The sequence below is a fragment of the Phoenix dactylifera genome, unplaced genomic scaffold, assembly GCF_009389715.1.
Source record: "Phoenix dactylifera cultivar Barhee BC4 unplaced genomic scaffold, palm_55x_up_171113_PBpolish2nd_filt_p 000117F, whole genome shotgun sequence".
In the NCBI taxonomy this organism is placed as follows: domain Eukaryota; kingdom Viridiplantae; phylum Streptophyta; class Magnoliopsida; order Arecales; family Arecaceae; genus Phoenix; species Phoenix dactylifera.
In genome coordinates this window covers 625,951-698,039 of record NW_024067686.1, presented here as the reverse complement: position 1 = coordinate 698,039, position 72,089 = coordinate 625,951, and the positions used below count along the sequence as shown (strand labels likewise).

The window sequence follows — 72,089 nt, the reverse complement described above, 5'->3', positions numbered from 1 at the left end:
GAGGAGGAGACGGTCGACGGTTTCCTTCGAGGCTTCGAGAACTTCCGAGAGCAGGTGCGCCTGTACTGCCCTCAGTATGACTTCTCGACGGTCCGTCCGAGGGAGGACCGGGGCTGGGGGTCTGACGTGCGAGCCCTTCCCACCATCCTGACATCCGAGGCGGGAATATATGAGCAAGACCCCGCCGAGCCTTCGACGAGGGTAGCCGAGGCGGACGGTGTCGTGGAGGTGGCTCTGGCGGCCGAGACGGACGCTGTCCCGGAGGTGGTGCCCGAAGCTCCTGCTCCCGACCCCGAGCCTGTTCCGGAGGAAGGTCTTGAGGTCATCAATGTGCCGGACGACCCCCCGGATGTGGCTCCCGCCGCTTAGGACTTAGCGTATTTTTCTTTCTTTTTCATTGTATCCGAGGTCGGCCCTTGAGCGGCCGACTTCCAATTTTGTAATTGGCCTTCCGGCCCTTTGTTAATGAAAAAGTATTTTTGCCATTCCGTGTTCATCTTTCCCTCTGTTGTCGTGACCGAGGCCAGGGCCTTAGCGAACAGCCTCGATGGCCTAGCTTTGCATTTTAATTTCCGGGCTGCTTAACGAAGTTGCCCTTCTTTCCGGGCTACGTCTTAGCCTTCTCGGGTTCCAGTCATCCCGACGAAGAGGAGCTCCGAGTCTTGAGTTTTTTAGAAAATTTCCCTAAGTCCTATAGCTCGGATTTGGGAGACGTGGAGGTCATCGCGTTTAGCCTTTAGGGAAGTCCCAAGGTGTCGAGGTCGGGCCTTAGCCCTTTAACTAAGACCGGACTAGGTCTGTATGTGCCGCTAATCGGGGAGTTTAGTCGGGTCTCCGAACTTAACTCCAAACTCCTCAGAGGGAGCGCGGGCCAATAGGCAGGTTATTACCGAAGGTTTTCGTAGTTATTGTTCTCGGACTCTGCCGAGGCTTCGGTGAGCAAGGCTGGGGTTTCCAGAGATTGCCTTGGTACCCGTGTTTGGCTGGCGCATTCGTGGCCGGGACCACTTTTTAGCCGGACGTAGGAGTTTACGTCGAAGAGCCAAGTCGGGCACTAATTTATGAAATCCTCTGTACCAGTTTCAGAGACTTGACGAACGGTGCATGCATAATGTAATTAGGAGGTCGATCCTAAGCCGACCCGTTAGAGAGGCCCGACTTTGGGGCGAGATAAGGCTTCAACATTAAGATTCCGTTCAGCAATATGTAAATAAAATTTGACAAGGAGGGCGTCCAGTTGAATGTACCTCTTTCATTCTCAGAGTTATGCTTCGCATGGTGGAGTAGGCTGCTTCCCTTCCTCGTCGACCTGCGGAGTCATTTTTGACTTTAAGGGGGCTCGGGCTTCTCACGGACCCGACAGCACCCGCCGAGGTTGAGAGGGCTTGGGGAGGCTTTATTGATTTGTAGCTCTTTGCGAGGTCGAGGGAGTTTGAGACCTTGTGGTCGGACCTCGGGGCACCTCAACTTTGGCCGAGGGGTCTTGTGTCAGGCCGGCGGGTCCGCGGACGCTTCGCTGACCTGTGGTACCTCCCGAAGTCGAGGGAGTCTGATTCTCTACGGTCGACCCTCGGGGCATCCCGACCTCAGTCGAGGGATCATACGTCAGGTCGGCGGGTCTGGGCACGCTCTACCGACCTGCGATGCTTCCCGAGGTCGAGGGAGTCTGGTTCTCTACGGTCGATCCTCGGGGTATCCCGACCTTAGTCGAGGGGGCGCTACGGGGGACCGCGAAGGTACTACCCCGTTGTTGGTGATGAGCGCCATGGGGGGCCGCGAAGGTACTACCCCGTCTTCCCGAAGTGTCGAGGGGTCTGGGCACGCACTGTCGACACTCGGGGCATCTCGACCTTAGTCGAGGGATCGCTCGCTTCGGGGATCGGGGATCGTCGACCGCTCCTGGGGGTCCACTTCGTGGCGCCCCAGGTGGAGCCACCCTTTCCACCCCTCACGGCGCCTTCCCGAGGTCAAGGGAGTCTGGTTCTCTACGGTCGACCCTCGGGGCATCCCGACCTTGGTCGAGGAATCGTTCGTCAGGTCGAGGGGTCTGGGTACGCACTGTCGACCTGCGATGCTTCCCGAGGTCGAGGGAGTCTGGTTCTCTACGGTCGACCTTCGGGGCATCCCGACCTTAGTCGAGGAGGCGCTACGGGGGGCCGCGAAGGTACTACCCCGTTGTTGGTGATGAGCGCCACGGGGGGCCGCGAAGGTACTTCCCCGTCTTCCCGAAGTGTCGAGGGGTCTGGGTACGCGCTGTCGACACTCGGGGCATCTCGACCTTAGTCGAGGGATCGCTCGCTTCGGGGATCGGGGATCGTCGACCGCTCCTGGGGGTCCACTTCGTGGCGCCCCAGGTGGAGCCACCCTTTCCACCCCTCACGGCGCCTTCCCGAGGTCAAGGGAGTCTGGTTCTCTACGGTCGACCCTCGGGGCATCCCGACCTTAGTTGAGGAGGCGCTACGGGGGGCCGCGAAGGTACTACCCCGTTGTTGGTGATGAGCGCCACGGGGGGCCGCGAAGGTACTACCCCGTCTTCCCGAAGTGTCGAGGGGTCTGGGCACGCACTGTCGACACTCGGGGCATCTCGGCCTTAGTCGAGGAATCCTGCTCCATTCCACGTTTCGTCGTCTTGCGATTCTTCCCGAGGTCGAGGGAGTTTGGGACTCTACGGTCGAGCCTCGAGGCATCCCGATTTTGGCCGGGGAATCTGAGGATCACAGACGACCCAATATTAAAAGAGGATTACAGTTATCAAGGTGAGAGAAATTTTTGCAGAAAAAGGAGCTGAGTCCATTGTCCTGATTGTTTTGAACCCCTTAGGGTTTCATTGGTAATACATCCGTAGATTCTCGGAGTTCCAGCTTCGTGGGATCAGAGTCCCCTCCAGGGACTTCAATTTGTACGCCCCTGGTCGTTGTACCCGGGCGATTTGATACGGCCCTTCCCAATTTGGGGCGAGCTTTCCTTGCTCGGTCGGTTGAGAAGCCTCGACTCTCCTGAGGACGAGGTCCCCTACTTTGAAGAGCTTGGGCTTGACTCTGGAGTTGTAGTATTGGGCCGTTCGCTGTTGGTATCTCGCCATGCGAACCCGGGCGACCTCTCTCGTTTCTTCGACAAGGTCCAAGTTGCTCCTTAGCTGGGAAGAATTGGTGTCGGGGTCGTAATGCTCCATTCTGGGAGAAGGCAGGCCGATCTCCAGCGGGATGACGGCCTCAGTGCCGTATGCTAGGTTGAAGGGGGTCTCTCCCGTGGGTAGTCGGAACGTGGTCCGATACGCCCAAAGGACATTGTACAAGTCCTCGACCCACTGTCCTTTGGACCGATCAAGCCTAGCTTTAAGTCCCTGCAAAATAGTTCGGTTAGTTACCTCGGTTTCCCCGTTTGTCTGGGGATGGGCAACCGAGGTGAAGCGATGATCAATGCCGAGTCCAGAGCAAAACTCCCTGAAATGAATATTGTCAAATTGTCGACCATTATCAGATATAAGGATACGGGGTAGTCCGAATCGGCAGATTATAGACTTCCATACGAAATCCCGCATCCTTTGCTCGGTGATCCGGGCGACAGGTTCGGCCTCGACCCATTTGGTGAAATAGTCGATGGAGACGACCAGGAACTTTCTCTGTCCGGTGGCGAGGGGAAAGGGCCCCAGGATGTCGATCCCCCATTGGGCAAACGGCCAGGGGGCGATGATGGAGGTCAGCAGAGCTGAAGGTCGGCGCTGGATATTGGCGTTTCGCTGGCACCGATCGCACTTGCGGACGAAATCTGTTGCGTCTTTTTGGAGTGTGGGCCAGTAATATCCCTGCCGCAGGATCTTATGGGCCAAGGCCCGGCCCCCCAGGTGATTTCCGCAGATCCCTTCATGGACCTCTCGGAGAGCATAGTCCGCCTCGGAGGGGCGGAGGCATCTGAGAAGGGGGGAAGTAAATGATCGTCGATAGAGCCTGTTCTCGTATAGGACATATCGGGGGGCCTGGCGCTTGATTCGGCGAGCCTCCATCTCGTCATGAGGTAGGGTTCCGTCCTGAAGGTAGCAGACGAGCCCGTCGATCCAGCTTGGCTCGGAGCCGATGCACATGGTAGGCTCGGGTTCCTCCGTGCTGGGGGTCTGAAGATACTCGAGCGCGGTTCCCTTAGGAAGCTCGCTCATGCGGGAGCTTGCCAGCTTGGATAGCTGGTCTGCCCTGAGGTTTTCCGTTCTAGGAATGTACTGAATGTTGAAAGAATTCAGGGCAGATATGAGTTCCCGCACCTTTTGGAGATACTTTTGCATGGATGGCTCTTTAGCTTCAAAATCTCCTTGGACCTGGTTCACCACCAGCTGGGAGTCGCTGAATGCCGTCAAGTCTCCCACGTTTAGTTCTTTCGCCAGTTTGAGCCCGGCGATCAGGGCCTCATACTCGGCCTCATTGTTCGAGGCCGGGAACTCGAGGCGCAGGGCTTGCTCAGCCACCACTCCGTCTGGACTAGTGAGGATAAGTCCGGCCCCGTTACCCCCCGAGATCGAAGACCCGTCCGAGTGCAGGACCCATGGCTGCCTCGGGGCCTCCTCCGCGGGTCCAGATGGCAGGTCGGGGTCGTCCGGAAGGGTGCACTCCACGATGAAGTCGGCGAGTATCTGAGCTTTGATAGCCGGCCTGGGCCGATATTCGAGATCGAATTCCCCGAGCTCGACCGCCCATTTGGCGATCCTCCCCGCACGATCCGACCTCTGCAATATTTGCTTCATGGGCTGGTCAGTCAATATAACTATCGTGTGGGCTTGGAAGTAAGGCCTGAGTCTCCGAGCCGAGATGATGAGAGCGAAGATGGTCTTCTCAAGTTTAGAATATCGGGTCTCGGCATCCCTGAGAACCCGGCTGGTGTAATAGACCGGCTTTTGGAGCTTGTCCTCTTCCCGGACGAGAACTGAGCTCACTGCGGCTGGGGAGACGGCCAGATATAAGTAAAGGACCTCGCCTTTCCGGGGCTTGGTGAGCAGCGGGGGAGAAGCCAGAAGGCTCCGAAGATCTTCAAAGGCCTGCTGGCATTCTTCTGTCCACCGGAAGTCTTTCGGCCGTTTGAGGCTCTTGAAGAAGGGGAGGCAACGCTCGGCTGACCGAGAGACGAACCTTCCCAGGGCGGCTACCCGCCCCGCGAGCCGCTGCACCTCCTTAACTGTCTTTGGAGGCGACATCTCTTGCAGTGCCCGGATTTTCTCCGGGTTGGCCTCAATTCCGCGCTGGGTCACTATGAAACCCAGGAACTTGCCCGAGGTGACCCCGAACGCGCACTTCGCCGGATTGAGTTTCATTTGATATTTTCTGAGCTTGGCGAACGTCTCGTCGAGATCGGCTATGTGGTGTTCCGCCGCTCGGCTTTTCACCAACATGTCGTCCACGTAGACTTCCATGTTCCGGCCGATCTGGTCTTTAAAAATCTGGCTGACCAGCCTCTGATAGGTGGCCCCAGCGTTTTTCAGGCCAAAGGGCATCACCTTATAGCAGTAGGTGCCCTTGTCGGTGATGAAGGCCGTCTTCTCCTCGTCTTCTGGCGCCATTCGGATTTGATTGTATCCTGAAAAGGCGTCCATAAAAGTTAGCAGTTGGTGTCCCGAGGTGGAGTCGACGAGCTGGTCGATGCTCGGGAGGGGGAAACTGTCTTTTGGGCAGGCCTTGTTCAGGTCGGTGTAGTCCACACACATACGCCATTTTCCGTTGGCCTTCTTTACGAGGACTATGTTGGCGAGCCAGTCCGGGTAGGAGACCTCCCGGATGAAGCCGGCTCCGAGGAGTTTGTCCACCTCCTCGGCCGCAGCTCGTTGTCGCTCGGGGGCGGAGCCTCTTTTCTTCTGCTTTATAGGCCTGCTGGTTGGTTTCACCTGAAGTCGGTGGACCATGACCTCAGGGTCAATTCCTGGCACGTCCGCGGGCGACCAGGCGAAGACGTCGGCATTATCCCGCAGGAAGCTGACGAGGCGATCCCTCTCATGGGCGCCGAGGCCGGAGCCGACCTGCACGGTTAGCTTGGGAAAATTTTCTCGTAGTGGGATTTGAATAAGGAGCTCACCGGGCTCTACTTGCTTCTTCCAGGGGGTGTCCCTTGCATCGAGGGTTTCTATGGGGAGTGAGGGGCGCGTCGGGCGGTCTGGCGCCTCAGCTGGTTGTTTCACTGTGTGGGCCGCCATGTAGCATTGCTTGGCGACCAGTTGGTCTCCGCGGACCTCGCCTACTCCTTGGCCGGTGGGGAACCGCATGAGTAGATGGCGGGTTGAAACCACGGCTCGAAGGGTGTTTAACCCTGGGCGCCCAAGGATGGCGTTGTAGACCGAGGGCAGACGGACCACCAAGAAGTCCATCCTCACAGTGCTCTCCCGGGGGGCGAGGCCAACTGTGACAAGGAAGCTAGCCTCACCTTCAACCGAGACCGCATCTCCGGTAAACCCGACTAGCGGGGCATTGATTCTCCGGAGATGTCTTCCTGTCAACCCCATTTTTTGGTAGGCATGGTAGTACAAAATGTTGGCTGAACTTCCATTGTCAACTAGGACACGCTTTACATCAAACCTATTTACAATCATGGAGATGACCACAGCGTCATCGTGAGGGGTCTCGACCCCTTCTAAGTCCTCGTCCGAGAACGAGATGACTTCATCAGTACGTGGGCGCTTCGGGGGTGTTCCCTGGGCGGCCGTTCCTGCCGAGGCCCGCCCGATCATGTTGATGGTGCCGGCGATGGGCCTGTTGTCGCCTGGATTTTCGGTTGGTGCGACATTCTCCGCCGGCCTTCTTTCCTCAGGTCGATTCCTCACGAACCGGTTGAGTACTCCCCGTCGGATGAGCGCTTCTATCTCGTCCCGGAGTTGGAAGCAGTCCTCCGTGTCGTGCCCACGGTCTCGGTGGAAGCGGCAATACTTCCTGGTATTTCGGGGAAATCCCGTGTCTCGCATAGGAGGCGGGGGTCGGAAGAATTCCCGACCCTCAATTTCCATCAGGATCTCGGCCCGGGGAGCATTGACGGGTGTATAGTTCTCGTACCTCGCCTGGTACGTCCGGGGCCGTGGTTGAGACCTCGGACGAGGAGGTGTCCTCTGCTGAGGTCGCCCCTGCTGACGGGGCGGACTCCTCAGTCTGGGGAGATTTTTCTCTCTGCGGGGAGACCGGCTCCTTTGTCGGCCGCGCTCCTCGCGGTGCTTCTCCTGCTTCTTAGAGGCGGGCTCGATTGCTCCCCGCCTGGAGGCGACTGCCTCCTCGGTCTTGGCATACTTCCGGGCTCGGGCCAGCATTTCGGTGAAGTCGGCCGGGAAGCTCTTCTCGATGGAGAAGAGGAATCGGTAGGAGCGAACCCCAGTTTTCAGAGCCGACATGGCTATCGACTGGTCTAGCTCGCGGACCTCCCATGTGGCGGCGGTAAAGCGGTCCAGGTACTCTTTGAGGGACTCCCCCTCCTTCTGCTTGATGTCCAGGAGGGAGTCTGATGTCCGTCGCTGGCGCCGGCTGGCAGCAAAGTTGGTGGCGAACTGCCTGCCGAGCTGCTCAAAGGAGGACACCGTGTTCGGCTTCAGTCCAGAAAACCAAAGCCGAGCGGTCCCTCGGAGGGTCGCTGGAAAGGCTTTGCAGAGTATGGCCTCCGAGGACCTTGTAGGGCCATGAGGGCCCGATAACTCTCTAAGTGGTCGAGGGGGTCGGTGATTCCGCTGTAGGGCTCCACCTGAGGCATTTTGAATCTCACGGGAACCGGCTCGTCCTCGATCTGGCGGGAGAAGGGGGACTTGGCAGTGAACTCAAAGTCCCCTTCCTGTCTTGCCTTCTTGCCGTGGAGTGCCGCAATCTGGCGCTCCAGATGCTCAACTTTTCGGTCGAGCTCCCCCACCCGTGGGATTGTCGTTGTGGTTTGCGCCGGCCCTTGGCGGTCCGGGGCTGACTCCGCCTCGGAAAGTTGGGGTCTCCGATCGAAACCTTCTCTCGGTAACTCCCTACGGGGAGTAGCCCGTTCTCCGTTGTTGGCTCTGGAGGAGCCATGCAGATTTTGACTGGGGAGAACCGGGCCGTTGGGGAGACACTCCGGCGGGGCCTGGGCCTGTGGGGGAAGCGCCGATGAAGCTTCCACGCGCCGTAGGCCCTGCACGGCGGCGGCCAGGGCCTGGACTTGCTGTACCAGGGCATTGAACTGTTCCAGCTGGACCTGAGGACCTGGGTCAGCTGGAGTTGGGAAATTCTGGACGGAGTGTCCAGGACTTTGCGGGGGACGCCGGGAGACGTTAGAGGCTCCTTTACTTCTCAACTTCATGACTGCTACTCGGGCCCTTCCTCTAGCGCCAACTGTTGCTGGAAATTGGACCCGGGGGCAATCTTCGGTCGAGGAGAGGGAGCGGGAGGTGGTTACTCACGGCGGGGCGGTGGTTCGTCGACGGGCGGCGTCCTCCGTCTGGGGCGATCGGCGAGAAGGAGCGGCTGATTCCCGCGGCTGGGCGACGATCCGACAGTGGGCGGCGTCCTCCGTCTGGGTGCCTGCACACGAGCCGGTGGGCCGGGTCTCCCGGCGCCGGCCCTCCGACGCTCAAGTCAGGGAGGGGGCAAATCGTGTAGAGTAGAGGTAAACGGTGCGTCCCCCCAGTATCGATTTTCCAACCCCCTTTTATAGACCGGGGGTCGGTTTACCTGCGATGTAACGGGGCGAAGCCGTAGTACGGCTCGGCATGTCGTTCAGGTCGGCGCTTGGTCAGGCGAATAATTGCACTGATGTCGGCGATGAGGGCGTTGTACAACCCGAACTAGCACGCTACCAGGCGAATTTATTGCATCAGTGTCGGAGGTATGGCCGAGATCAGAGACTTATCACAGTTGACTAGACTCTGCTGGGCTTATTTGCCGTGGAGAGCTGGGAGTCCGTAGATGACAGGAGTCACGTGCATTAATTGTTGAGTGAGCCGGAGATCCACATTTATTGTGGAGTAAGCCGGAGATCCGCATTTATTGTGGAGTAAGCCGGAGATCCGCATTCATTGTGGAGTAAGCCGGAGATCCACATTTATGGTGGAGTAAGCCGGAGATCCGCATTTATTGTGGAGTGTGCCGGAGGATCACAGCGGTCATGCGCAATAAATGCCGGAGGGGCGTCATAGTACGGTCTCTGGCCGGACCTCGGAGACGTATAGCCGTAGTAGGTGGCTGACAAAAGTAGGCCTCGGGCATTGGGGTTTCTCTTAGGTCGGAGGTTCCGAGTTCGGGTGCCGACTTCGGCCTTCCAGGGTCGACGATTGTGCGGCTTCTTTGGGGCATTCGTGTCATTTGGGGGAAAAACCTTATTCCCCCAACAGAATCCATGTGTGCGAACCACCGAAAGGTGGATTCCGGTTTCCATGTACATCCCTTCCTTCTCTGTCCCGTTCTCCATTAGCTGACGTAATCCTGGACATTGCTTTTCTTGCCAACTATCCATCTATTAGGAGTTCGAGTTGAACCTTTCAAATGGCCAAGCTTCCTTCCAAGAAAATATATAGGATAGTAAAATAAGAAGCTACAAATGGGAGTGGGGTGGGAAGGGACAAACAAGTGATGTGGCTCTTGGAGATGAGGATGGAGAGCAACAACCAGGTCTTGACTTCACAGCGTGCATGCGTCAGGGTTCGGATGAGTTCCAGAACAAAGGACTCTTATGCCTTGGCTCCGTGGTTTTTCCATTCACATGCCCATCCATTATTCCACAATGGTGGCTCCAATGATGGCGAGCATCGAGTTAGCCTGAATGGCTCCAAAAGCTGAAGGGCTTTTGACGTGAAGGGAGATGGAATCCGAAGTTGGCCATGCCTGCATGGCAGGCGAGGGTCCACTACGTTCCCGGTCCGGGGCCCCGCGCGCGCTGTTAGGCCAACGGTCGAGGAAGCCCGAGCGAGCCTTCATTCGAGCTATAGACCAAATCATCTGACGTTGGACCGGATGGGTATCGATTGAGGATATTGAAGACCATGTGAAACGGATCTTTTACAAAATCTCGTCACCTTTTCCCCAGCCTTTAAGGTTCCACTATTCTAGTTATTTCTAGATCGTTGAGTGTTTTATGTTGACACCTACCAAGGATGGTGTTTGCTGGCACCTGTTGTCAACCACTTCAAGCACCCGAGATCCCGGATTGCTTCACGTATCTGCTTATTTAACTATTTCCTCTATAGAATAAGTAGGGACGAGTTCGAGAGTTTTATTGTGAGAACAAGCATTTAGTTTGCCCCATAACAGGGGAAAGAAATCATGATTTCCGTCAGTCGTTCTCATCTAAGTTGGTAGGCATATATTATGCCCCGGGATATCCCGCATTCAAACACGGATGATGATATTTTCACCATATGATTTCTCGGAAGAAAAAATTTTGACATGAAAAAATCTCAGATCCAAAGACAAAGATATGTGACCTTGCAGATGTTCCGACAGTTGAAATGGTACTCCCTGTCGTTACTCTATATGAAAAAAGAAACAATGCTAGTCTGATTAAATACCTTGGTCCACTTGGCATGGACCGATTTCAATTCACAAGGAGGATTTGTGGTCCATCGATCAGCCATATTTAAGATGGAGGATGGCTTCCATTGATTGGGGTTGGAAGAAATAGTGAGGGATGGACCGAATGGATGACAAAGTACCAAAAGGCCATATATGATGGATTTAAAACTTCAGCACCTTTTCTTTTTCTCCATTTATGTAAAGGTTGAAGATTCTTAGTTTTTCTTTAGAGTGTTGGGTGCTTTATGGCGACATCTTACAATAGTTGGCTAATGGACATCGTGAAAGTAGAGAATCTTTCCGAAGTTATCAGTTGGGTCCATTAATTATTCGTCATGCGCTGCTCACGCGGGAGAAGGTTTTATGGTTCCCAAGTCAGCAGTCACTCCACCACCTTGACCTCGATATATATTATATATATATACATATCCTACATTCTGACATCCGCTTCTCAATTTTGATGATGTAAATTGGTCAGTTTATTGGAAAAGCTCAAGGAGGCGCGTTCTATTGCATAGATGACAAGGATTACTTTAAGATGCCTTTTGTTTTAAGCTATCACCGAATTATATAAACAACGTTTTTTATATTGAAAATAAATGGATGTGCCTGAGCCAGCATTCTAACCATTTCTAATTCATGCTGGGCATGTATGGTTCATCCGTCTTATAAATAAATAAATAAAATAGAGAAAAAGAGAGGGGGTGTGCTGGAATGAATATAGATGACTAATTGCGATGCCCAGTCATAGATCTTGTATTTGTAGTACTTAAAAAAAAGGACATAAAAATGTTAGAAAGCATACTTGATATGGGTAAATATAAAATCACAAAATCATATATGGGTAACTCATCATAAATGAAACCAAGAATGGTTCGATTAGCCCATTTAAGATTAAGGAAAGTTTATCCGAAAGTGACGTGTTTTGGATCACCCTGGCCAGAGTCCCATCGTCGACAAGAACACATGATGTGCAGGGTCCCACCATGGGCTGTGTGGGACCCACTCTCTCTCTCTATCTCTAGCTGTGAGGTGCATCCGATCACAAGAGCACCTTGTCAGGTGGTGGCCCACTCCCCTCCCTTATTCTAGATGCCAAGGGACACCACACATCATTTCAAGCATTAGCTGTCTGCGTTGGAATGATTAAGATGGCCCATCCATTCCCTTTCCTCCGTCAACCTTCGGCTGGCATTCGGCCATTTGTGTCCACATAGATTCACATATGTGGGAGTCCAGGGGGCCCACCTCTGAGTCTGAGAACGAGGTGCAAATGTATTAACTTTAGCGAGTGTGGGATAAAACTCATGAACTCCCTCTTTAATTTCTCCTGCAGCGGCAGATGCCGTTCGGTTCATTGGAAGGCCAGCCGAAACTAGTGGCCTGCGGTCGTTGGCGTGGGTCGCTGCCATTGGCCGGGAGGCCATCGTTTTGTGCTTTTGCTGGCCGACCCATCACGTACGGGAGGATGGAGGGGGCCACAGCCTATCAGCCTCGCCTCCTCGACTTCTCCCAATAAGTGGCAGGGCAGGGCAGGGCAAAAGACCGAGGATAGCTCTTTCCCCGCCGTCCTATCAACTCCATGGACTACCCCCGCGGGTTAAACAAGAAGGGCCCCAGTTATCTCATTTCACGGTGGCTTCCACCATTCCAAGGAACCCAAGGTAATAAATTATCGTATAAGACTCTTCCTTGCAGCCTATAACTGAATCATTGATAGGCCGAACTGCAGGACAGAACAGCTAGTCTAAATAAGTAGAAGTTTAGCTTGGAAGGGAAAATAAAAAAAATAGTAAGATCTTGTGCTGGAAACAAGTGCAGTGCTAGAGCAATGTTGTGGCTGCCCCAACTAGGGTTCAAGGAGAAATATTTGGCTGGTAAGATGCACGTCGCTCGAAAAAGATAGACGACTTCAGCAAAACGGTGGCCTTGGATGTTGGAAGGTTTTTCTTTTCCTTTAATCTAAAAATTGACCGATTTGAAATGGTGAGAAGAACGTGTGAGATTAACATGAGACTTGCATGTTAAGGAGGGGACCATAAATTGATTAGCCAAAAGAAAATTGATGATGAAGTGCCCTGTTTCCCTTAAAAGAGAGGGTACGACAATAAGAGTGATACAGGAGATTTGATTTATGCTTTTCAACTATTGGTTAATTTTTTACCCTCTAAACTACGATATCGATATAGCGAATCGAACAATAGGAGTTCACCATGAAGCCTCCAACTGATCGGTCAAAGTTCACCACGTGATCGACCCTAGAGGAGTACGGAGAGTTCTTCAAATTTCAAATTCTCCCTATAGCTGGTGGCAGCTCGACCATAATCTCGAATGGTTTCCATAATTATGTGACAACAAGCCCGCACGTGACCTTTAAAGCGTATGATCGGTTACCAAAATGGCCCATATGTACATCTGAATTCCCTCAACGACAGGCGCTGACCCTTGCCTATATCAATTATTTCCGGAGAGACCTCCAAGTAAGTGCTCTTGAGCTCTTTTGTACCCTTGTGCTTCCATTTGCCACTTTCACAACACCTTCTCTATTTTCTAAGAGTTCGTCTAACTTAAGCATCTGACATTTCCTTCGCCGGACACTCTCCAACAAGAGGACTTCTTTATTTTTGCTGTTTTAGGTCGGATCTAGCATCAGAGCAAGCGTTCGAGCATGGTCTCCTCTGTCCAGCATAACCTAAGGAGTGACCGGCATCGAAGCCATCACAATTCAAGAACAATAGCCACCGCATTACTATCTCGAGGACACATCGCAATCTTCATCTAACTTCCATGGTTGAGTAGTCGACCATTAAAACACTCTAATAGTTCACCCAGCTTGCACCATAGTCAGACCAATTCCTACTACCGAATGTTCCACACAGGCATCACTCTCGCCTGCCCAACAAGATACTCTCATAGAGTCCAATGGCTCTCTATAATATAGAGCCCTTAGAGGGCTCTGTCCTCCACCGGAAGCTATAGGCAGCACCTGCAGTTACTGCGGAGTAGTTTCAACTGCTTGTATAACAATTCAGATGTTGATTACCATCGTTCAAAACCTAAAGTAGGCAGTCGGAAAAAATCAAGAGCAACAGTACCAGCAGGTTCGCGAGCCAAGCGACCACGGCGTTTCCGGCAGAGTCAAGCCACCACTCCCCTCAAGCCTAGAGTCAAGCGGGTTATTTGTCTTGGCGGTTTTTATGTCGGATCCGACATCTAAGCGAGAAGTCCGAGCATAGTTTCCTCCATCGAACATCACTTCAGAAAGTGACCAATGCCAGAGCTCTTACCATTCGAACATAGCGATCACCATAATCACCACTAAGAGACACATATGCGATCTTCATTTGACCTCCATCGTCTGAGCAGCTGACTATTCGAGCATGCCAGTAGCTCCACCCAGTTTGGCATCTTGGTCAAGCCGATTCCCCAGCAGTTGGAAAAAGATCAAAGCAGCTGCTTATAAAATCTCTATATGTAATGGCATCAAAGATTCCAACAAGGGACCCATTCAAATTCTTCGTCCAACTTGCGGTTTCCTGTACCGAGTTCACGAGCGGGTCACACCGATGGCTGATCGAGACCTCCAAATTCCCAAACTAAATGGATCTTCTAGGATACGATCCGAACATTTCTTTAGGTTGAGAACCTCGATGGCTGCAAAATTTTTGACCCAGCCATTCCATGCCATTGCTTGTGGGCGGCTTGAATGTTTGTTGTGGATATTGTATTCTAAGATGGCGGTGGGACCAGCGGAGTTGAATGGAAGATGGTAGGTTGGGCCATCTTTGATCCTTCTACTTGTGCTTGCTTCACCATCCTCCACCCAAAATCTCATTATTCCTGTCCCTTTCGTATCTAGTATCTATCACCCCTTGTCGCGACCGTTGTTCCCTAGCCTATGTATTCCATCTCATTTCACCTTTGCCTTCAGATTTCAAAAAGAGTTCATCAAAAATCTATATATTGAGTGCACGCAACACACGCACACGAAGGAAAAGTTGTGCACGCATTTGATATCTTATTCCCACTTGATAGATCTCTTAGTTATAAGGCAATTTTGGTGGTCAATCTAGGCATGAAACCAGACATAGCTGGTGGGCTCGCCATTTGGACATCCAATGTATGAAATGAGTTAATTAGACCTGTTGGGGGAAAAATGAATCCATACTAAATATCTATATGGCGCAACAGCACATAACATGATAAAGCCAATTGCTTTTCATCAAAAACTCAAATTGAATTTGAAGCCAGATAATGCCAATATTTCTCAAAATCCAAGTTCGCGAACAATATCACACATACCTCATCAACCCAAAAAAATTTAAGAGCGACCATCATTTCTTTATTTTATAAGCATGAAACATGAACTATAGATTTATAAAACCAAAAGTTCCTTGCAAGATTTGAAAGTTAGGTTCATCTGATTTCTTTCTTTCTTTCTTTCTTCCTTTTTGTTTGTTTGCTAGACAATCATCTGATTTCTATTATAGAATTTGCAACCGAGGTTTTCCAATTAAAGCACCATGCTGCAGGGAGAGAATGAAAAAGTAACATAGGAATCCCACATAGAATGGTGAAGGTGAAACAAGGAAAATATGGTGGTGGGCCCTATCACCATTCTTAGGCCTATCCTTGCCCAAGCCAATAAAACAGTTGGGAGTTTATTCTAGCCCGAGTCCTGCTCTCCCCCTCTTCCTTCCTTCGAGAAAAAAGCTAAAAGCTGTCCACTTCAAAGCAACCGGAACCAAACAAAGCAAACCCCTTCATTTCTTTTATATATATAAAACTCCAGCTCTGAAGAGGTCTAGACTTGTTTCTAGACTTGGATCGTCCACCCCTATTTCTGTCTCCCTTCTTTGAAGTCCTTCCACGTTCTTCAAAAGCCAGCGCGTTCCCAGATGAACTTGCTGATGGATCCAGAGTTTTCTTCGAGCCTCTTCACTCAGAAATAAGAGCTACCACTTCATCAAACCTCGCTGTAGTCTTTTCCCGAAGAATTACTAACAGCCGTGATAAAGCCTTCCCAACTTTCAGGCATCTGACCTAGAAGAGCCCACGCCTTCACCTCATCAGTGAACGTGATCTTCACAGATTCCAATTGGGCACATAGGGTATTGAATTTCACTCAAATGTGAATGACACTCCCACTGTCTCTCATCTTCAAAGTGAATAATCGTCGAATCAGGAATACCTTGTTCGCTCCTGTTGGCTCATCATACATGGAAGCCAGTGTGTCCATCAAATCTTTTGCAGTCTTTACTTTGGATATATTGGCGAGGATCTCCGATGCCAAGGACAAACGGATAGCGGCGAGCGCCTTCTTATCAAGACGCTCCCACTTCTCCGACGGCATGTCTGTCGGCTTCGCTTCTTCTCCGCCCAGTGGTAGATCCAGATCCTTTGAGAGCAAGTAATCTTCCATCTGCATCTTCCACACACCAAAGTTCTGTCCGTTGAATTTCTCTATCCTCAATCTTCCTTCGTCAGCCATTGGAACACAGGGAACGTTGCTCTGATACCAGTTGTTGCGCGATGCTTGAAAGCACTCACCCTTCGATCGTACTATTCCCTTTCTGGATCCAAACTGCGGAAAGACAAATCGAGAAGAAGAAGTAGTAGAGAATAAAATCAAACAATCACAAAGACAATAATTTTACGTGGTTCACCCAATACGGGTTACGTCCACGGAGGCCACACACACAGATTTCAATATATTCAGCAAGGGTTACAATGATCTCTCTTCCTGTTGGAGATTGCACACCTAGGGCTTACAAGAGAGATAGGACTCCAAAAGAAACTCACTACGGCCCTCTCATCTCACCTAGGGTTCACCAAAAAAACCCTATTTATAGGTTTTCAACACATAAGGAAACTTCCCTACGAAAAACCCTAAGTCAAAAAACCCATCTTGCCATCGTTTCAATCAATCCCGTGATCAGGAGTCGACTCTTCACTTTCAGGGGTCGACTCCTGATAAGTTCGAGTCGACTCGGACATCCTCGGGTCGACTCCAAGTATCAGCACCGAACCTGGCACGCTCTGTCTTCCTGAGAGAGTCGACTCCTGCAGGGCTGGAGTCGACTCTGCAGGGCTGGAGTCGACTCCTGCAGGCAACCCAAAAAACTGCTCTCTGTTTCTTCACTGTGGCAGATGCGAGTCGACCCTCTCATCCCTGGGGTCGACTCAAGCTTCACATGAGTCGACTCCTAGATGCTAGGGGCGTACTCCATTCAGTTGGCACAGAATTTTTCAAGCAAACTTGAGCCGAATTCATTTGCGGTCGTTTCGAGTTTCGAGGCACATTTTCTCACAATCTCCCACTTGCCGAGAAACAAGCCTGAAATAACCGTAACCCCATCAGCAACATGATCTCCAATCATCCTCCATGTGTGTGAACCTCTGTCTTCACTTCTAGCTGTGAAGACCAACAGAAGATGCACATATGTGCAACTTCTCAAGAGTAACTACCTTTGTCAACATATCTGCTGGTTGTCCATTGTATGTATCTTCTCTAGCCGGAAAAGATCTTCTTCGAGGAGTGACCGAATAAAGTGATATCTGATATCAATGTGTTTGGTCCTTGATGAAAAGCCAGCATTCTTTGCCAAATGTATAGCACTCTGGCTGTCACTATACAACTTTGCATCGCCTTGCTCCATGCCAAGCTCTTTCATCAAACCTTGTAACCAAACCATCTCCTTGCTCGCTTCAGTAAGAGCCAACGTATTCGCCTCGGTCGTAGACAATGCTACAATCTTCTGCAGTTTCGAAACCCATGAAACTGCAGCACTTCCAGCGTGAACACATACCCAGTAGTACTCTTTCTGCCATCAATGTCTCCAGCCATGTCAGAATCCACGAAACCATGTAGGCAAACATCAGGACCACCATAGCATAGTCCTAAGTCTTTGGTTCCTTTCAGATACCGCAATATCCACTTCACAGCTCTCCAATGCTCCTGGCCTGGATCGCTCATGTATCTGCTCACCACTCCCACTGCATGGGCAATATCCGGTCTCGTGCAAACCATGGCATACATAAGGCTTCCGACCGCTGATGAGTAGGGTACATACTTCATCTCATCTCGATCATCCTGCGTAGTCGGACACTCCTGCTTGGATAACTGGAAGTGTGCGCCCAGCGGAGTACTCACAGCTTTAGCCCCGTCCATATTGAACCGCTTCAGCACCTTATCAATGTACTCTGCTTGAGACAACTTCAACGTTTTAAGCTTCCTGTCCCTGCTGATACGCATCCCAAGGACTTTCTTGCCTTCACCCAAGTCCTTCATTGAAAACTCCTGGGATAATTGTTTCTTTCAGTTTCACAATCTCTCCCATGTTGGCACTTGCCACCAACATATCATCTACATAACAGAAGTAGAATGATATATGAGCTTTTCAATCCCTTAAAGTAGCAGCAATGATCACCATTACACCTCTGAAACTCATTCTTCAGCATAAACTGATCAAACTTTAAGTACCACTGACGAGGCGCTTGTTTCAACCCGTACAAACTTTCTGAAGTCGGCACACCCAATCTTTCTTCCCCTTCACTACATATCCTTCTGGCTGCTTCATGTAGATTTCCTCTTCAAGGTCGCCATGTAAAAATGCAGTCTTGATGTCAAGCTGCTCAAGATGTAAGTCTTTGGCTGCCACTATGCTCAACACCATCCGGATAGTAGACATCTTCACAACTGGAGAAAAGATCTCGTCAAAATCAATGCCCTCCTTCTGCTGAAAATCCTTGACAACAAGTCTCGCTTTGAACCTCTCAGAACCATCTGGTTCAAGCTTTAGTCTGTATACCCACTTGTTGTGCAAAGCTCTCTTCCCCTTCGGAAGTGGAACCAAGTCCCACGTCCTGTTGGATGATAGGAAATCCATTTCATCATCCATGGCAAGCTTCCACTTGTCACTGGCTTTCGACCTGTAAAGCCTCCTTATAGCTTTCTGGCTCACCACCATCCGTAAGCAACAAGTATTGTAGGGAGTCAGCATACCTAGACGGAGTTTTTCTGTTTCTTTTACCCTTGCGCAAAGCAATCGGGATATCAGCTGGCAGTTCTTCTTCTTGCTGTGCTTCTCCCACTGGCTCAGCAACTTCTTCATCGTCTCGAGACATTGTTTCATCATCCAGCTCGGCATATTCCGATTTTACAGCTTTGTCGCCTTGGCCCGTCTGTTGCTGCAGGTCCTTGTACAGAACCTCTTCATTGAATACAATATTTCTGCTCCTGATGACTTTCCGATCTGTCGCATCCCAGAGTCGGTATCCAAAATCATCACCACCGTACCCAATGAATGTGCACTTCTTTGACTTTGCATCCAGCTTGGTTCGATTGTCTGCAGTATTGAGCACGTAAGAGATGCAACCAAAGGTACGCAAGTGAGATAGTTTCACCTCTTTCCCAGTCCATGCTTCCTCCGGCAGTCCAAGCTCCAATGCAACTGAAGGCCCTCTGTTGATCAGATACACTGCTGTACTGACCGCTTCCGCCCAAAAAATCTTCGGCAACCCCGCATGAAGCCTCATGCATCGTGCCCGCTCGTTGATGGTGCGGTTCATGCGTTCTGCAACGCCATTTTGCTGTGGCGTTCCTGGAACCGTCTTCAGTCTTCGAATTCCAGCTGCGCACAAAAAACCTCAAACTCATCACTGCAGTATTCGCCCCCATTGTCAGACTTGAGGCACTTCAATCTCTGACCTGTCTCATTCTCCACTAGAGCCTTCCACCTCTTGAACTTCTCAAATACATCGGATTTGTGCTTCAAGAAGTAGACCCATAGCTTTCGCGTAGCATCATCGATGAACGTGACATAGTACTTTGCTCCTCCATGAGAAGCCACTTGAGTTGGTCCCCCATACGTCAGTATGTACGAGTTCCAACTTAGAATTTTTCTTGGTACTACCTCCTTTTGAAAAACTGACCTTCTTCTGTTTTGACAGTACACAATCTTCACAGAATTCCAAATCCACAGATTTCAGGTCTCCCAATTTTCTTTTGGACATCATCACCTTCATCCCTTTCTGACTCATGTGGCCGAGTCTCATGTGCCATGTCCTTGCATCAACAGTCGGATTTGCAGCACTGACGGTGGAATCAGTATCAGCTGTCATGTATAGAGTTCCTGACCTTACACCTCGAGCAATCACCAAGGCTCCCTTAGTGATCTTCCAAGCATCATCATTGAAGGTGGTCACAAACCCCAAATCCGACAACTGACTTACCGAAATCAGATTTCGAGCCAGTTTGGGTACATGTCGCACATCTTTCAGAGTTAAAGTCATCCCACTTGATGTCTTTATCTGAGCATCTCCCTTTCCTACGATGTTGCAACTATTTCCATCACCAAGATACACCTTGCCATGATCACCTGCAACATAGTTTGAGATGATTGCCTTGTTCCCAGTAGCATGGAACGAGGCACCTGAGTCGACTATCCACGACTCCGGATGAATATCACAGGAAAGTATCAGGGCATCATCTTCACTTTCAGTTTCGGCTAAATTAGCACTTGCTTTAGTGTCAGAACCACCATTGTTCTTCGACACTTTGCAGTCTTTTCTCAAGTGACCCTTCTGCCCACAATTCCAGCACTTTCCAAGAGGTCTAGACTTGTTTCTAGACTTGGATCGTCCACCCCTATTTCTGTCTCCCTTCTTTGAAGTCCTTCCACGTTCTTCAAAAGCCAGCGCGTTCCCAGATGAACTTGCTGATGGATCCAGAGTTTTCCTTCGAGCCTCTTCACTCAGAATAAGAGCTACCACTTCATCAAACCTCGCTGTAGTCTTTCCCGAAGAATTACTAACAGCCGTGATAAAGCCTTCCCAACTTTCAGGCATCTGACCTAGAAGAGCCCACGCCTTCACCTCATCAGTGAACGTGATCTTCACAGATTCCAATTGGGCACATAGGGTATTGAATTCACTCAAATGTGAATGAACACTCCCACTGTCTCTCATCTTCAAAGTGAATAATCGTCGAATCAGGAATACCTTATTCGCTCCTGTTGGCTCATCATACATGGAAGCCAGTGTATCCATCAAATCTTTTGCAGTCTTTACTTTAGATATATTGGCGAGGATCTCCGATGCTAAGGACAAACGGATAGCGGCGAGCGTCTTCTTATCAAGACGCTCCCACTTCTCCGACGGCATGTCTGTCGGCTTCGCTTCTTCTCCGCCCAGTGGTAGATCCAGATCCTTTGAGAGCAAGTAATCTTCCATCTGCATCTTCCACACACCAAAGTTCTGTCCGTTGAATTTCTCTATCCTCAATCTTCCTTCGTCAGCCATTGGAACACAGGGAACGTTGCTCTGATACCAATTGTTGCGCGATGCTTGAAAGCACTCACCCTTCGATCGTACTATTCCCTTTCTGGATCCAAACTGCGGAAAGACGAATCGAGAAGAAGAAGAAGTAGAGAATAAAATCAAACAATCACAAAGACAACAATTTTACGTGGTTCACCCCAATACGGGTTACGTCCACGGAGGCCACACGCACAGATTCAATATATTTAGCAAGGGTTACAATGATCTCTCTTCCTGTTGGAGATTGCACACCTAGGGCTTACAAGAGAGATAGGACTCCAAAAGAAACTCACTACGGCCGCTCTCATCTCACCTAGGGTTCACCAAAAAACCCTATTTATAGGTTTTCAACACATAAGGAAACTTCCCTACGAAAAACCCTAAGTCAAAAAACCCATCTTGCCATCGTTTCAATCAATCCCGTGATCAGGAGTCGACTCTTCACTTTCAGGGGTCGACTCCTGATAAGTTCGAGTCGACTCGGACATCCTCGGGTCGACTCCAAGTATCAGCACCGAAACTGGCACGCTCTGTCTTCCTGAGAGAGTCGACTCCTGCAGAGCTGGAGTCGACTCCTGCAGAGCTGGAGTCGACTCCTGCAGGACTGGAGTCGACTCCTGCAGGCAACCCAAAAAACTGCTCTCTGTTTCTTCACTGTGGCAGATGCGAGTCGACCCTCTCATCCCTGGGGTCGACTCAAGCTTCACATGAGTCGACTCCTAGATGCTAGGGGTCGACTCCATTCAGTTGGCACAGAATTTTTCAAGCAAACTTGAGCCGAATTCAATTTGCGGTCGTTTCGAGTTTCGAGGCACATTTTCTCAACAATTGTTGCGCGATGCTTGAAAGCACTCACCCTTCGATCGTACTATTCCCTTTCTGGATCCAAACTGCGGAAAGACAAATCGAGAAGAAGAAGTAGTAGAGAATAAAATCAAACAATCACAAAGACAATAATTTTACGTGGTTCACCCAATACGGGTTACGTCCACGGAGGCCACACACACAGATTTCAATATATTCAGCAAGGGTTACAATGATCTCTCTTCCTGTTGGAGATTGCACACCTAGGGCTTACAAGAGAGATAGGACTCCAAAAGAAACTCACTACGGCCGCTCTCATCTCACCTAGTGTTCACCAAAAAAACCCTATTTATAGGTTTTCAACACATAAGGAAACTTCCCTACGAAAAACCCTAAGTCAAAAAACCCATCTTGCCATCGTTTCAATCAATCCCGTGATCAGGAGTCGACTCCTCACTTGCAGGGGTCGACTCCTGATAAGTTCGAGTCGACTCGGACATCCTCGGGTCGACTCCAAGTATCAGCACTGAAACTGGCACGTTCTGTCTTTCTGAGAGAGTCGACTCCTGCAGGGCTGGAGTCGACTCCTGCAGGGCTGGAGTCGACTCCTGCAGGACTGGAGTCGACTCCTGCAAGCAACCCAGAAAACTGCTCTTTGTTTCTTCACTGTGGCAGATGCGAGTCGACCCTCTCATCCCTGGGGTCGACTCAAGCTTCATAGGAGTCGACTCCAGCTCTGCAGGAGTCGACTCCATTCAGTTGGCACAGACTTTTTCAAGCAAACTTGAGCCGAATTCAATTTGCAGTCGTTTCGAGTTTCGAGGCACATTTTTCTCAACAATCTCCCACTTGCCGATAAACAAGCCTGAAGCAACCGTAACCCCATCAGCAACATGATCTCCAATCATCCTCCATGTGTGTGAACCTCTGTCTTCACTTCTAGCTGTGAAGACCAACAGAAGATGCACATATGTGCAACTTCTCAAGAGTAACTACCTTTGTCAACATATCTGCTGGGTTGTCCATTGTATGTATCTTCTCTAGCCGGAAAAAATCTTCTTAGAGGAGTGACCGAATAAAGTGATATCTGATATCAATGTGTTTGGTCCTTGAGTGAAAAGCAGCATTCTTTGCCAAATGTATAGCACTCTGGCTGTCGCTATACAACTTCGCATCGCCTTGCTCCATGCCAAGCTCTTTCATCAAACCTTGTAACCAAACCATCTCCTTGCTCGCTTCAGTAAGAGCAACGTATTCGGCCTCGGTCGTAGACAATGCTACAATCTTCTGTAGTTTCGAAACCCATGAAACTGCAGCACTTCCCAGCGTGAACACATACCCGGTAGTACTCTTTCTGCCATCAATGTCTCCAGCCATGTCAGAATCCACGAAACCATATAGGCAAACATCAGGACCACCATAGCATAGTCCTAAGTCTCTGGTTTCTTTCAGATACCGCAATATCCACTTCACAGCTCTCCAATGCTCCTGGCCTGGATCGCTCATGTATCTGCTCACCACTCCCACTGCATGGGCAATATCCGGTCTCGTGCAAACCATGGCATACATAAGGCTTCCGACCGCTGATGAGTAGGGTACATACTTCATCTCATCTCGATCATCCTGCGTAGTCGGACACTCCTGCTTTGATAACTTGAAGTGTGCGCCCAGCGGAGTACTCACAGCTTTAGCCCCGTCCATATTGAACCGCTTCAGCACCTTATCAATGTACTCTGCTTGAGACAACTTCAACGTTTTAAGCTTCCTGTCCCTGCTGATACGCATCCCAAGGACTTTCTTGGCTTCACCCAAGTCCTTCATTGAAAACTCCTGGGATAATTGTTTCTTCAGTTTCACAATCTCTCCCATGTTGGCACTTGCCACCAACATATCATCTACATACAGAAGTAGAATGATATATGAGCTTTTCAATCCCTTAAATAGCAGCAATGATCACCATTACACCTCTGAAACTCATTCTTCAGCATAAACTGATCAAACTTTAAGTACCACTGACGAGGCGCTTGTTTCAACCCGTACAAACTTTTCTGAAGTCGGCACACCCAATCTTTCTTCCCCTTCACTACATATCCTTCTGGCTGCTTCATGTAGATTTTCTCTTCAAGGTCGCCATGTAAAAATGCAGTCTTGATGTCAAGCTGCTCAAGATGTAAGTCTTTGGCTGCCACTATGCTCAACACTATCCGGATAGTAGACATCTTCACAACTGGAGAAAAGATCTCGTCAAAATCAATGCCCTCCTTCTGCTGAAAACCCTTGACAACAAGTCTCGCTTTGAACCTCTCAGAACCATCTGGTTCAAGCTTTAGTCTGTATACCCACTTGTTGTGCAAAGCTCTCTTCCCCTTCGGAAGTGGAACCAAGTCCCACGTCCTGTTGGATGATAGGGAATCCATTTCATCATCCATGGCAAGCTTCCGCTTGTCACTGGCTTCGACCTGTAAAGCCTCCTTATAGCTTTCTGGCTCACCACCATCCGTAAGCAACAAGTATTGTAGGGAGTCAGCATACCTAGACGGAGTTTTTCTGTTTCTTTTACCCTTGCGCAAAGCAATCGGGATATCAGCTGGCAGTTCTTCTTCTTGCTGTGCTTCTCCCACTGGCTCAGCAACTTCTTCATCGTCTCGAGACATTGTTTCATCATCCAGCTCGGCATATTCCGATTTTACAGCTTTGTCGTCTTGGCCCGTCTGTTGCTGCAGGTCCTTGTACAGAACCTCTTCATTGAATACAACATTTCTGCTCCTGATGACTTTCCGATCTGTCGCATCCCAGAGTCGGTATCCAAAATCATCACCACCGTACCCAATGAATGTGCACTTCTTTGACTTTGCATCCAGCTTGGTTCGATTGTCTGCAGTATCGAGCACGTAAGAGATGCAACCAAAGGTACGCAAGTGAGATAGTTTCACCTCTTTCCCAGTCCATGCTTCCTCCGGCAGTCCAAGCTCCAATGCAACTGAAGGCCCTCTGTTGATCAGATACACTGCTGTACTGACCGCTTCCGCCCAAAAAATCTTCGGCAACCCCGCATGAAGCCTCATGCATCGTGCCTGCTCGTTGATGGTGCGGTTCATGCGTTCTGCAACGCCATTTTGCTGTGGCGTTCCTGGAACCGTCTTCAGTCTTCGAATTCCAGCTGAGGCACAAAAAACCTCAAACTCATCACTGCAGTATTCGCCCCCATTGTCAGACTTGAGACACTTCAATCTCTGACCTGTCTCATTCTCCACTAGAGCCTTCCACCTCTTGAACTTCTCAAATACATCGGATTTGTGCTTCAAGAAGTAGACCCATAGCTTTCGGGTAGCATCATCGATGAACGTGACATAGTACCTTGCTCCTGCATGAGAAGCCACTTGAGTTAGTCCCCACACGTCAGTATGTACGAGTTCCAACTTAGAATTTTTCTTGGTACTACCTCCTTTTGAAAAACTGACCTTCTTCTGCTTTGATAGTACACAATCTTCACAGAATTTCAAATCCACAGATTTCAGATCTCCCAGTTTTCCTTTAGTCATCATCACCTTCATCCCTTTCTGACTCATGTGGCCAAGTCTCATGTGCCATGTCCTTGCATCAACAGTCGGATTTGCAGTACTGACGGTGGAATCAGTATCAGCTGTCATGTATAGTGTTCCTGACCTTGCACCTCGAGCAATCACCAAGGCTCCCTTAGTGATCTTCCAAGCATCATCATTGAAGGTGGTCACAAACCCCAAATCCGACAACTGACTTACCGAAATCAGATTTCGAGCCAGTTTGGGTACATGTCGCACATCTTTCAGAGTTAAAGTCATCCCACTTGATGTCTTTATCTGAGCATCTCTCTTCCCTACGATGTTGCAACTGTTTCCATCACCAAGATACACCTTGCCGTGATCACCTGCAACATAGTTTGAGATGATTGCCTTGTTTCCAGTAGCATGGAACGAGGCACCTGAGTCGACTATCCACGACTCCGGATGAATATCACAGAAAGTATCAGGGCATCATCTTCACTTGCAGTTTCGGCTAAATTAGCACTTGCTTTAGTGTCAGAACCACCATTGTTCTTCGACACTTTGCAGTCTTTTCTCAAGTGACCCTTCTGCCCACAATTCCAGCACTTTCCAAGAGGTCTAGACTTGTTTCTAGACTTGGATCGTCCACCCCTATTTCTGTCTCCCTTCTTTGAAGTCCTTCCACGTTCTTCAAAAGCCAGCGCGTTCCCAGATGAACTTGCTGATGGATCCAGGGTTTTCCTTCGAGCCTCTTCACTCAGAATAAGAGCTACCACTTCATCAAACCTCGCTGTAGTCTTTCTCGAAGAATTACTAACAGCCGTGATAAAGCCTTCCCAACTTTCAGGCATCTGACCTAGAAGAGCCCACGCCTTCACCTCATCAGTGAACGTGATCTTCACAGATTCCAATTGGGCACATAGGGTATTGAATTCACTCAAATGTGAATGAACACTCCCACTGTCTCTCATCTTCAAAGTGAATAATCGTCGAATCAGGAATACCTTGTTCGCTCCTGTTGGCTCATCATACATGGAAGCCAGTGTGTCCATCAAATCTTTTGCAGTCTTTACTTTGGATATATTGGCGAGGATCTCCGATGCCAAGGACAAACGGATAGCGGCGAGCGCCTTCTTATCAAGACGCTCCCACTTCTCCGACGGCATGTCTGTCGGCTTCGCTTCTTCTCCGCCCAGTGGTAGATCCAGATCCTTTGAGAGCAAGTAATCTTCCATCTGCATCTTCCACACACCAAAGTTCTGTCCGTTGAATTTCTCTATCCTCAATCTTCCTTCGTCAGCCATTGGAACACAGGGAACGTTGCTCTGATACCAGTTGTTGCGCGATGCTTGAAAGCACTCACCCTTCGATCGTACTATTCCCTTTCTGGATCCAAACTGCGGAAAGACAAATCGAGAAGAAGAAGTAGTAGAGAACAAAATCAAACAATCACAAAGACAATAATTTTACGTGGTTCACCCAATACGGGTTACGTCCACGGAGGCCACACACACAGATTTCAATATATTCAGCAAGGGTTACAATGATCTCTCTTCCTGTTGGAGATTGCACACCTAGGGCTTACAAGAGAGATAGGACTCCAAAAGAAACTCACTACGGCCGCTCTCATCTCACCTAGGGTTCACCAAAAAAACCCTATTTATAGGTTTTCAACACATAAGGAAACTTCCCTACGAAAAACCCTAAGTCAAAAATCCCATCTTGCCATCGTTTCAATCAATCCCGTGATCAGGAGTCGACTCCTCACTTTCAGGGGTCGACTCCTGATAAGTTCGAGTCGACTCGGACATCCTCGGGTCGACTCCAAGTATCAGCACCGAAACTGGCACGTTCTGTCTTTTTGAGAGAGTCGACTCCTGCAGGGCTGGAGTCGACTCCTGCAGGGCTGGAGTCGACTCCTGCAGGGCAACCCAGAAAACTGCTCTCTGTTTCTTCACTGTGGCAGATGCGAGTCGACCCTCTCATCCCTGGGGTCGACTCAAGCTTCATAGGAGTCGACTCCAGCTCTGCAGGAGTCGACTCCATTCAGTTGGCACAGACTTTTTCAAGCAAACTTGAGCCGAATTCAATTTGCAGTCGTTTCGAGTTTCGAGGCACATTTTTCTCAACATATATATATATATATATATATATATATATATATATATATATATATATATATATATATATATATATATTATTTTTCCAACTCTTCCTCCCACATCATCCATCCGTTCCCAATGTCATCCTCGTCTCTGCCTTTGCTTCCATGCTCTCCCATCCTAGAAGCAAAAATCATGTGGAGGGCACCATAAAATATCATGTGAGACAGGGCTCTTATTTTATCACCATAGAAAATCTAAAATTTAAATAAGAATAAAATTTCTTCTACAAACAAAGTTCATCAATCTTGTAATTTTTTTAAAAAATACATGCATCAAGAGAGATTGTTCATAGAAAAAGACTGTCCTTTTCTTTTTTCTTCCTCGTCCAGACTCTCCATATATCTTTTTCTTTATCGAGCCGTCTTTTCCATCCATGAGGTCTTTCTTCTTCTTCTTCTTCTTCCGAGTTTCTTTCTTCTACAAATTTCTCTTTTTAAAGAATCTCTGCATCTAAGAGTTCACAGAATCAGAAATGATATGTATATAATTTCTTATATTAAATAAAGATAAAAAACTGTGTGTTGATACTGATCAGCACTATGTTCTTAAAATTATATATCAATTTACTTATAAGTATATATTAGTTTGCGAAATAATTAATTTGCTTAGTGGGTATTATCTCACTATATAGTATATATTAGTAAAAAGTAATTGTTGAAACTATGATCGATTTATCTTGAGATATATATTAGATCACTGTATATTAAATAAACTTGCAGTATGTACAAAGTTAAGGAATATATATCACCAATCAAATATAATATTTTAAAAATTATATATTAATTTATTTGGAGGTGCATAAAAAAATTGCCCCGCCCATATTATTTTCGTCCCATCCTCAACGGGCTTCATTCTAAATTGTCGTGGGCCCCATGGCCCCCTTGGTCCACGTAAAAGAGCCCGGCCACAGGAGATAAAAAGATGCTCCCACGTCCGTCTCAAATATAAAAGAAATGCATATCATGAAGAGAATTGGAGCAAGACAGGGACGGATATCAGCAAAAAGGAAAAGAGGAGAAGGGGGTTCTGATGTGACCAAGGTGGAACAGAAGGGAGAGAGAGAGAGAGAGAGAGAGAGATCTCCATCCAGCCAAAAGGTCATTAAAGTGCCTGTAGGCCTCTATTCCTTTGTATGAAAAAATTCTTATCGATCACCATCTAGACTTCTCTTTTCTTTTCTTTTCTTTTCTTTTTTCTGATGAAATTTTTAGTCCCCCATTGCTATGTGGCAGTTATCGATTAATTTAAGAGATGGGGGATGGATGGGTACTGATGGGTTCCAAGTTTAGTACTATTATTTCACAGGTGTTCCATCAGGAGGGTGAATGGAATATTGAATTTTAAAATTTACTTGCACTATTAAAGTCCTTCTGAAATTTATTATTTTTTCTTAAAAATACGTTGTTACTTAAATATGGAAGAAAATATTGGCTCCTTGCATTTTACGAAATATCAATGGGCTAACAAAATTTTAAAATATAGAGATACAATACTCCAATGATTTTGGAGTTTTATTTGAATAGCCCACTTAGAGATCTTGGCTCTAAGTCGCCTCTTCATGTAGCAGAATTTATTAAGTTCAATAGAAAGCTTGGAATTGAAGTTGAAATGGATGCACCACATCTTGTCCTTCATTCTAATAACATGGATGCTATTTTTAATTGCTGACCAAGTCTTGAAAATATATCCGAGACTAAAATATATTTGTATTCTTGTATTGACTTGTGCAATGCCTCAATATTTTTCTTCTTCTATATAAGGGAGAATTTTTAAATCATAAATAGAGTTCCAAACACTCTATATAGTTGCACATTAAAGATATAAAGATAAAAAAAGGAAATGATATGTATCCTAAGTTTTCTCATCTTCGTCTCTCTATAGTGAAGTATTATTTACTCTAATTTTCGGTATGGCTTTGCTTTCAAAATTAAATATCGTTTGTCTATTTCCATGATCCGCGCTCGGTCGATGAAACATTAGAAATCCTCAAGGATGACAAAGACAGATGGGAGAATGGCTTGTCAAGTTGGTCTTCCGGCTCTTGCATGAGCCCTGATTTTCCTGACTTGCTAAATTTCTCTTGATCCTTCCAGCCTTCTCCAGAAAACCTGCTGCGAAATTTAATACTTTTATAGATTCATTTTCACGTGATGTTGATTCCTGCATGCTTTTAATTGTTTACGCGATCAATCTTAGAACGGAATCTGGTTTCAAGCATCACATTATCAATAAACACCTGTCTTTGATGGTGTTATTATATATATCCCTGTCATTTCACCACACCTCCCCTCTCCTTCGTCATTTTATAATCCGAAAGGGATCCCCTACCATCCTCCCTGCTCCTCACATCAATGTTTTCAATGTGAGGCGTGAGTTCTCGCCCCTGAAGCAATTGTTTGTCCCCATTTGCTGATATTTAGGAGTTCGATGTCTCCTCCCACTTTCCCCACATTCAACCCCACCCAGCCCGTGGTCCAAAGCACAGCGATCCCCTGAATTGTGACATGGGTGGATTTCAGATATGGCTGATCCATAGAATTCTTTGAGGACATGACATGGACATATACCAACCATATGATATCGTCCCCAATTACATATCCTTTCGGACGTTGATATCTATAAAGTTTTGGCTAATGGGTTCTAAGCTCAGTGACAAGTTGCTCGTTCATATATTCTATCACTTATTATTCACCTTTCTCATAAATAAACTGAAAATGCACTGCTTAACGCATCCTTAATTAGGATATGAGCGTTGTGGGAGCACCGAGGATAATGCCGGGTTTGGGTCGCATCTTTTGACGTGAATGCATCCTCCACAATGGAGGGATGTGGCTGCACGACGAGAAGCAAGGTTATTGTGGCTGCCGTTCATGAACCGGTCAGGTTCATGCGTGATGTATCCTGTAGCTTCCAAGCAAAAGAAATTGGATATAACACAAATATTGATTTAGCGTACAAAGCTCCAAACCTTGATAAAGCGACGCATAAAACATTTCATTGTCATAATTTAATTGAAAAGCAAGAAGATATAGTAGGAATGACAAAGATATATATCATCAGCAAATTAATGTCACATGATTAATTTGGTCTGTGATAGCAAGTCGACCTGATATTGGGCAATGGCCAACCTATACCTAATGCCATCTGTAGTTCCAATTCATTCTTGTGTAAAGTAAGGTAGGTAAAGCATGGAACTATTTCGGCCAATCACCTCGCAAATCACCGCAACATGAAACCAAAACTTTAACCTAGGGGGAGGAGCGGTACATCCTCCCTAGCTAAACTTTATCGTTGCCACTGGAGCACGACCGATTCCGACTATAGAAACCTATGTCGGCATGATTCCATCGACAAGATTTCTTTTAGCAAATATTCACGGATCCTAATGGCTGAAGCTCAGTCCAAGCTCAGATATCGGTTTGACACCGATGAAGTATCAGCAGTTGTATATTCGATCCGACCATCTAGTCCTATGTTCCCTAGTGGAGTGGTCTCTCCTTAGCCTCGGTCTTTACTAATGATAGCTTTCAATAAGTCCCATTGACTCTCGTCTATGTAGAATGTGAACTGCAAGACCATCGTCAAGGACTGGTTGATGGATCGATCATCTCCGCATGAGCAACATGGCTTCCGGAGCTTGAATCCCAAGGAAGAGTAGAGCTGGCCTAGTCGCCAAGAACTTTGATTTCTGGCTCAGTCTAAAGATATAGTCCATTCAGCCCAGTGTGGGAACTTTGAGATTCTTCAATAGTATGATGAAGTGGACTTCCTGCTTGTCCTCATAAATAGGCATCATTTTTTCTCACGGTGGTATCACAGTAGCAACCATGATGTCCCTTCGATGTACCGGAAAAGGCGTGTTGGCCTTGGTTTCTATTGGAATGGGGCAAGAAAAAAGACTTTCATCTTCGTAGCTATCAGTGTCTAAAACCAGTGAAATAGGTAAGGTTGGTGATGGGTCCTATGCTTTGAGCTTGAAGAACTTTCACCATCGCATCTTCTTGGAGAAGGAGGTAGTAGAGGCTACAGAACTGAACTATGAACTATGGATCAAGGATAAACTAAGATAAAGCAAGATAAATAAAGATAAAGATAAAGATAAATAAAAGTAACTGATAAGTATTTGATTGCAAAAGATCTCTTTATAGAATTATATTCTAATATTTACATAATTTGGCTGGTAACCGTTTGTTTTTATTTTTGATACCTATCCATGCCTGAGCACTACTTCTTCCTGACGGTCCGAGTATCTTAGAGCTGATCATGCGGTAGATTTCGGGCCTAAAATATATTCATTTTTAGTTGGGCTTCAACCCTAGCCTAGTTAAATTTGATATTTTCTATGCCCAAGCCTAGTCCATAATTAGCTTTATATTAGCTAAACTCAACTGCTTCCCACTTTCCATGTTCTTGTTATTGTCCAGTGTTTCTATACCACGGCAAAGTCCCTTCACTAGGGCGCTGGTTTAATCTCCAAAGGTCATCATACCCGACGGGCCTCAAAACTTGACACAATAAGCCCTCCTCTCTTGGTCTATTCTCTTCATTCGTTTCTAGTGATCAGTAGGCCTATAACGATCGACATCCTTTCCACTCAACTTATCAGATGTCATGTACGTAGCATTCTAATCTCCTTTCAATTCCTCGAGCCTGTCCTCGTAGCATAATTCAGGTAAACCCATAGTTGAAGTTTCAGCATCTCGGTTTCTAGTTTTGAGGTCATTCCATTCATCTACTTTAGGTGTTTGGCCCGAGAGCCTTTAATCATTGCCTTATTCTAGCATTGCCATGTATGTGGCTGTGTATGTGTTAATCCTTGGCTGGCTGGCTGTCATTACCGGTCAAGATATAGTGTAAACAATTATTTAATAATTTTTGTTAAGAAAATCCTTTACACCATGACAAAAAATGATTTTTAAAATTTTTCTTCATAATATTTTCAAAACTTTATTGTTTAAAATATTCAAAAATATCGATACATACAACATATTCCTACATCTATGCATATTTTTCCTTGCAAATTTCTAAAAAATAGGTATTTTTTTAATTATTTTTATACTATAAATATTTTTTAAATTAGTTTCTAATATATTTTTGATATAAATCCATTCAAATCGATGATCAAGATCATGGCCAAATTGGTCTTTTTGCAAGTTTAATAATTATGATTTAGTTCCTTATCAGTTAATTGTGTATCATTTGCGATCTTGATTTTGGATCTCATACCCATCCTTTACAACTAAGTCATTTATTTATTTTTATTATTAAAATCTGCTCGATATCGGATTTTATCGGTATCCATTTAGAACAAATATAGATATCCGGATTTGTATTTGGATCTATCCAAACCAAATATAGACACTAATTTTTGATATTCGTATTTGCATTCCTCATATGTGCTGCTGAAAAATATATCTGGATATGAATATATTAATAATGGATTCGATTTCAATCTTGCAAATATTTTAAAAGCGCCTTACATTGTTATGAAAAGGATGGAGAACACATGCACATTCACACTAAGAGATGCATATTCGTATCTTACGCTATCATTGGCATTATTTAGAATGCGTATAGGTGGGATAAGACCTTGTAGGGGTGTGATAAAAGACAATCACTTGGCTTCCCCATCCATGCGAAGTGCCAAGCGGGATAAGATTTAAAAAGTCTGTCCACAAAGTATATGTCGACGGGTCGATAAGAGGGCTAAATGGCAGTAGGGTTACCTAATGAATTAAAGAGCTCCATTGATTGATATAAACATGAGATATGTATTCCGAATCCCCAAATGACCACGGAATCAGGTCTCTTTTTTCTCCCTCCCCAGCTTTGTTACCTAGCTTTTGGAAGAGGATTCTCCTCTCCTTCCTTCTGACCCATGATGATGAGACTTGCAGTGGATGGATTGGACGGATGCCCTGATTCAAAGCTCTCACGTCCCTTTCATTGGAAGGCATCCCCCACGAGCCCGGTTTATGCGTGGGGAGTCCACCGAGCCAACCCTCAAAAGTTAGTGTTGCCTTCTTAAAGGTCACGCCCACCGCGTGTGTTCTTTTATGAGGGGAGAGTGGGTGTCCCCTTCCACCCAAAGGAGAGCCCCACTAACACTGGAAAAAGGTGCTCCTTTCCTTTGGTCACAGCACCCTTGCCCAAAGATACGAAACCGAGGAGCACAGGGTAAAGAAGAAAGAGAGAGAGGTCAAAGTTACTGGCGATACCATTGCAGTAGACAAGTCTCTCTCCCTCTCTCTGTGCACTATGGTTTTCAGGGAGACAATATTGACGACAAGCACTATAGACTATAGTAAGAGATCCATATGGTAATGCCGGAAGGGTAGGTCATCTTTGAGACAAATGCATGGAATGATGGAAGAGAGAGAGAGAGAGAGAGAGGGGTACTGCTGAGGGATGACTTGAGACTACCGCGTTCTTGTGGGAGCCATCACGTACCGTACCCGTGAAGGCTTCCTTGAATTGAGGCTGGTCTTCCCAATTCAATGTACTGCATTGGAAAGAAGGCAACGGTCGCATTGTCCTGTGTTCAACGTTTTTAGATGGAAATACAATTGGGCTACAATGTCCGGGAGGAAGCATCCGATACTTTGATCGAAGGGGACAGCTTGGGCCAACCAAGGGACAGTTGACCGATATGTTAACGGGACAGCTCGGGGATGGAATGTGGCCTTTGGGAGAGCCCAGCCCATGGATACGATCCACGGAAACTCGCACTGATTTCACAAAATATTTTAAAATGTTGCCATGCTAAACGACGCGAATTCAAGTCCGAGATGTGAGAGCGAGGCTCGTATGGGATCCGTATGATTGGAGGTCAGAACAAAAGTCACTGAAGGCCGGCTTTTCATGCCATTCGATCAAAAGGCCGACTAGGGCCAAGCCGAGCTCTCAAGCTGAGTACTATAGGTTGAACTTCTAGGTTGAGCACTATAGGCCGAGCTACATTGCCAAGCTCCTAAGTTAAGCACTTCAAGCCGAGCACTACAAGTTGAGCTCCATTGTCGAACTCCTAGGTTGAGCACTTTAGGCCGAGCTCTCATGCTAAATACATCCGACTGAGCTTCCATGCCAAGATCCTAAGCTAAGCTCCAAGGTCGAGCACTTTATATAGGCCGAGACTTCGGTTTTAAGTAATCGATTTAATCGTTTTGGTCTTAATTCTACTCGTAAACCAACCCGACCCATGCACATCCATATATAGATTGTGTACTACTTGTGTGTGAACCTCAATATTCTCTGCACCCTGACTAGAATCAATCATTTCAGTTTAAATAGTTTTATTAAAATAGTTTCATAGGTTTAAATAGTTTTCTTTTAATAGCCAGATCGGTTCCAATTTTAGAATTTTTCAAACTGAAGAAGTCTGACTTGGTTTTGGTTTGAAGTTAGAAAAAACCGACAAACCGATCCAGCCCAAACTATATATACACTTTAATAGTTTAGTTCAAACCTTAACCTTTTTTAACTATTCCTGATCTATTTATTCACTCCTCCTTTGACTAGAATGAACTCTAAACTTTTTTATTCTTTCCTTCCTTCTCCTAGCAAAGCTAAGGCTTGTTAAATCCTTATTGGCATCCTTGCCTTCTCTCCTCCTCTAGCCTTTCACTAGAATGCTTACCGGAGCGAACCCTAAAGCCCTTCTTTGCCCTTCGCCCTTTCTTTCTCTTACGAGACCCAAGGCTTATCAAATCCTTATCGCAATCCTTGCCCCTCAGCTCCCTCCTCCTTCCGCCTCTCATCGGTTTCCTTACCGGAGCGAACCCTTAAACTCTTTTTTATCCTTTGCCCTTCCTTCTCTAACTAGAGTTATTGGCATCTTGCCCACCACTTCTCTCCTCCTCCAGCCCCTCATCAACATCACTTTTTTGCCTTTAAATCTCTTCTCTCTCCAGAGCCATGCCCCGTCAAATACTCTTCCATTCTTCATCCAACTTGGATATAGCAAGCTTCCGCGTGCTTTGGCTGTAGGAGCTACTGTCTTCAACTTTTTAATAACTTTTTTTTGCATATCTCCTCAAGATTTGGATCTGCACTAGAGTCTCCATCCAAATATGCATAATTTTTGAATATTTTTCAGCTCACAATCCCAACTCAGTGAAATTGTACTGAATTTTCTAGTTTGGTTTTATTCGGTTTTTATAAACTATTGTTTTAGTGTCGGTTTTAAGAAACAGATTTAAATTGATTTGGTTTCAATTTTATCCCTAAACGAACCTGACTAGACTTGTGCACACCTCCAGTTGTATGTTGCGTCGGACCCAGTTGAGGCTCCTTATAGTCCCACCACTGCCTTCCCTAGAAGCAGCGGTAGGAGGCGATAAAGGGCACCCTAGACCAATCGGGGCCTTCTTGAGACCGCCCCTCATTGCCCTGTCGTTGACGTTGAGGCGATAAAGGGCACCCTAGACTGCATCTTCATGGCCTGGTTGCAGGGGAACCTCACCCTGCCCCCTTCCCTTTCCCACCAAGTTCCATGTAGTTAGTTCTCACTTCAGATGGTTAACGGAGAGAGGGCTCATTGAGACATGGATCCCAACCAAGAGCAAACATTAGAAATCAGATGGCTAGCAAGCACAACTACTCATCCGTATGTGTCAACAATGGTACTCCAATCTAGTCTAATTCTTCGAGGAAACCCATCCCCTTATATCAAATAATAATCATGGGAAACTTAATGGGAAGCTCATGACGCCACCAAAGTTTTTACTACTTGAGCATTGTTATCTTGGCTTTTTCCGTGGAGCACTGGGCACCAACTCTATCCATGATTAAAACCACCGACGCCCCAAGCGTCCATTTCAAACCAACGAGCGGACACTGAGAACAACACTGTCTCCTAATCTCCTGTTTATCTCCAAACCCGTCATTCGACATGAACTCCATGCATGGGTTGTAGGCCCCTGCTTATATTCTTTCAGTACCACCCAACAAATCAATGTGGTCCTCCATGTACCGTCGATCGTTATTAATGAACGGCCATCATCATCATTGAGTTACCACCGCAACTACAACATGAAAGAATTTTTTTCATGGTTATACCGGTGGACCATCTTAACCTGGTTATGGCTGGCCATCACGGTTCATAGCAGTTTCTAACAGCTGAGGACTTATTAAAAAAAATAAATAAATGGAAACAAAAAAAATCCTCCCAGCCCTCTTGCATTGCTACTCACAGAAAACACATAGGTTTATATATATAGGCTAACGGTGCTATAGATTGGGTTGCTTCTCATGCAGCTCATCATTCTGAGAGTTTTATTTGGACGAACCACGAGTCAGTGTCCGTGCCCTTATATAGTCTTATATTTTTTGATCTTGTTGGCCGTATTCACATCCGTCTAGTGTGAGCCGCTGTTGTACCAAAAAAAAAAATTACACTTAATTAATGGAAGTTAAGATTTATCGCACCATCCACTACATGAAATTCAACATCTAAATAAATTACAAAGAATGCATAGATAACACAAGACAGCACCAAACTCACCCCACTAGCAGGCTATATAACTCATTCAATAAATGCACGACAGGTTCTGGTTTAAGATTAGTCTACGGAAGTGTATGTATTTATGGTTTTTTTTTTGGCATCTTAAAGCCCTGGAAAAGACAATAACCAAATTGGTCAGGGCTTTTAAGCTGAGTATAATAGAACCAGCTTAGATCCATACAGTCCCATATGTCAATATATGAAATAGAATACAAAAGAATACAAAAGAACTAACTGAAAAGCAGCAAATTAACCAAAAGAATTAAAGAATACAAAGAATGTCATTGACAGAGTCAATATCGATTATGATAAGTAATACAGAACAATTAAAATGAAGAACAAAAATAGAACCGATAAAAACACAAAATCAACACATAATAACTCAAAATCAACACATAAGTATGCAGAAGAGAAGTGACCTCCATAACTCTTTGAAGCTCTACGTGACCCTCTAAAATAACCAGTGTTTCTTTCTAGGCTTGCACCGAACTGGAAGATCTGCAAAAAAGACAAGCAACCATCAACTCGTAAATCCAGAAAGGAGCAAAATATGTCAGGGGAAGGGAAATAAGTTTTCATAAGCGAAGTCTAACCTATGCCCTTAAACAAGTCTAGCCAGCATCCTAAATATCCTAAAACAATTGAAGTACAGAACATTTTACAATAATATTGGTAAGAGCTGACCTTGAAGCTTATAAATTGAATTGTAGTGTACTCCGGACCAGAAACTCAGCCACAGCTCTGCATCAGATAAAGAAGTGATGCTTTGAGAGTAGTAAGAGTTTGAGCTACAACTTACAAACTAATCAAGAATTGCAGTATTTTTCTTTATCAAGCTATATGTTTTTTTCCCTAATATCATGGTAAATTGACTCCTTCCCTAACAATGATCAGTCACTGAGGACCCAAACTGGGCTTGTCCCAATAAGTTTACCATATCTGTATATTAATGAGGATCACAATCTAAAGCAGATAATTCCTTGAGTTTCTTGAGAGCTTATCCAGTATTCTCTTGTGGTTCGTACGAATTGCCTTGTGAGCACTGCTTAAGTGCTGGCAGGGTCCAGTTGTCATTCAGACATATATCTCTATGAACTCAGATCAAGTTTCAGATGAATAGTGGCATCATTTCATTTGAGACTCCGGGATATTTCACCATATGAAACGTGCCATGAATGGTTAATTTAATTATCCAGGTTTAGTTCCAATTTAGAATGCCATAAGTTAGAAGTATCAGAAGATTTGATATCATTTAGAGAAATGTCCAACATTATTCGCAAACTGGTTTTGGATTTTGGTATCTTTTAATCTATTTAACTCTTACAGTATATGGTTGGTTAGTCATTGCTAGGTAGATAAAATTACCTCTTTGAGGAGTTTGATATTGTGGAACAACCTCAACAAAACAGGTATCTCTAAACGAAGTTAGAAGACGTATCTTTGCCGCAAACTGCATATAAACAAGCAACATTAGACATTTATTGATGTTATGTTAGAATGCAAATTCTAGAAGTAGCAATTGGAACAGGATTACTGAAAACACGTAGCAACTCAAAAGTCCTGCAATATCAAGCCAAATGTAAGCATTAGAATTACTATGCTGCAGGAGGGGGGGCAAGGCTTGAAGGATGGCTTCAGTACTGAAACCATGGTATGCCACACCGATTCGAACCGGGCAGTACGGAGCGTACCATACCGGTACCCGATACGGATGGCGTACCGACACTCGGTATACCAAAAAAATTTCATATCGTATCGTACCGGCACTCTGCTAGCATGACACTGGTACAGGGTATGGTATCGAGACGGCGAAGTTTGATTGAAACATTACCAATACACTATTTTTTACTTGAAATCCTTGACATTCTTGTATAACATATAACATAATCCAAACCTTCATATCATACAAGAGAAAAACTACATTGTTCGAACCAGGACCCAATATGTATCTGATGGTGCACATGCTTAGACATGCTGCACATGCATGTTCGTGTATTCTAAAAAATTCAGTTTAAATTGCAAGAGAAAGCAATAGGATTTGATTGTGTGCTTTTGCTTTGCCTACAGTTACTGGTAATGCCTTTTGCTTTTTGCTTTCCCTTTAATTTAGCCTGCAGGAATTTATAATAGTTTTTCTTGATACAGCAATTGCTTGCATGATGTTTTCTAATAAAACTAATACTACCACCATATCATCCTATTTGTCTATTTTTCACAATATCGACAATACTGAGCCTAACATGATACTCATCCACATGAAAAAGATGTCTGGTAAAATGGATGTCTGGCAATATGCACATGCTGATGAAAATGTGGTAAACTAATCCGATGGTCAAGTCAAGAGTAAGACATCAACAGAAGTCCTATCCTGCAGAATGCAAGGAGAATCCTTGATATACTTAAAAAAAATAAAAAACTAGCCCAAAAGTAATTTTCATTCCAACAGCAATAAGTCCACTAGTGGTTCCATCTCATGAGGAGTTCATTAGATAATTAAGCCCTAAATAATATGACCTACTGAAGGTGGCATTATCACAAAAAGCACAGAACTTTTGAAACTATGTGGCTTAGGTTGTGGCGTTGTGCTCAACAACAATACTCACAGAACAACCGTCCACTAAAACAAGATAAAAATAGGCTACATGACAGATAGAGTTTTAGGATCATTTTTAGTTATAGAAAGAGCCTGCAAGCCTCTGTAGAAGCAATAACATGGTTTAAAAGTGAAGCAGAAAATACCAGACCTTATCAGCAGCTGCTTGTAGTGTAACATGGTCTCCCCATTCACCAGATCTGAGGAATGTGTCAAATTAATAGTAGAAACATCATTGCCAGTTGGAGAACATAAAACACTAGATACCGAACAAAGGAACAGATGTATTTGATTCAGCAAAACAATCAAGGAAAAAATCAAAAGCTGAGCTTGGGAAAAGCATCCTACTTGGCCATTTTCTTGCAGTAGTGCTTGTATTTCATGGGAATGTAACCTTCATATAAAGAATGACATTCTTTGAGCTGACAAAGAAACATTTATAACATAAGAAAATTCATACTCTATTTTTTGAGGCCCTAAATAGCAGAAAAATGTCTCCATTGCTTTACTAACAAAAAAAAACAAATACAGATCCTCACAAGAAATCTACGTTAACCCAATGACCAAACAGCCTCCCATGTATCAATCTAAAATCAAAGGGTAGGAGCATTTTGATTAACCCAATGACCAAACAGCCTCCCATGTATCAATCTAAAATCAAAGGGTAGGAGCATTTTGATCTATATCAACATGCATTTAGTGCACATCAACTTTTTGCTTTGGCAAAAAATAAATGATTTAATGTGGTAGAAACAAAAGAAGAGTTATAATATAAGGTCAGTATAAAGAAAACAGCAGTGGAAAAACTTAGGAATACCTGCTTTACTATCTCTTTTCGAACATGTTTGTGATGCTCTGGTGATCTGTACATCTGGTCTGAGAGTGCACGGAACTGCAAGATGGAGAAATCAATTACCATCAAAAGCTTCAACTTCATGGTTTTCAAAGTATGTCATATGCCAACAGTGTAAGCAGCAAAGCGATATACAGACCTGACAATTGCCATCCCCAGAAACTTTCACTTCATATAAGCCATAAGCATTTAGCCTAGCAGAAAATGATATAAGACAGTCACTTCATATGAAAAATAAAAAGGGAAAAAAAGATCGATAGAAAATTTTGGTAGAATTACACTTTGATTCTATCATGAAGTATTAAAGCTAGTAGCATCATGTTAAGCATTTAATATGATTTCAAAATATTCCTAAACATCAGAGCCTATGAGATGTAAATATGGATTTGATCTTGCCTTCTGAAGAAAAGAAGAAAAATGCTATTACTGTATGATGGATTTATACATTAAGATGGAGAACAAAGTTGGAACTTCTTTTTCCCTTGAATTTTACATGTCTTAGTAATATATGGGACAAAGAGGTTTCAGAAAAAAAGCATGTGGACTACTACAATAACCCAAAATGTAGCAATTTTGGGAAAGAGGAGGAATGTGTTCATAAGAGCCAGTGGGCAATTCAGAAACCTCTTGGTCAAGAAGAAGCTCGTTCTACTACGAATCTTATGAGGGTATAAGCAGTCTTATAACTGCTTCCACCGACTTCCACATACTCATTTTAAGACTTTAATAGACAACTGTTAAACCACAAATAAAACAAATGAAGTAGCATTAATATATTATGCATGCAAAGTAAGGAAGCCCCTGGAATGGAAAACAGAAGTAGAAACATCAGAATGTGGTAGCCGGCAGAACATTGAAAGCAAGTCGAAAGTCTAAGATTTTGTCAAACAGAAATGCAGCATAATCCAAAAAAAATAACATGCAACAGTCTTCTACCAGGTTTTCGAAAACGAAAATTTTGATATAGAAAGAACTTGAATTAATTGTACATTATAGTCATCACTTAGAAGGAATACATTACATATCCCACTAATCAGTTGCATTGGAGGAAAGTTACCTCTGGAGAAGACGCTGGTGATCTAGACTGGCATTGCTCAGTTCCGGAATGAATGTATTTATTCGGGGGACATGCTGCAGATATACAGTACCGTGGGGAGTATTAGAATGAGCTTCATTTCCTCAAGATTCTAATGTACATCAATGAACAAAAAAACAGAAAATGGAAGAGGGCATTTGAATCTGGGTATTGGCATTCCCACCCTATTTATTGAAAAAGAGGATGAAAGATTTAGAAAATGGGCAGAAAATTGAATAATACAACTCTCCCATTACATTATTGAATTATGATCTCACTCATGCACATTAGTGAAATCCATGGTATGTTGTACCATACCGTACCAGACGGTACCGGGCATACCATACCGGTGCAGTACCCGTATCGGTAGCAAGCCAAGTGTACTACATACCGTACCGTACCGATACTATGATAGTGTGGCATCAGTACGGGATCCGGTACCAGTACGGCATTGATAAAATCAATTAGGTTTTCAAATGACATTGATGAAAGACAGCCTCAACTAGGTGTAAGAATCAAGAACACTTGCCACTATGAGTAACAATGAAACAAATAAATTCTGATAGACAGTATATCCTGTATTTCTGTTCAGTGTTATGGTAAAATAACATCCTGATTCAAATGAGTTTCATTGCCAATATGAGAATGTGATATAATTATCAGGTTTTATGTTGTTTGGTAAGGAACCTACTTGAGGCATGAATTTTATGCAAACTCAAAAAAATGTTGCGAGGTTTTTCAAACCCTTTGGGGCCACAAGCACTTGTAAAAGCACAAAGAAATTGATGAATGTTCCAGAATCATTACAAAAATCAGAAAGAAATAAAATGAATCTTTGTCCTTTCCTGGAATAATAAATGAAGCAGTCAGAGTAAAATTATTAATATAACACTAGGATTGACCATCATTACAGTTGAACAATTACATCATTTAAAGCATTTCCCTCAAATACAGGTTGCTCAGATGTATACCAGCTTTACAATTATTTAGCACATAAAATTATTATGCATTCTGATAAAGCCAAGTAGGAATTTTATAGAAGACTTCAATAAAGTATTCTTAACGTCAAGGAGATATAAGAACAACAGGCAAATGTTAGTCCACTAGGAAAGCTCCCCATAATGCAAAAAAAAAAACAGAAAATTAAAAAAAAAGCTAATATCATACAGGGACAGAGGACATTTTTGAAAGGCGTCTAGCAACTGCACCATCTAAACTAGCATACTCTTCTGAAAGAAGAATTGCAATCATCCGGTCATCATCTGTATCATTTCCCTGGCTGCTTATTGAAGTCAAGCTAGATGAGCCACCTTCATTCTGAATTATGTGCGTCATGATGCAGCCTGGAGAAAATAGGAGGCTTCTTTAAGTAACAACGATAGATTTCACAGTCCCTCCATACAATGTGGAGCTTAAGATTAACTTTACTTCAAACAGATCAAGCTAACAGTTCAAGAGAAAGCCCTATTATCAAAAAGTACTTCAGAATCCAACTTAATAGGTATCTTCAGCAACACTGATCACATATCTCAAACTAAAATCACTTCATAATCTAACACAAAGTAAACGAAGAAAGATGAGAAAACTTCACAACGAAAAACACTGTTGACATTTAGCTGTCTGCTAGAAAGCTATATCTACAAGAACTCGGCGAGATTCCCAAGCAAATCACCATCAGCAGTATTCCAACAATTCAGCTCAGAATTCCAACAAGTAATATAGTGGCGAATAACACAATCAGTACTGGAGCCCTCAATAAAACCATTCCATCATCCAACCTTTATTCGACTGAAACACCACGCAAGAAGTTACAAAAACTCGCCACTAAAATACAAAGATGGATCCAAACAAAGAACGCGCTTTACCAGTATATATCAAAAGAATTCCAAGTCGAAAGCTTAAAGTATAACTTTTTTTCTTAAAAGAAAAAAGCAAAAAGTTTATACTCTTTGAACCCTAAACCCTAAATCTAATTCTTCAAGGATCCGCCATCATGTATTCACGTTGAAACCGCGAGCATTCAGGTCCAATCAATCGGCTCGAAAAATTCTCGGTTTATCGATATGAAGAGATAATGCAGCGATTAGAAACTACCCCAAAAAATAAAACATCCAAGAATCAGCGAAAGGGAGCCAAACAAGAAGGCGATTCGAATTGGAGAAGAGGAAGCTGCTGGATAGGCGGAAAATAGCGATCAAGACGGTCGCAAAAGGAGGGGGAAAGAAGGGATCCCGTCAAAGAACGAAATCCGTCACACAAAGGCACATAGAGAGCTTTGAACCCTTCTTTCCATCCCCTCCTCTTCTTGCGTGGATACCGCGTGCGTTCCGACAATGGGCGAGGAAGAAAGGAAAGAAAAAAAAGGGGAAAATAAGCCAAAGCCGAAATAGGAAAGGCGAGAGAGGTGAGCGATCGCGTGAAGTGAGAGAGCTGGGTCGAGCCTCTACCTGGCCCAGCCCCAATATTTTGCTCAGACTTTGGGCCGTGTAGGCTCGAAAATTTTAGATGATACAGGACTCAAGCTTGACCCGACCTACTCAGGCCCAACCCAAATCCTAACCAGGCCGACCAAAATTAGCCCATTTCGGCCAAAACTGGGCTGACCCGATTTGGCCTGATTGGGATTAAGCATCTAGCTCGGACCATATCAGTCAACTTAGGCACATAGGATCCCATCTATACATTTCCAAACAAATAATATCAATAAAAATATTGTGAGGCCCAGCCACTTTGGGCAGGCCCTATTGGCCCGACCCAATGCTCAAATGAAGGCTCGAACGCCCCCTTCACATTCAGAATAGGGCAGTGCCCTAGTGAACTATAGTGGAGGAGTCCTCTATCACGACCTCCGTCGGAGGCCAGGATAAGCCTAGCTTTTACTCCAATTTAAGCTATCGAGCTTTCTTAGTTCTTCTCACCGAAAGATTGTCATAGCCACCGTTGTTCTCCTTCTCTTTCCTCCTTCGATTGCCAACGGCTTGAACTCCCTGTGCTTGTCGGAAAATGCGGCCAAACTTTGCCGCAATTAGATGCATGAGCCTTAATTGTGTCCTTTTCTGACCTCCTCCACTGCTAGCACTTGTCGCTGGAGATGGAGACTTGTCCCCTTTGATACCTTATGTTGAGATATGCCCCGCACGATGCGACATTCGCAGTTGAATTTCGCACGAGACATCGTTCATCATATGAACGCGCTTGGAATCGTAGAATTCAAAAAATTTTCTAGATCCAAATCCATAAAACCTTTGAACTCATAAGGGAGGGGAGATTATGATCTGAGGAAGGTTGATTAATTATCATTAAACTGAAACAAAAATCAGAAGTTATAAATTTGAAGATCCCATCTTCAAAAATTTCTGCAAGTGTAAAACATCACAGCCTGATGATTTTTCTAGGTTTTCGTTTAAGCTGCACACGTGTCCGGCCTCTATAGGTATCCACACGAGGATCTAATCATCTGAGTTAAGGTCTTACCGTAGTGCTAGCTCCTTGCAAAGACCTCTTATGACTATCAAAAGATTGGAAGAAAAATCTGCAATATACCTCCTTCGAAAAAGAACTCTTTCTTCTTCAATCTTGCTCGGATGGAGGAAGATGAGGGATGAAGCTTTCACCGTGGATCTTCCTTGCCTTGCTACCATGGAAGAAGAGGAAGAAGAAGACCCCTTGCTGCTGTGGAGAAGGGAGGAAGAAGAGAGCTTGGCGTGGGAAGAACTCCTTCCTTGTTGCCGTGTGGAGTGCTCCTCCCTTGCTTCTTCTTTTCTTTCCAACGCCTTGGAGGAAGAAGAAGGGGATCCTTCACCTTGCTGCCGTGAGAGGAGGAGGTCTCCTCTTGCTGCCGTGGAGAAGGAAAAGAGGAAGAGGGGGAGACGTGGAGAAGAATGCATGAATAGGGCTCTCACACGCCTCCTATTTATAGATTGGGTCTAGGATTTTCAAAAGCTTATCTAGACTAAAAGATAAACTCTACATAACCACCCTATCTTTGGATTAATGCCAAGTGTTCAATCCATGTATCCATGGCACCATGCAACCATTGCATGACAAGTGGACTTTGAAGTCCGCATAGTGTGAACACGACTTAAGTCATTTTCATCCTATGGTGACATGGGGACTTTAAAGTTCGCATATGACTTATGGTATTTATATCCTACGATGTCATGTGGTCTTTAAAGTCCGCATAGTGTGAATACGACTTAAGTCTTATTCATCCTACGATGACATGTGGACTTTAAAAACCGCACATAATCTGATCTAATCAGGGTTGATCCAATCATAAACCCAAATCAATTTGGGTCAAACCCAATTTGATTTGGCTCATTAAATCAGCCCAATTGCAATCAAATTGCAATCAATTACACTTAATTCTTCTTCCATTAACTCACTAACATTTAGTGGGTTAATTCAATCACCAATCATATTGACAATTGACTTTAATCGTGATTTCAAATCACAATTATGATAGTCTAACTAATCAAATCCTCTATGTGTGTGATTCCGTAGGTTCTATTCTTTCTGCTAGTGAGACATATTGAGATCCCCATCTTAATATCACTGAAACTTCTTCAATGGACTGAAACTATTTCAGTTCTACTCTAAGGGTTCACTGATCACCATGTGAATGCCTTCGAGTCTCACAATTCACTAGTGACACCTAGCAGTATATGGTGGCAACCCAGCAGAATGAAATGTCTGAACCTCTAGGTGCAGTTAGCGTATGATACAGTCCCTCTATCATGGATCCCGATACGATGGAGGTTATGGATAACTCGTCAAACCCCATCTTCTGTCATATATCTAATTTATTCGACTTTTTGTTCGAGATATGGAAAACTCTTTCTCCAAAATACCTGGCCAGAAATTTATCGAACTTAGTCTCATAAATCACATAGGATCACTCCTAATCTATCAATGTTGATAGATCCCATCTAAATGCAACCCAATTCCAAAATGAACCTACTGCAGCCAATCCGCACCATAAGGATCCAAATGGCTAGGGCCCAAGTCCGCGTACTCGTCAAACTACAGCAACCTCAGTGAATAGCTGAGGCATCACAGGTAAAAGGACCAGTCATACAACTGCAGCACAAGTAGTCACTGATGAGTGGATAGACATCCATGTGACTACTTTCTTTGGTCACGTTCAGTACCTTGTTCTCTAATAAGTAACTGTATGATCACTCTAGTGTCTCTACAACAAAAATAGATCCAGAACTCTAAACATTTATCCTAAACAAGTATGCATGATTCTATGTCTAACATGTAGTCATACAGAATTTCAGCAACCTAGTTAATTTCTAATCCTAATTTCTAATGAGATCAGATCTCATACCTTTTTGCTTTGGGGACTTTGGCTTTATTACATTACTTGAGTTCACGAAGATGCAAAATATGTAATGAAACATTGCCAAATAACTTTTATTAATTTAATTAATTCATATACAATTCAATCATCAACAAGCTGATGATTGTCTCTCAGGATACAATTTTCAACAACATATTCACCCTAGAGTGGCCTTGTTCATTTAGAAGGTGGCTTGGAATTGTTTGCCGACCAGGAGTATATTGGCCAGGAGGAGTGTTAGGATCGCCCCAGGCTACGGGTGGTGTCCAGATCAAGAGGAGTCCATGAAAGTGAATCCTAGGTTCTTCAGTATTAAGCATGCTGATTTTTTTTTAAAAAAACCATGGCTGAACCTGATCAGGTTGCCTACGTACCCCTTCATAAGGGGGATCAAGCCATACGTAGTTCTTTTTAAGTTTTAAAATGCAGCGGAAAAACCGAATCAAACAATTTAATTCATGCATGCTTACAAGATGAAATCTAGAAATCAGCACCTTAAGAACACATAGGATTATGCCGGAATCGTTTAAACAATTATGCTAAAACTTTCATGCATAATTAACTATCAGATCTGAAACGTAAACACTCTATTCCGATTAATCTTCGAATATCCATCGAATGGATTTTGAAGATAACTCTGTGAGCAGCCCCAAAGAAGGGTAAAACTTCGGAAAATCAGATCTAGACCCTGACTCCAAAATAAAATATTGATGTGGAATTAATACTTTTTATGATAGAAGAAACTTATGGATCTGATCCTTGACTTCGCAGCCACGCACATGAATGACCTCTATGAGAAACACGTGAAGCCCTAGGTAGATCGTCCTTCGCGGGAGTGCTAGCTCACGCAGGAACGTTGTAATGGCTGAAGCTGTCTCCTTCTAAACACTCAACCTTTGATTGTTCTTCAAGGATATGGAGGATGGACATGAGGAAGAAGGAGAAGAAGGGATGGAGGCCCTCAGAAAATTTTTTCAAAATTTTTTGAAACTTCTAAATATTGTATATTTTGAACCCAAGGCATCGGGGTCTTTTATAGCCAAAAGACCACCCCACGCCTCACACTTAATTTAGCCAACTAATTTAGCTGATAAAATACTCAAAAAATTTTGATGGTTTGGCAGCTAAGAGAAGATAAACATATCTAAATATTTTGTGCATTTTGGATCTCTAAAAGATAGGAATTCATACGTCCAAAGTTCAAGCGCAGACCACCCTATTTCATGCACCATGCAATCCCTACAAATTAGGAAATTCATCTAAATCTTTCTAGAAAGATTTAAGGTACAATTTTTATAGAAAATATAGATCCATGCCTCCTCTCTTCTCATGCTAATTTTTGGCCAAAAATAAGGAGGATAGGTGTGAAAAATATTAGGGACAAATCAAGGTGTCATTCTTCTCCAAGAAGATAAGGATGGGTTCCTAAAATTTAGGAATTCTTCTCCTTATTCAATTCTGATTATTTGGACTCATAATCCTCATCAAATAAGGTCTTCTAATTGATTTGGATCAAGCCCAATCCAATTAGGTCAAGTTCTATCAATTGGGTCAAGCTCAATTAACTTGGGTTGAACCCAATCCAATTAGGTCAAACCCTGATGCAGCCCAAATTGAATCCTATTCAATTTGGCTCAACCTAAGCCCAATTACTCAATCAAATTGAGTTCATTAGCAATCGAATTGCTAATTAATCCTTCAATAATTCAATAATTATTTTAATGCAACTTTTGCTTAGGATAATTTGTCAATCGAATTGACCAAATTACCATTGAATGATTCTTAATCATCAATCAGCCATTTGATCAACCTAGAAACTTCTATGCGTGTGACCTCATAGGTTCGAAACTAAGCCGATAGTATAGGAACATCTTTCTATACTAATCGATATGACCATCTAGCAATGGTACCCAACGTCCGGATAGGCCGAATATATGCGAAGCAAATATTCTGTAATCCTGGACTATGGTTACTGTATAATTCAATCCCTTTGACTCCTAATGCCAGGATGACTTAGAGCTCACTGTCAACCTTATAATTAGTACATCCATTATGTGATTAACTTTAGATATCCCATGACTCCTCACTGGGATTACCCTGGCCAAGATTTTGCTAAATTAATCACAAGACATTATCTCCTATTTTCTGGAGGGGTTAATTTCATCCTGACTAACAACTGACTATGCAAGTACTTGACTGTACCCAGTGACCTTCCGTCACTGAATTAGAAATTCAGGTAGTCCGGTACCAAAGTACAGTGAGTTGCTTGCTAGTCACAGATTGCGGTCTCAAGTCAGAGGGCCAAACTTATACCCATATCCACTCAGAACATCTCTCGACAGTAGAGCATTCTGGAATTGGTCACATTCGGTGAAATGTACTCCTACACTTCACTTGTGTGGCATACGAGTATCTCCACACTCCTTGGTTAAGAGGACAACCAACGTATATGTCACACAACGACCTAATCTCGATAATGTTGTCATCCTAGTAACAATATATCATTGGGTTGCGAACAAGTTTAAGGACTCAAAGATAAATCCTCTTTTATCATAATATAAATCCTACGGACTTCATCATATAAGAGTTCATTTGAAGATGAAATGATGAATAATGCCAAATAATACTTTATTAATTTGTCAATTCATTTACAAAATTCAATCATCAACATGCTGACGATTGATATTTTGGATACAATTCCCAACAACTCCCACTTAGCCTAAAGCCAATCGGCACCGTATCTAATACCCATCTTTGACTTGTGTTCATTGAACTCTTTGATGCCGAGGACTTTGGTAAATAGGTCAGCTAGATTTTTTTTTTTATCAATCTTTTGAAGATCAATATCACCTCGTTATATAATCTCTCGAACCAGGTGAGAGCGTCGCAAAATATGCTTGGTTCGCTGATGTGCTTTAGTTTCCTTTGCCTGAGCTATGGCTCCAGTGTTATCACAAAATATAGGAACTGGACCATCAATTGAAGGTGCCATTCCCAGCTCGGTGATGAACTTGCGCAACCATACGGCTTCCTTGGCTGCATCAGATGCTGCGATATATTCTGCTTCACATGTAGAATCTGCCACTGTATGCTGCTTGGAACTCTTCCAGCAGATGGCCCCACCCTTAAGAGTAAAGATATATCCCGACACGCTCTTGCTATCATCTTGATCTGACTGAAAACTTGAATCGGTATATCCTTCAAGTTTTAAGTCAGAATCACCATAGACAAGCCACTGATCTTTAGTATTTCTTAAATACTTAAGAATGGTTTTCACAACCTTCCAGTGGTTGCTACCTGGATCAGACTGGTATCTGCTCACTACTCTTAGTGAGTATGCCACGTATGGTCTAGTACATGTTATGGCATACATTATAAATCCCACTGCCGAAACATATGGAATTCTATCTATACTCTCTTTTTCTTGAGGGGTTGTCGGACAATCCCTTTTAGAGAGGTTAATTTCATGGCCCATTGAAAGATAGCCTTTCTTGGAATTAATCATACTGAACCTCTTCATTATAGTATCAATGTATATGGATTGGGATAATCCAAGCAATTTTTTAGATCTATCTCTATAGATCTTCATCCCTAGGATGTAAGATACTTCTTCCAAATCCTTGATGGCAAATTGAGATGATAGCCAAACCTTTATTCCTTGTAATGCAGGAATGCCATTCCTGATTAAAAGAATGTCATCCACATACAAAACTAGAAATATGATTACTGAACCATTGACCCATTTATAAATGCAGGGTTCTTCTTTATTTTTAATGAAGCCATACGTTTTGATTACCTTATCAAAGCGTATGTTCCAACTCCGAGAAGCTTGCTTTAATCCATAAATGGACCTTTGAAGCTTGCACACTTTAGACTCATCTACAGATGTAAAACCTTCAGATTGTATTATATATACTTTCTCTTCTAAATCTTCATTTAGAAATGCGGTTTTTACATCCATTTGCCAGATTTCATAGTCTAAATGTGCTGCTATCGTAAGCACAATCCGAATGGACTTAAGCATTGCCACAAAAGAAAATATCTCGTCATAGTCAATACCATAACGTTGACGATATCCTTTGGCAACCAGACGGACTTTATAGGTCTCTACCTTTCTGTCTGCGCCCCATTTTCTTTTGAATATCCCCTTACATCCTATGGGTTTAATCCCTTCGGGTGGGTCAACTAATGTCCATACATCACTGACCTTCATGGATTCCATTTTGGATTGCATGGCTCCAAGCTATTTATCAGAGTCATACCTTTGCATTGCATCCATATATGTGATCGGATTCTTATCGTTTTCATCAAGTTCGATAGGATCTCCGTCCCGGACTAAGAAATCGTAGTATCTGTCCGGCTGACGTAGTACTCTACCTGATCACCTTAATGGTGCATCTAAGATGGGTTCTAGATATGATCTGATCAAATCCGACTCAATTGGTTCAGTGGATGGTGTCGGATCTTCTACATGTTAAACTTTCCTAAGCTCAACATTAGAGCTTTTAATTCCATAACTAAGGAATTCTTTTTCTAAGAAAACAGCTTTATTGCTTACGAATAACTTTTGTTCTTCGGCAAGGTAGAAATAATATCCTTTAGTCTCTTTAGGATAACCGACAAGGAAATATTTGTCAGACTTGGGTTCAAGTTTATCTGTTTTCAAACATTTGACGTACGCCGGACACCCCCAAACCCTAATGTGAGAGAGCATCGGCTTATATCCAGTCCACATCTCATGTGGTGTTTTATTTACAGACTTACTTGGAACCTTATTAAGAATGTAACAAGCTGACTTAAGTGCATATCCCCAAAAGGATATGGGCAGACTCGCAAACCCCATCATGGATCGAACCATGTCTAATAGGGTTCGATTTATTCTTTCTGACACACCATTATATTGTGTACCAGAAGGAGTCCATTGGGAGAGAATCCCATTTTCTCCTAGATAGGTCAAAAACTCATTGGAGAGGTATTCACCTTCTCGATCTGCTCGAAGAGTTTTAATACTCTTTCCAGTTTATTTTTCTACTTCATTACGATATAATTTGAACATTTCAAATGATTCAGATTTATGTCTCATTAAATAGACATAACCATACCTAGAAAGATCGTCTATAAACGTAATGAAATATGAATACCCACCTCTAGCATTTGTGCTCATTGGCCCACATACATCAGAATGTACAAGAGTCAATAAGTCACTGACTCATTCACCTTTTTCGGTAAAAGGTGATTTGGTCATTTTACCAAGAAGACATGATTCACAGGTTGTCAATGATTCACAATCATTAACATTAAGAATTTTCTCTTTACTTAACATGTTCATCCTATTCTTATTAATATGACCTAGCCTATGATGCCAAAGGTAGACATTCGTGACATTATCTATTCTAGGGCGCTTATTGGACTTGTACATTATATGATCAGGCTGTGACAAAATGTAAATGCTATTACTCAGAGTTCCATTCATTACAGCAGCACCATTCCAAATGATATTTCAATAATCCATTTTTATTGATATTTCATAACCATTTTTGGCCAAAAAGCCTACAGAAATGACATTCAATTAAAAACTTGGACAATAGTGATAATCACTAAGGACATTTACATTAGAGCTGCATTCAAGTTTAAGAATTTCTAAAGCTAGAACTGGAACTGATCTTCCATCTCCAACATTCAGAAACCTTTCTCCTTCTTCAAACCTCTCACTGACTTGTAGCCTCTGCAACGAATTGCAAATATTAAAAGGATTACCGATATCCAATACCCAGGTTGAATTATCACAAATAGAAAAATTGCAAGGTGTTATCATATAAGTACCTTGATTGGCAACTGATTGCCCACTTTTCTTAGGCCGGTTCGGATCGAGGGATGCAATGTAAAGAGGACAGTTCCTCTTCCAATGTTCTTGCTTCTTGCAGAAGAAGCACTCCGCCTTGCTCTGATCAGCCTTTTTATTCTTTTTCTGACTAGGCTGAGCATGGTGCACCTGTTTCTTTTGGATTTTCTTTTTCTTTTTTCCTTTCTTAAAAGGACCACGACCTTTGGATAACCTCCCACTAAGTTCACCGTCTTCTTAAGAAGTTGGTGATCATTCTCAAACGTCGGTAGTAACCTCAACAATTGGTGATAATTCACTACAGATTTCGTCATATGAAAATGAGTGAGAAAAGGACGGTATGATCCAGGCAATGAGTTTAGTATGGCATCCTTCCCCAATTGATCATGAAGGAAAAAGCCAAGAGAGCTTAGACGCTCGATCAACTCAATCATATACAGTACATGGTCAGTTACCGAGGTCCCTTCTTTCATTCGGGTGCTGAAGATGGCACAACTAGTTTTGTGTCTCTCAACATCATCAGGAATACCGAATGATTCATTCAACACTTGAATGATATCTTCCAGCTACATATTCTCAAAATGTCTACTAAACTCATTACTCATTGCTGCCAACATGATGCATCGTACAGTGATCCGGTTACTGAGCCACTTCTGATAAGTGTCTTTGGCCGATCTTGATGCATTAACAGCAGGCTGCTCATGTGCTGGATCCGTTATCACATAAAGGATCATCTCATGCTCTCGCACTATTTTCAGTTTCCTATGCCAATTATTGGAATTTGGACCAATCAACTTGTCATTATCCAACAATGAGCGAAGTGACAAATTAGTGGCCATTTTTGCATAAAAAATTTTTTGGCTATTGGTATATGAATTGACTAAACTCAATAGACTTGGACTTTAGTCTAAAGGTACTCTCACTATTTTATACAAATTGGTAGCCTCTATCTTCAATTCGAAAAATTACTCCTAATTCTTTAGTGGGCATTAGAACCCAATAGATCGCATATAGGTCCGAGGGTGGCTCGGCCAACCTATACGCAACTATTGGTAGGCTTTCAACCAATTGCTTCACCAAGCAACTTCTTGTGATGATTTTATCCTAGGTTTTTTGGCAGACGTATGGCGCCTCCACCGAATACCCTAGTCAGGTCCAACCATTAAATAATAGGGTTAAGTCTAATCAACTAATAGACGACCAAGCCCGAGTGTGGCTCGGCTCACCTGACCGCTTATTGAAGGTACACTTAACTCATCATATAATGAATAACAATTCCAATGCTTGATAAGTACCAGGCGTGTCGCGCCTCCAATAATTATTAAAATATTGGACCCATTATCATCCAACTTAATGGAAGGCTATGACCTAGTTATCTTCATAACCATTTCATTTTAAGGACCTAATAATTTTAGAGGATTTCATAATTGGGATAGATAAGAGGGTTCGGTTAGTCTAATTTCTTTCACCGACTTCACCAAATCAGATTAGACTCAAACCGGTTAAGGAGGCACCTAAATCAGTCAAACTGATTTTCCTTATAGGCATGGGCTAACTCGAATCATTAAATGATCCAATCAAAATGCGATTGACCATGTCGGCCAGGTAAGTAAGATCGGTGGAAGGGATATGCCATTAACTCGACAAAAACGAATCAGTACGAGTAGCTCCCAATTAAAAATCACCGGTCAAAACTGACAAACTTACTTTAGACATGACTGGTTAATCAATTTCGATTTGATTACTCAAATGACTCGGGCTACACCTCTGAGTCTAAATCAAGTTCCATCTTGGTCTAATCAAAGACATGGACTTGATCCATCTACAACTATTGTAAATTGACCTAGAATTTTTTTGACCTAATCTAGTTACTACTTAATTAGATTTGATCAATTAATTCTATTTGTCCATGTATGATTCTAACCTTAGGTCTAACCCAATCCTAGGAACTTGATTCAAGCTAATGAAAGTGAATCCTAGGTTTTTCGGTATTAAGCATGCTGATTTTTTTTTTTTAAAAAAAAAACCATGGCTGAACCTGATCGGGTTGTCTACGTACCCCTTCATAAGGGGGATCAAGCCATACGTAGTTTTTTTTAAGTTTTAAAACACAGCGGAAAAACCGAATCAAACAATTTGATTCATGTATGCTTACAAGATCAAATCTAGAAATCAGCATCTTAAGTACACATAGGATTATGCCGAAATCGTTTAAACAATTATGCTAAAACATTCATGCATGATTAACTATCAGATCTGAAAGGTAAACACTCTATTCCGATTAATCTCCGAATATCCATCGAATGGATTCTGGAGATAACTCCATGAGGAGCCCTAAAGAAGGGTAAAACCTCGGAGAATCAGACATAGACCCTGACTCCAAAATAAAATATTGATGTGGGATTAATACCTTTTATGATGGAAGAAACTTATGGATCGATCCTTGACTTCACAACCACGCACATGAATGGCCTCTACGAGAAGTACACGCGAAGCCCTAGGTAGATCGTCTTCCGCGGGAGTGCTAGCTCGCGCAGGAACGCAGCAATGGCTGAAGCTTTCTCCTTCTAAACACTCAACCTTTGATTGTTCTTCAAGAAGATGGAGGACGGATGTGAGGAAGAAGGAGAAGAAGGGATGGAGGCTCTCTAAGAATTTTTTTCAGAATTTTTTGAAACCTCTAAATATGGTATATCTTGAACCCAAGGCATGGGGGTCTTTTATAGCCAAAAGACCACCCCACGCCTCACACCTAATTTTGCCAATTAATTTGGTTGATAAAATTTCCAAAACATTCTGGTGGTTTGGCAGCTAAGAGGAGATAAATATATCCAAATTTTGTGCATTTTGGATCCCTAAAAGATAGGAATTCGTGCATCCAAAGTTCAGCCGTAGACCACCCTATTTCATGCACCATGCAATCCCTACAAATTAGGAAATTCATCTAAATCTTTCTAGAAATATTTAAGGTGCCATTTTTATAGAAAATATAGCCCCATGCCTCCTCTCTTGTCGCACCAATTTTTGGCCAAAAATAAGGAGTATAGGTATGGAAAATATTGGGGATAAATCAAGGTGTCATTCTTCTCCAAGAAGATAAGGATGGGTTCCTAAAATTTAGGGATTCTTCTTCTTATCCAATTCTAATTATTTGGACTCATAATCCTCATCAAATAAGGTCTTCTAATCGATTTGGATCAAGCCCAATCCAATTGGGTCAAGTCCCATCAATTGGGTCAAGCTCAATCTACTTGGGTTGAACCCAATCCAATTAGGTCAAACCCTGATGCAGCCCAAATTGAATCCTATTCAATTTGGCTCAACCTAAGCCCAATTACTCAATCAAATTGAGTTCATTAGCAATTTAATTGCTAATTAGTCCTCTAATAATTCAATAATTATTTTAATGCAACTTTTACTTTAGATAATTTGTCAATCGAATTGACCAAATTACCCCTGAATGATTCTTAATCATCAATCAGCCATTTGATTAACCTAGAAACTTCTATGCATGTGACCTCATAGGTTCGAACCTAAGTCGGTAGTATAGGAACGTCTTCCTATACTAATCGATGTGACCATCTAGCAATGGTACCCGACGTCTGGATAGGCCAAATATATGCGAAGCAAATATTCTGGAACCCTGGACTATGATTACTGTATAATTCAATCCCTTTGACTCCTAATGCCAGGATGACTTAGAGCTCACTGTCAACCCTATAATTAGTATATCCATTATGTGATTAACTTTAGATATCCTGTGACTCCTCACTCGGATTACCCTGGCCAAGATTTTGCTAAATTAATCACAAGACATTATCTCCTGTTTTCAGGAGGGGTCAATTCCATCTCGACTCACAACTGACTACGCAAGTACTTGACTGCACCTAGTGACCTTCCGTCACTGAATTAGAAATTCAGGTAGTCTGGTACCAAAGTACAGTGAGTTGCTTGCTAGTCACAGATTGCGATCTCAGGTCAGAGGGCTAAACTTATACCAATATCTACTCGAAACATCTCTTGACAGTAGAGCATTTCGAAGTTGGTCACATTCGGTGAAATGTACTCCTACACTTCACATGTATGGCATACCAGTATCTCCACACTCCTTGGTTAAGAGGACAACCAACGTATCTGTTACACAACGACCTAATCTCGATAATGTTGTCGTCCTAGTAACAACATATCATTTGGTGGCGAATAAGTTTAAGGACTCAAAGATAAATGCTCCTTTATCATAACATATGTCTTAAGAATTTCATCATATAAGAGTTCATTTGAAGATGAAATGATGAATAATGCCAAATAACACTTTATTAAATTGTCAATTCATTTACAAAATTCAATCATAAATATGCTGATGATTGACATTTAGGATACAATTTCTAACAAATCCCACTTAGTCTAATGCCAATCGGTACAGTATCTAATACCCATCTTCGACTTGTGTTCGTCGAACTCTTTGATGCCGAGAACTTTGGTAAATGGATCAGTCATATTTTCTTTTGTATCAATTTTCTGTAGAATCTGCCACTGTGGTGCTGCTTGAAACTCTTCCAGCAGATAGCACCATCCTAAAGAGTAAAGATATAACCCGACATGCTCTTTCTATCATCTCGATCTGACTGAAAACTTGAATCGGTATATCCCTCAAGTTTTAAGTCAGAATCATCGTAGACAAGCCACTGGTTTTTAGTATTTCTCAAATACTTAAGGATGGTTTTTACAACCTTCCAGTAGTTGCTACCTGGATCAGACTGGTATCTGCTCACTACTCCTAGTGAGTATGCCACGTCTGGTCTAGTACATATCATGGCATACATTATAGATCCCACTACCGAAGCATATGGAATTCTATCCATACTCTCTCTTTCTTGAGGGGTTGTCGGACAATCCCTTTTAGAGAGGTTAATTCCATGGCCCATTGGAAGATAGCCTTTCTTGGAATTAATCATACTGAACCTTTTCAGTATAGTATCAATGTATGTGGATTGGGATAATTCAAACAATCTTTTAGATCTATCTCTATAGATCTTCATCCCTAGTATGTAAGATGCTTCTTCCAAATCCTTCATGGCAAATTGAGATGATAGCCATATCTTTATTCCTTGTAATGCAGGAATGTCATTCTCGATTAGAAGAATGTTATCCACATACAAAACAAGAAATATAATAACTGAACCATTTGCCTATTTATAAATGCAAGGTTCCTCTTCATTCTTAATGAAGCCATATGTTTTTATTACCTTATCAAAACGTATATTCCAACTCCGTGAAGCTTGCTTTAATCTATAAATGGACCTTTGAAGCTTGCACACCTTAGACTCATCTGCAGATGTAAAACCTTCAGGTTGTATCATATACACTTTCTCTTCTAAATCTCCATTTAGAAATGCGGTTTTTACATCCATTTGCCAGATTTCATAGTCTAAATGTGCTGCTATCGCAAGCACAATCCGAATGGACTCGAGCATTGCCACGGGAGAAAATGTCTCATCATAGTCAATACCATAACGTTGACGATATCTTTTGGCAACCAGACGGGCTTTATAGGTCTTTACCTTTCCGTCTGCACCTCGTTTTCTTTTGAATATCCACTTACACCCTATGAGTTTAATCCCTTCGGGTGGGTCAACTAATGTCCATACATCATTGACCTTCATGGATTCCATTTCGGATTGCATGGCTCCAAGCCATTTATCAGAGTCATACCTCTGCATTGCATCCATATATGTGATCGGATCCTCATCGTTTTCATCAAGTTCGATAGGATCCCCGTCCCGGACCAAGAAACCATAGTATCTGTCCGGCTGACGTGGTACTCTACCTGATCGCCTCAATAGTGCATCTAAGATGGGTTTTGGATCTGATCTAATCAAATCTGACTCAATTGGTTCAGTGGATGGTATCGGGCCTTATACATGTTGAACTTCCCTAAGCTCAACATTAGAGCTTTTAGTTCCTTTACTAAGAAATTCTTTCTCCAGGAAAACAGCTCTATTGCTTACAAACAACTTTTGTTCTTCAGCAAAGTAGAAGTAATATCCTTTTGTTTCTTTAGGATAACCAACAAAGAAACATCTGTCAGACTTGGGTTCAAGTTTGTCTGTCTTCAAACGTCTGACGTACGCTGGACACCCCCAAATTCTAAGGTGAGAGAGCATCGGCTTACGTCCAGTCCACATCTCATGTGGTGTTTTATTTACAGACTTACTTGGAACCTTATTTAGAATATAGCAGGCTAACTCAAGAGCATATCCCTAAAAGGATATGGGCAGATCAGCAAACCCCATCATAGATCGAACTATGTCTAACAGAGTTCGATTTCTCCTTTCTAACATACCATTATATTGTGGTGTACCATGAGGAGTCCATTGGGAGAGAATCCCATTTTCTCCTAGATATGTCAAAAACTCACTGGAGAGGTATTTACCTCCTCGATCTGATCGGAGAGTTTTAATACTCTTTTCAGTTTGTTTTTCTACTTCATTACAATATAATTTGAACATTTCAAATAACTCAGATTTATGTCTCATTAAATAGACATAATCATACCTCGAAAGGTCGTCTGTAAACGTAATGAAATATGAATACCCACCTTTAGCATCTGTGCTCATTGGCCCACATACATCAGAATGTACAAGGGTCAATAAGTCACTGGCTCGTTCATCTTTTTCAATAAAAGGTGATTTAGTCATTTTACCAAGAAGGCATGATTCACAAGTTGTTAATGATTCACAATCATTAACATTGAGGATTCCCTCTTTACTTAACCTATACATCCCGTTCTTGTTAATATGACCTAGCCTATAAGGCCAAAATTAGACATCCGTGACATTACCTATTCTAGGGTGCTTACTTGACGTGTACATTATATTAACAGGTTGTGATAACAAGTAGATGCCATTGCTCAATCGTCCATTCATTACAGTAACACCTTTCATAATGATATCATAAGAACATTTCTTTATTAAAATTTCATAACCGTTCATGGCAAAAAGGCCTACAAAAATTACATTCAATAAGAACGTAGGACAATAGTGACAATCACTCAAGACAACTACATGAGAATTGAAAACAAGTTTGAAATTTTCTAAAGCTAGAGCTGGAACAGATCTTCCATCTCCAACATTCAGAAATCTCTCGCTGTTTTCAAATCTCTTATTGACCTGAAGTCCTTGCAACGAATTGCATATATTAAACGGACTTTCAGTATTTAATACCCAGGTCAAATTATCACATATAGAGAAATTACAAAGTGTTATTATATAAATACATTAATCAGCAACTGATTGCCTTTTTCTCTTGCTTGGCCTGTTCGGATCAAGTGAGGCAAGGTACTGAGGATAATTCCTCTTCTAATACCCCTGCTTCTTACAATAGAAGCATTCTGCCAGATTGTGGTTAGCCTTAATCTTTTTGGTCCAACTTGGCTTAGCACGTTGCACCTTTTTCTTTTGATTCTTATTTTTCTTCTTTCCTTTCTTAAAGGTACCACAACCCCTGGACGAACCTTCCACTAAATTCACCGACCCTTTTAGGAGTTGGTGATCCTTCTCAAAAGTTCGTAGTAAACCCAACAATTGATGATAATTTACTACCAGTTTCGTCATACGAAAGTTGGTGAGAAATGGCAGTACGAACCAGGAAGAGAATTCAGTATAGCATCCTTCCCCAATTGATCATGTAGGGGAGATCCAAAAGTGCCTAGGCGCTCTATTAACTCAATCATGTACAATACATGATCGGTCACCGAAGCCCCATCCTTCATACGTGCGCTGAAAATAGCACAACTAGTCTTGTGCTTTTCAACATCATCAGGAATACCGAAAGATTCATTCAACACTTGAATGATGTCTTCCGGCTGCGCATTCTCAAAATGCCAAGTAAACTCATCATTCATTGCAGCGAGCATAATGCAACGGACAATGATATGATCACTGAGCCACTTCTGATAAGTGTCTCTGACTGTACCCCGTGCATTGGCAGCGGGCTGCTCAGGTGCTGGATCTGTTATCACATAAAGGATCCATTCATGCTCTAGCATAATTTTCAGTTTCCTATGCCAATTATTGAAGTTGGGACCAGTCAACTTGTCATTATCCAATAATGAGCGAAGTGACAAATTAGTGGCAATTTCTGTATAAAAGAAAATTTGGCTATTAGTATATGAATTGACTAAACACATTAGACTTGGACTTTAGTCTAAAGGTACTTCCACTATTTTATACAAATTGGTAGCCTCTACCTCCAATTCGAAAAATTACTCTTAATACTTTAGTGGGCACTAGAACCCAATAGATCGCATATAGGCCCGAGTGTGGCTCGGCCAACCCATATGCACCTATTGGTAGGTTCTAAACCAGTTGCTTCACCAAGCAACTTCTAGTGATGATTTTGCCCTAGATTTTTTGGCAGGCGTATGGCGCCTCCACCGAATACCCTAGTCAGGTCCAACCATTAAATGATAGGGTTAAGTCTAATTAACTAATAGACGACCAAGCCCGAGTGTGGCTCAGCTCACCTGTCCGCCTATTGAAGGTACACTTAACTCATCATATATTGAATGACAATTCCAATGCTTGATAAGTACCAGACGTATCGCGCCTCCAATAATTATCAAAACATTGGACCCATTATCACCCAACTTAATGGGAGGCTATGACCTAGTTATCCCCATAACCATTTCATTTTAAGAACCTAATAATTTTAGAGAATTTCATAATTAGGATAGATGAGAAGATTCGGTTAGTCTAATTTTTCTCACTGACTTCACCAAATCATATTAGACTCAAACCGATTAAGGAGGCACCTAAATCAGTCAAACTGATTTTTCTTATAGGCATGGGCTAACTCGAATCATTAAGTGATCCAATCAAAATGTGATTGACCATGTCGGCCAGGTAAGTAAGATCGGTGGAAGGGATATGCCATTAACTCGACAAAGACGAATCAGTGCGAGTAGCTCCCAATTAAAAACCACCGGTCAAAACTGCCAAACTTACCTTAGACACCGACTGGTTAATCAATTTCGATTTGATTACTCAAATGACTCGGGCTACACCTCTGAGCCTAAATTAAGTTCCATCTTGGTATAATCAGAGACATGGACTTGATCCATCTACAACTATTGTAAATTGACTTAGAATTTCCTTGACCTAATCTAGTTACTACTTAATTAGATTTGATCAATTAATTCTATTTATCCATGTATGATTCTAACCTTAGGTCTAACCCAATCCTAGGAACTTGATTCAAGCTAATACATATGCCCAAAGAATTATGCAATGTCAATTAATTGAGTTACAATTCTATTTCATAACACTTAATTCTCAATTAAGTTTAGACTTATAAAAGTTTTGATCATTGCATATTTCTTTTTAATTACATATTAATTACAATCTTTCAGTTTTTAAAACATATTTTCAGATCTGAGTTTTTGTAATTAATCACATGTAATCAGATTTAATTCATGTTTAAGTCATTATGTTTTATGTTCATGCATCACATATACATAACAACATGAATAAATACAAAAAACATACATCTTATGTATTTTTTTTTTTACTTTTATTTTCAGATCTGATTTTTTTATTAAAATTAGAGATCATATGAATCATAAACTTTATTTAGATCTAATCTAAATAATATTATGATTTCAGATTTATTTATGTTACAAATCTTAATACAAACATGCATCATATGCATTCAAAATTTCAGATCTAATTAATCATGCATAATCAGCAATTAAATCAATCATAAAAAATACTTTAGATCTAATCTAAGCATGCTCATGATTTCAGATTTAATTGCAAAAATTAAAACATGAAAGTTTAAACATGAACCTGGCTCTAATACCACTGTTGGGGGAGTCTCCACTCCTACATGGATTCGGTCCTATTAAAAATAGGATGACACCCATATATACCTATCAGAGCACGCATCTCTATATGCCTCCGGACGGAGAGACACGCTTCGTCACATGATCACGCGTGAGAGTTTCCGGAGATCGGTCACAACTCTTGGACCTTTGCTCTGATACCACTGAAAGTGAATCCTAGGTTCTTCGGTATTAAGCATGCTGATTTTTTTTTTAAAAAAAAATCATGGCTGAACCTGATCGGGTTGCCTACGTACCCCTTCATAAGGGGGATCAAGCCATAAGTAGTTCTTTTTAAGTTTTAAAATGCAACGGAAAAACCGAATCAAACAATTTAATTTATGCATGTTTATAAGATCAAATCTAGAAATCAGCACCTTAAGAACACATAGGATTATGCCGGAATTGTTTAAACAATTATGCTAAAACATTCATGCATGATTAACTATCAGATCTGAAAGGTAAACACTCTATTCCGATTAATCTCCGAATATCCATCGAATGGATTCTGGAGATAACTCCGTGAGGAGCCCCAAAGGAGGGTAAAACCTCGGAGAATCAGACCTAGACCCTGACTCCAAAATAAAATATTGATGTGGGATTAATACCTTTTATGATGGAAGAAACTTATGGATCGATCCTTGACTTCGCAGCCATGCACATGAATGGCCTCTACAAGAAGTACACACGAAGCCCTAGGTAGATCGTCTTCTGCGGGAGTGCTAGCTCGTGCAGGAACGCAGCAATGGCTGAAACTTTCTCCTTCTAAACACTCAACCTTTGATTGTTCTCCAAGAAGATGGAGATGGACGTGAGGAAGAAGGAGAAGAAGGGATGGAGACCCTCAGGAAATTTTTTTAAAATTTTTTGAAACCTCTAAATATGGTATATCTTGAACCCAAGGCATGAAGGTCTTTTATAGCCAAAAGACCACCCCACGCCTCACACCTAATTTAGCCAACTAATTTAGCTGATAAAATTCCCAAAAAATTCTGGTGGTTTGGCAGCTAAGAGGAGATAAACGTATCATAATAGCATCCAAAGTTCAGCCGCAGACCACCCTATTTCATGCATCGTGCATTCCCTACAAATTAGGAAATTCATATAAATCTTTCTAGAAATATTTAAGGTGCCATTTTTACAGTAAATATAGACCCATGCCTCCTCTCTTTCATGCCAATTTTTGGCCAAAAATAAGGAGGATAGGTGTGAAAAATATTGGGAATAAATCAAGGTATCATTCTTCTCTAAGAAAATAAGGACGGGTTCCTAAAATTTAGGGATTCTTCTTCTTATCCAATTCTGATTATTTGGACTCATAATCCTCATCAAATAAGGTCTTCTAATTGATTTGGATCAAGCCCAATCCAATTGGGTCAAGTCCCATCAATTGAGTCAAGCTCAATCTACTTGGGTTGAACCCAATCCAATTAGGTCAAACCCTGATGCAGCCCAAATTGAATCCTATTCAATTTGGCTCAACCTAAGCCCAATTACTCAATCAAATTGAGTTCATTAGCAATCTAATTGCTAATTAATCCTTCAATAATTTAATAATTATTTTAATGCAACTTTTACTTAAGATAATTTGTCAATCGAATTGACCAAATTACCCCTGAATGATTCTTAATCATCAATCAGCCATTTGATCAACCTAGAAACTTCTATGCGTGTGACCTCATAGGTTCGAACCTAAGCCGGTAGTATAGCAACATCTTCCTATACTAATCGATGTGACCATCTAGCAATGGTACCCGACGTGAGGATAGGCCGAATATATGCGAAGCAAATATTCTGAAATTCTGGACTATGGTTACTGTATAATTCAATCCCTTTGACTCCTAATGCCAGGATGACTTAGAGCTCACTGTCAACCCTATAATTAGTACATCCATTATGTGATTAATTTTAGACATCCCGTTACTCCTCACTGGGATTATCCTGGCCAAGGTGTTGCTAAATTAATCATAAGATATTATCTCCTATTTTCAGGAGGGGTCAATTCCATCTTGACTCACAACTGACTACGCCAATACTTGATTGCACCCAATGATCTTCCGTCACTGAATTAGAAATTTAGATAGTCCGGTACCAAAGTACAGAGAGTTGCTTGCTAGTCACAAGTTGCGGTCTCAGGTCAGAGGGTCAAACTTATACCCATATCCACTCAGAACATCTCTCGATAGTAGAGCATTCCGAAATTGGTCACGTTCGGTGAAATGTACTCCTACACTTCACTTGTGTGGCATACCAGTGTCTCCACACTCCTTGGTTAAGAGGACAACCAACGTATATGTCACACAACGACCTAATCTCGATAATGTTGTCGTCCTAGTAACAATATATCATTTGGTCGCGAGCAAGTTTAAGATTTCAAAGATAAATCCTCATTTATCATAACATAAGTCTTAAGGACTTCATCATATAAGAGTTCATTTGAAGATGAAATGATGAATAATGCCAAATAACACTTCATTAATTTGTCAATTCATTTACAAAATTCAATCATCAACATGCTGACGATTGACATTTAGGATACAATTCCCAACAGTCCAACATCCTTGTTCTGCTTGACTGCCCATGGGCAGCACACATATGGAGGAGGGCCTCCCCCTGCCTCAGTCTATCCGCTCGACTGATAATTTGCTACGCCAGTTGAGGGCTGCTGTGCAGAGCCCTAGGACAACACTGTGGGGCATCACCTAGGCCTACATGGCGTATCACATCTGGCTAGATAGGAACATCCGGATCTTTGAAGACAAGTGGGTGCCTTTGAGAAGCATAGCAGAGAAAGCCTCCTTCCAAGTTGTTGAGGTCACTATGGGCTACCCTAGAAACTTCATCTAAAATGGCCAGGAACATCTGGGATCCTCACTCTGCTGTTATAGCACCCAGTTTCGTCCTTATATCTTGGGGCCCCCCACCCCTAGCCATATCAAGGTGAACTTCGATGGTAGCGCTTCTGGCGACGGTGTCAGAGCAGGGGTGAGATTTGTGATCAGTAGTCATGATGCTAAACTACTTGCTACTGGGGGGCGAAGGGCCGGTGGACTGTCAGCTATAGGGGCGGAGCTCAGGGCAGCATGGAAAGGCTTCATCTATGCCAGACGAGTTTTAGGGGAGACTCCACCTTGGTGATCGAGAGGTTACGAGGTGGGGGCGCGCAGGAGGGGGGATGAGCATCCTTTGTTGTGCGACTTACTTCGGCTGGTGGAGGAGTGCAGAGTGTTCCAGATTGTACATGTGTACCGAGAGGCAAATATGGCAACTGACTGGGTTGCCTCCTTTGTTGCTCAGCATTCAGGAGAGGTCCTATGGTCTTGTCAGGACGATATCTTGCTTTGCTTTCTTATTTTCTTTCTCTTGACTCTACTGGCTGAATTCATACTAGATCGGTATGAACAGCCGATGTACTAAAAAAAAAAAGACAAAAATCTTATGAAAAAACTACTCAACAAGACAAGTCTAAATGTGAAGCATATGGTGGTGACCAAAAGACCGAGAATCATAGATGGTAACTCGGAGCTTGTTTTAAATATGGCCAGCAGAGCCATAAGATAGCAAAGTACCCTTAGAATCTTTGGAAATCTTTGGGAGTCCTTGTCTACTGCATAAGATAGCAGGGACTAAGCCCTTGTCTAGTCGAAACATTGTTCTCATCAGCCTTTTCATCCTCCTCTCCTTCCGTCTTCGTCATTAGAGCTCTCAAGTTTGCCAAAGTTATGTTAAAATCAGCTTTGGAGAATGGATTGCTATAGATCATCATTACACCTGTTCTTTTTCCAAAACTTCAACCTACCATCCACGATCATCTTTTGAATAGCATTGCTGAGGATTGATACAGTTACCAGCATGGTGGCTCCACTTGTTGTGCCATTCATAATACTTTTTATCCTTCAATTCTTCTAGCAAGGGAATTTTGTGTCCATTGGAACCTTTTTAGTTTATCCTTCAAGAGATGATCGAAGATCTACTCCATATTGGTGATGCCAAAAGAATACTTCAAATCACCTTCGGGACAGGCTATCCTATCGTTGACTAATTTTGTGCGTTGGTCTATTGAAAACTTTGCAAATGCGTGGCTTCTCAGTCGGAACTCAGCCGCATCGATCTCATTGCAGTCATCTTCATCAAAACTATGTTGTTCAAAGTCATATGCTTCTATGGCCAAAACTTCATCATTTGGATTTCTAACATGTCACTTTGGATACTTTTTTTGTTCCTCTTCCTTGATGATTACTTTATAGTTCACAGCCTGAGTAGTAAACTAGAAGAGGTATGAGAACTCCTGTCTGTCGAACTTCTTCCTCACCTCTAAATTTAGACCGTTCCATGCAATCTTGACATGCTTGGCCTCTCAAAGGGATGTGTGACAATAGTTTCTATCATTTTTAAATCCAGACGTATATCATTCTATAGACTCTCTAGATTGTTGAATCAGCCTAGCAAAATCAGCGACAAACACCTTGGGCTCAATGCAGCAAAATTATGCATGGAATTGACTTTCTAAGTCTTGCCAGGTGAAAACATAATTATGAGGTAAGTTATTCGCCAGACTCGAATAACTTTAGATATGGTACTTTAAGTCATCACCGCTCATCCTATACCCTTAAAGTGTGTTTCCAAGATTTATTGGAACTGCCTTGCCGACACCCTTGGAACTCTGTTTAAATCTCATGTTGGTTTATCCAAAGTTACTCTTCTCAATCCGTTTGGATTATCCATGTGTCCCAGACGCTTAAGCCACAATTGAGATGAGATGTTAACGGCCCAATTCTTGCCCAATTTGCTGCTCTCCTTCAGGCATTTGTAACAATGGGTTTCCTTTCCAAAGCACAGAGGACTTCCCGGCCCAAGACACTTTTGGGAACTACTTTGTTGAAGGTTTTAAGATAGTACCATCAACCTTCTTTGTAAATCATAAAAAGAAAAAAAAAATCTAGCTTTTGTTGAGGGAAGGGGAAAAACGAGTTGGAGATCGCGGATGAATATAACTGGCCCCAAATCAGTTTGTAGGCTAATCTTTGGCAAAAATCAGCTTCTAAGCCCACGTTTAGCAAGGAGTCAGATATCTATCATAATTAGAGTACTGTAAGGCTTGAACATTTTCGAGTTTTTTTTTTTTTTTTTTTTTTTTTTTTTTTTTTTTTTTTTGTGTGTGTGTGTTTCACACAGACTTGGTAAGGGCTGTTAAGCCATGGAATATAAGCGTGGAACAAGTGCGTCAAAAGTAGCTAGACAAATATCAATCTTGCTTCGTTTTCTAAGGTCATGAATTATTTTTGTCCCAATGAAACATATAAAAATATATATGTAATGCCATGCATACCATCGATACATTTCAGACAACACTTTTTTGTGTAGGTTGCACTTGGATTGCCAATCTAAATAAGGGACACCACACTGCTGACGTACGTACAATAGTTACATGCTCTACATGTATGTGTAAGCAGGCAAATATCTCATTATCAATAATGTAAACACTAAAACAAAATGTATGCGAAGCATTGTTATAGTTATTTACACGCAACTTCTTCGATCCTTGATACTATATTGCACTAGATTGTGATAGTCTCAATGCATGCTTATTAGCTACAAAAAATTGTGAACCGATTTATTTGGTCCAGACCATGGTCTTTTTTGATAATCAGACGCTGGGTACTACCTTGGTTATTTTATGATTTTATGATGGTTTATAAATAGTAGTTGTTGCCGCTTTCTGATGAAATTTAAAAGAACTGGTGGGCTACGATTGGAATGCTTGGAATGGGAGTCCGGCCTGTACAAAGACATGATCAAAATTTATCGGAACTGATTGGATGGAAGATCTTTCGATGTCTGAGGGCTTTAATGAAATAGAGTAGAAAAGAAAATTCTAAAGAGCTATAAGTAAGAGTATGCGAGACGCCAGTTTACCAGAGTCGACCAAATCCTATTTAGATAGAGACGCCGGTATGGTTCCATTACGCTGTGGCTCCGAGATTGGTGGACGAGTCTTTATTTACGCCCCTTGCATCTGGAGCCGTAACCTGCTGATCCTTCGAGGCTTTAAACGTGCTCGCCACATGTCATTTTGCCATTGGACGATGGGTCCACGCTATAATAATGATGGTGCGTCGAATCAGCACCATTATCAGTAGCTGTCATCATGTTGGTGTTACTTATATAATAAATACTTATGAGTACACTGTAGTCAAAATATAGAAACAATTCAAGAGCCTTTCTCTTTTTTTTTATCTTTCTTTTTTTCAAACCTATCATAGATTAGTTGCCGCTATGACCAATAAATCGTCAGGCGCCATTTTACAAAGACAACAACGACATGATTAAGACCATGTAAATGCCTAGCGTCAACAATATCGAGCTGCGTACTTTATTTTTTAAAAAAAATTGACGGGCTTTGTCAATTCCTAAACATGACTCGTTGACCTATATGCTTGCAGATGGGGACGTGGGATGATGCCATAGGTTCTAGCATTTCCCCACTGTCGCTGTAGTTCCCCGTCAATTGCGGAGCATCGCGTGCAAATTTCCGCAATCTTAACACTATTGCTGATTGGTCTTAATGGTGAAACATCCTGGTAATGGTTAAAATCCCAAGAAGTTGTGGCTGGAATGAACCAAGCAACCAAGCTAAGCAGAGTTTTCGGTGGTCTTGGTTCAGCTTACTGTATGGAAGTGCTGTGGAGCTTGAGTTGGTCCTGATATCGAACATGATACTTTTTTTTTTTTTTTTTTAATTTTTGAATTTTCTTCGCAAGTATATTCTCCAAATATCTGAATTTGCATAAATATTTTTATAAAATTATTATTCGTATGTATTTTATTCTAAAATACTTATTTGGCATATATACTTTTTTTTTATGCGTGCGCGCGCACATATATATAATATTTATCCTATATATAATGCAGGATACATGATGTTATTAGTAATATCCTTATATATATACAAGATATTAATATCTTATATGATCTTTGTATATAATTATGCATGATATCCTTTTAAGTATTATAAAAGGATAATCATCTTTTTTTATATATAATACTTATTGATACACCTGAAAATCGACCACAACCAACGTAATAGGCCAACCAATGAGAGTTCATCGCCAACCAGTCAAAGCTCGCTATGTGGCCGACCCCAGAGGCGTACGGAGAGTTTTTCAAACACTACCAAAGGTTACACTAGACGACAGATAATTTGCAACCACGAGTCTCGAAGAAAACATGCAACAACCTCAATTGCCTAACAAGATGCACTCGTAGAGTCTCGCAGCTTTCTACAAATCTCACAAAGGGCTCCATTTCCACTAGAGCCCCAAGCAGGACCAATGGTCATTACCGAGCAGTTTCAAGTATCCATGCAGTAGGTTTAGATGTTGACTATAGCCGTCTAAAATTTGCAGTTGACGGCCACCAACAACCATCAGCAATAACAGCAGGCTCACAAGCAAAGCGACCACAGAGTCCCACACAGCCAAGTCATTATTTCTCTTCAGGGCAAGCACAACAGAGCCATCAGTCCAGCCCTTAGAGCTCAGGGTAGGCCCCGCATGGCCACCACTATCGTCCATAGAGCTCAAGATGAGATAGGAGGCGTTAGTCATCGAGCTCAAAATCTTGGAAGGGGTCAATGCTAGGCTACTCTTCCCTCTACTGATCAGAGAGGATCTCCAGGAGGGAGGTCGACCTCGATCAGGAATGACGTCAAATTCACTACCAAGCCCCCATTGTTGGCAAGGATCATGGAAGAGCCTCTCCTTCCTTGTTTCAAGATGTCACAGCTCGAAATGTACAATAGGACTTCTGACCCTTTGGACTACTTAAAGAGCTTCAAATCTCTCATGATACTCCAAGGGGGCATTGACTCAGTATTGTGCAAAACCTTTTTGGCCAAGCTTCAGAAAATAGCTTGGTTATGGTATACCGAGCTCTAACCTAATTATGTCCATTCTTTCGAATAGTTCGTGCCATGTAGCCCACTATGCATGATAATTGTCTCTGTTCTTATCCTAGGCTGATAGCTCTCATCTCTCTTGGTTTATACCATATTCACTCGATCTTGCATCCTTAGTATATCTACCTATTAGTATTTCGGTTAGGACCTCTCTTAGTGCATTGATCTCTAAATTATAGTCGGTCTCAATATGGTGTAAACATGAAGATAAATATAAAGAAAATAAATTGATAAGTATTTGATTAGTCAAGGGTCTTTCTTGAGATTATAGTTTGATATTTACAAGTAGTTCTAATTATCAGGATAGATGTCATTATTTAACTTCTGTCACCTATCCTTCCTAGTTTATGCCACTTGGGCCAATGTTATCTTTTCTCCACTATTCTAATATTTTTAATAGGCCACTGCTCCTTTCACATTCGAAGTAGTGATAAGATAGGTATCGCTGCACAATTTTGACACTTATTCTTGTTAATTTGTGCCATATGGGCCACTATTATTTTTTTTGAGAAAATTGAAAGTAGTAGGCAGGAAGTAGCAACTTCCATTAAATAAGTTACTTCCATTCTACCACATTAATTTTAGATAGCACCACTATTTCTCTACATACTGGGTAATCATTAGTGCTGACTAGCTACTCCTTGTATTCTATTCTATTAAAGGTCATGTGCTATGATAATTTCTTATGCTCCTTTCGGTCCACATTCTAGTTACTCGGCCTGCATCTTTTCTATATCGGCTCCCATTCTTACTGTATCGGCCTACACCCTTGGCCTGCTTCTCTTGAGGTTAGATCCTTCTTGTAGTCTCGACCTATGCTAGTCCTATATTTCAGCCTGCTATTTGAATAACTCGCTTGCTGGCCGACTACAAATACAGCATAGCAGCTAAATACAATTTAACCTGATGGGTAAATATAATTTTAGCCTACTAGTTTTCGGTTAATATCTTAGTACTTGATCGTAGGTAGACATACTTCTAAAATTTCTTATTTAGCTTGTAAAAGATGTCCTTTTTTAAGATTAATTACTACTTGAGCTATACTGGATGGCCTTTCGAGACCTATTGTTGATCGATGCATGGGTCGCAACCATTTGTCTGAATGTGGTGTAATCAGCTTGATTTAGCTGGTTTAATGATTATGGTAATATTTTTAATGACAACATATTATGTCATCAAATACTTACGTTTGTGATGATTTTTAGTATCATGGAATAATAAAATCTCATCACCATTCTTGATACCAAGTTAGCAGATGAATATGCCATCAAGGGAACTTTTAAGCTTTACTGCATCATTTGTTCCATCGTCATGAAAATTTTGGCAGCGGAGGTAAATGCGATGATCAAGATCTCGTCACTAAAATTTTTAATGATGAGATTTTGATTTTTAGTAATTAATTTTGTTGTTATTATGAGGACATGTATGGATACAAAGAAATTACTGGTTATATTTGTCTGAAAAATCTAATTGCACGCTCGTTCGCTTCATTGGAAAACTGATGGATATGGACAACGTACAAATAGTTTTCTTTTTGCAAACTTCTGTTTCCATGGAAAAGTTTTGGTTTTCAAAAACGTTTTTTTAACTAAATAGATCTAAAAGGCTTGTTTTCTTGCAATAACATATGCCTTATACTACTGTATCCTAACAAACTGGGTTTTTGACGGACTTCAGGGGCAAAATAAATAATACGATTCTGATGTCTTCATCGGGCCTTCTAAATCGTTCCACGCCGTCGTCGTCCCGCAT

The 72,089-nt window shown here is 42.8% G+C and overlaps 1 protein-coding gene across 4 annotated transcripts; it reads right to left on the bottom strand.

Moving 5' to 3' along the window:
• Positions 1-36,330: 36,330 nt before the first annotated feature.
• On the bottom strand, positions 36,331-43,725 carry LOC103712354 (OVARIAN TUMOR DOMAIN-containing deubiquitinating enzyme 12). Of its 4 annotated transcripts, XR_005507182.1 has the most exons (11): positions 42,482-43,725; positions 41,297-41,370; positions 40,379-40,433; positions 40,204-40,278; positions 39,735-39,808; positions 39,538-39,586; positions 38,159-38,243; positions 37,478-37,534; positions 37,213-37,291; positions 36,794-36,903; positions 36,331-36,647 (listed from the first exon to the last, which is right to left on the bottom strand). XR_005507182.1 is itself a non-coding variant. In XM_039116638.1 (10 exons), exons 1-9 carry the CDS (start codon positions 42,647-42,649, stop codon positions 37,245-37,247), a joined length of 684 nt encoding a protein of 227 aa, XP_038972566.1. In that variant the 5' UTR covers positions 42,650-43,725; the 3' UTR covers positions 36,331-36,660; positions 37,213-37,244. The 4 variants fall into 4 exon arrangements, 3 of the variants coding, with proteins under 3 accessions (XP_038972566.1, XP_038972567.1, XP_008797076.1); XM_039116638.1 differs by lacking the exon at positions 36,794-36,903 and having other exon boundaries at positions 36,331-36,660; XM_039116639.1 differs by lacking the exon at positions 36,331-36,647 and having other exon boundaries at positions 36,781-36,903.
• Positions 43,726-72,089: the final 28,364 nt, after the last annotated feature.

What these genes read in the sequence shown, in the direction of transcription:
- LOC103712354 (XM_039116638.1), bottom strand. Translation starts at nt 42,649, where the DNA reads ATGACGCACATAATTCAGAATGAAGGTGGCTCATCTAGCTTGACTTCA. An exon ending in CTGGGGATGGCAATTGTCAG is followed by an intron (nt 40,279 to 40,378) that starts GTCTGTATATCG and finishes TCCATCTTGCAG; the next exon opens with TTCCGTGCACTCTCAGACCA. An exon ending in ATATCAAACTCCTCAAAGAG is followed by an intron (nt 37,535 to 38,158) that starts GTAATTTTATCT and finishes TATCTGATGCAG; the next exon opens with AGCTGTGGCTGAGTTTCTGG.